Source organism: Callospermophilus lateralis, chromosome 13, assembly GCF_048772815.1.
Source record: "Callospermophilus lateralis isolate mCalLat2 chromosome 13, mCalLat2.hap1, whole genome shotgun sequence".
Lineage (NCBI taxonomy): Eukaryota > Metazoa > Chordata > Mammalia > Rodentia > Sciuridae > Callospermophilus > Callospermophilus lateralis.
Window position 1 is genome coordinate 78,240,826 of NC_135317.1, and position 60,948 is coordinate 78,301,773.

Consider the following 60,948-nt stretch of genomic DNA (forward strand, 5'->3'; position numbering starts at 1 on the left):
CTATGTACAAATAATCTAACCTTAAAAAGGTTCAGTTTCCTCATCTGCAAAGTGGAAATAATACTACTTTCTCACTAGACTGAAAGAAGGCAATGTATAAAAAGTACTTTGTGTAGTGTGTATAGTAGGCATTCATTTAATAATATATATTCTTTTAAAACTAAAAACTCATCTCACTTTTGCTTGGAGGTAGAAACAGGCCATCAACATAACGTCCTCTATTGTGATGGAAAGCGCAGTTCAGTTTTTGACATCCCATTGGTTGATTTTCCCAATAACAAGGAATTTCACTGCGTTTTTTCTGTAAGAGACAAAGACATATTGTTTTCAAATAAAGAACAAAGGGAATCCTGTATTAATCCAATAATTTGTTTTCTGGACAAAGTTAACACAAGGTATAAAAATCTGAGAAGTGAGGGGCTGGGATTGTGGCTCAGCAGGCCTAGCACGTGCAAGGTGCTGGATTCAATCCTCAGCACCGCAAATAAATAAATAAAATAATTTTTTTAAAAATCTGAGGCGTGAGAGATGATTTTTTAGCAAAAAGTAGAGAGGTTGCTGAAAGTGAATTAGTTTAGACATAGTAGTGAGATGGAAGGAACAGGAGTACGGTTTATCTGCTAATGTTTTCTTCTTGCCCTCATCCTGAAATCTCTAAAGAAGTAGGATAATATAGTAAGTACCTAAGAATATAAAAGACTAAGAATATAAAATCAAAGATAACAGGGTTTTCATCTCTATTATGTTAATGTTAGCCATGTGACCTGGAACAATTTAATGCCTCTCAACTTCATTTTCCTTAGCTATAAAATGGGAATGTGATAGTAGTTAAATAATACTCTCAACTTCACTTTTCTTAGCTATAAAATGGGAATGTGAAAGTAGCTAAATAATATGTTTAATTTTTTTAAATGAAGATTAAGTGAAATAATGTATGTGAAGCACCTACACAGAATCAAGTCAATGAACTGCAGTTATTATTTGAAGATGTAATTTCAAGGTTCTTAGAAAATTTTTCATTCTTGATTTCTTAAAGGCAGGCACATATAACTTACTAAGGATGGTATGTATTCTTCCAAGCCACCTCACTGTTATAAAAGAGAACTGGGGGAGAAGAATATCTGCAGGGTTGGGGTATAATTCAGTGACAGACTATCTGCCTAGCATGCATAAGGCCCTTAGTTTAATCCCCAGCACCAATGTGGGGAATGTTCAAAGCAACATCATTTGTAATAGTTTAATTTCACAGGGTCCAAGGACAGACTGTTGATTCTCATGAATTATTTAAATAGCTATGTTCTATGAAGTCACTGGGGACACTGAATTAGTGAACACTAAACCAATGCTTCTAAGGAAAATACAGGATCAGTTTCCTATGATTTTCTGGTCACATCTTCATCAACCAATCAACACATAATCTAGTTCTCAGAGAAGCAGCCAACTAAGTCTGTATAGAAATTTTAACAGGTCTGAGACTATTCTCCCTAGAAAGGCCTGTATGCATGGTTGGTCTTTGGCTGGCATCTGAAAATCTGGCCCTTAGAATGCCCCCAGTTAACTGATAATGGGGGGAGAGAAGAGGCTCACTGTGCTTAAACTGTCTGTGTAAATAATATGGTTTATGGTGAATAATGCTCCTTCCTGAGTCTAGAATTTTGGTACATGTTAGAAAACAAGTGCCTAATACCCTATTGGCCATTCCTAAGAAAAACCTGGGACAGCAAGTCTATAATGGACCTTTCTGGGCAAAAATATCACAAGTTGATACATTTCATTGCAGAGGAAAGAGTATATTCTGTGCAACTCCCAGGGGAGGGAGTAAGCAGAAACAAACCTGCATGCTAGCTGGGCATGGCAGCACATGCCTGGAATCCTAGCTACACAGGAGGATTACAAATTCAAGGTCAGCCTAGGCATTTAGCATATTTCAAAAAATAAAATAAAAAGGGATCCACATATAGGCTCAATGGTAGAGCGCTTGCCTAGCATGCAAGAGCACTGGGTTCAATTCCCAATACCACCACAAAAAAACAAACAAGCTTGCATGTTGCTTCAGCCAGACTCTCTTTCTCTTATGATCCAACACTATATCCTTACTCTATTGTTGTAATAAATCACAGCTGGGAGAATACTTGTTCACAGAGATCCTGATATAACTCTCCATTGGAGTTGTGCCTATTTACTCTGAGGAGCAATGTTACACATGACTTTGCAAAAGTTATACAGTAGGATTTTTTCTGAATTTATTTAGTGAGTCCTCTGGCTATCTGCAAGGAAGGGAGCTTAGAAGGGAGTTCAGAAATAAAATCTAGAAGCAAAATGTAGTAGTTATATGACCACAGGCATACAATTTGCATATTTAGTCTCTCTTTTTTTTTTCCCCTCATCCCACCTTAACATGTTGGTCCAAAGTCATTACATGGGCATGAGGGAACCAGGCACTCATCTGGGGAAAGAAAATGGAGGGGTGGCCCAGAGCAGGATGTTGGGGCCTGAATACGATATTGGAACTTACAATGGGTTAAGAGGACACTACATGGGAGGATGGCCTGACCAGTGTTGGAGTCTGAGTGGTGAGCAAGGATTCTGTGCACAGATGATCCCCATGTAGGATGAAGAGGCTATACTCATGTAGGCAGAATGCAACAGGCATCAAAGATCCAATTGGTTGAGTAAGGTTGGGTCTTCCTGAGAGAAATTGGTACAAAGTAGGAAAGGAGCATATCACATGGGAGGGTGGCCTACTATAAAGTATTAGAGCCCAAAGGAGTGAAAAGAGCATCTACTGGGGAGATTGAAGTCCAGAGTAGAATACTGGGGTCTGAGCTGGGTAAGGAAAGGTTTCCCCACCATGGAGTAATAGAGGGAGCCAGCCATTGTATGCTACAGTCAAAACAAGATGATCAGGGTGTGGTGGTGCATGCCTGTAATCCCAGCAGCTTGGGAAACTGAGGCAGAAGGATCAAGAGTTCAAAGCCAGCCTGAGCAAAGGCAAGGCACTAAGCAACTCAGTGAGACCCTGTCTCTAAATAAAATATAAAATAGGGCTGGGGATGTAGCTCAGTGGTTGAGTGCCCCTGAGTTCAATCTCTAGTACAAAAAAAACAAACAAAAAAAACAAACCCAAGATGAAAAAAGTTTCCCTGTAGAGGGGCAGCCTCATGTGTGGTGTCATAGCCTGAAAGGATGGAAGACGTTGTGACAAAATATTGATTTACTAAGGGACTGATCAAATAAGTTAAAGCGTTAAGAACAATGGGAACCACATTTCTCACTTTTGAAGAGTTAATGAGAGAAGCCTAAACTAAACCCTATGATATTAAGGAACTAGAAGCATCTATGTGAACTCATGTTTTTTTAATAAGCACAAAGTAACAATTAATTATGTACATGTCCATCTGCATATATACTTATATATTCCAGAGCTCTGTCCACTAAGAGAGGATGGAAGCAATGATACTCCAAGAATAGCCCTAAGCTTAGTTTCTATACACCATTCTTCACTAAAACAAACCAGTACATCATGGAGAAATGGCTGATTCTAGGGCTTGAGGAGGAAAATTACAGGATAACCCAGAAAATAAAACAAAAAGTAAAAGGGTTCTAAAGATTGATGAATGATGAAAAGTATATAAAAGTCAGCTTGAAGGGCTCCTACAGTCCCCGTTCGGGTCAAAGTGAGCATTAAAAATAAACAACAATAGTAACGGAGTACAACACATTGAATAAATGAAACCATGAGTTCACACTAATATAAATAAATACCTAGAAAAAAAAAAAACTTTTTTGATGAGAAACAGGATATTTATAGGGTCTCAAAGTATCTCCCGACAAAATACTTCTAAACTTAAAAAACTTTTTTCTTGAGAAGAACAATCTGGCAGATACCATTTTAATCAGGTGATCCAAATTAAAACACCACTAATGGGAAAAGTAAAATTGAACACCACCTAACGATACACAATGAAAATACTACTTTTGTGATACTTCTGTTAAAGATACACTATCTTAATTTAGTAATGAGAAAATACAAATAAACCCCAGTCAAGGAACATTCAACAAAATAAGTGACCAATAACTACCAAAAGTGTCAAGACCAATAAAAGGCAAGGCAAGACTAAGCAACTGCTCTTGACTGAATAAGACTAAAGCATCATGACAGCTACAGGCAACACTTGAATCTGGACTTGCTCCGACCATAAAGGATATTACTGGGACAACTCGCAAAACCTGCATGGGATCTGAGGATTAAACAGAGGTAACATATCAATGCTAATTTTCCAACATCGATAGCTTCCTGTTTCCTTTTTTAAGGAAATATTTAAAGTATCTGGAAATGATCAAGAATGTCAGTAACTGACTGCCGAATTGCTTATGAAGATTTATACTGTACTTCCAATTTTCCTGAGTTTGTAATTGTAATTGTAATTGTTTGGAAATAAGAAATACAGCTGGGCACTGTAGCACAGGCCTATAATGCCAGCTATTTAGGAGGCTGAGCCAGGAGGATTGAAAGTTTGAGGCTAGGCTGAACAGTTTAGCAAGACGCTGTCTCAAAATAAAATTTTAAAAAGATCTTTGGATGTAGCTCAGTGGTAGAATGTTTGTCTAGAAAGTATAAGGCCATGAGTACAATGCCCTGTTACCAAAAAATAGAGATAAATATATTAGCAACTGCCTTCCAGAAAAATCACACTGATTCATGCTCTGTTACATTTAGTTACTGGCCAGGAGAGGTGGTGCACACCTGTAATCCCAGCAGTTTGGGAGGCTGAGGCAGGAGGATTGCAAGTTCAAAGCCAGCCTCAGCAAAACTGAGGTGTTAAGCAACTCAATCAGATCCTGTCTCTAAAATACAAAACAAGGTTGGGGATGTGGCTCAGTGGTTGAGTGACCCTGAGTTCAATCCCCAGTACCCCTCCACCCCGGCCGTCAAAAAAGGAGCAAACATTTAATTGTTAAGTGAGCATTAATGAAAAAAAAGAAATTAAAAAAAAAAAAAAAGTGAGCATTAATGTCAAAATTTCACTGGAACATTATGATAATGTAAATCAAAAGCTTACATCAATTTCCATGTGTCGAAACCTGCACACCTGTCGAAAACAGCGCCCTTCCTGCCATAATGTGCAAACAGTTTCATTTCCTAGTGCAGCTTCACAGTGACGGAATGGGCAGCTGTCACCCTGTTAATAAAAAAGAACATAAAGAACATGTGTAACTGAAATAGGCATCCTAGGTAAAGAGTCTAGAATCTAGACAAACATAAATTAGTAAGGAAGACAGGTATGGTAGAAAATAACTGAAATGGGATGACTATAATCTACTTCTTGACAGTACCTTCATCTGACCTGACAACCTGAGTGACACAAGCTGAAAGGGTTGAAAACGACAGAAGTTGTTATGTACTCAATAAAATATCTTACAGTTCATCTTCAAAAGCATTCCACACATCCTAACTTGTGTAATTCCAGCTTTTGAGAGCAAATTACAAAGTTAACAGATAAGGACTTCAGTATAATCAGTCAGTAGAGTAATTGCCTTACATGCATCAGGCCCTTGGGTTCAATCCCCAACACCAAAAAAAGGGGTGTAATCAATCTATAACTAATATAATTTAAGCTTCTCTTCATACCTCAGCTGAAACAAAATGCAAGTATGCAAATTGCTGTTTGTAAAATAGATTACATTATCAGAACTTTGCTTAAAACTTATTATTTTGTGGAGGTCCTCCCCCAACTCCCAGTTAGGGATTGGACCTAGGACCTTATACATCAGGAAACAAGCACTCTGCCACAGAACTATACTCCCAATCCTAAAACTTACATTTTAAATACAACATCAAGATGATTCAAGAAAAAGTTACTATAACACATTAATGTGTTGGGCATGGTGGCATACTCCTATAATCCCAGTGACTCAGGAGGCTGAGGCAGGAGGAATTCAAGTTCAAGATCAACCTTAGCAACTTCATGAGGCCCTAAGCACTTAGTGAGGCCCTATTTCAAAATAAAACATAAAAAACGGATGGTGGGGTTGGGGAGGCTGGGGTTGTGGCTCAGCGGTAGAGCACTTGCCTTGCACATATGAGGCACTGGGTTTAATCCTCAGCACCACATAAAAATAAACAAAATAAAGGTATTTGTCCACCTACAACTAAATATAAATATATATATATATATATATATATATATATATATATATATATATAATTTTTTTAAAGGGTGGGGGATGTGGCTTAGTAGTTAAGCAACCCTAGGTTCAATTTTCAGTACCAAAAACCAAAAAAATAACAACAAACAAACAAAAAAAAACCCATACAAATGCACAGAATGTCATAAAGAAGTAACTGAAAGTAGACCTATCTAAATAGAGATACAGAAGAATCAAGCAGAAAAATAGGAAATTTGGACAAAGACAAAGCAAAAATGCTACAAAAGCATGTTTAGAAAGATAGCTTTATGGCTGGGATTGTGGCTCAGCGGTAAAGCGCTCGCCTAGCACGGGCAGGACCTGGGGTTCGATCCTCAGCACCACATAAAAATAAAGGCATTGTGTTGGGTCCATCTACACCTAAAAAAAAAAAACATATTAAAAAAAAAAAAAGATAGCTTTATATTCTTAGCCACAAGAAATTTGGGAGAAGTCAAATTCAACCCATAATAGTTTCTAAAATATAATACAACCACCCACTCACTTAATACAAAATACATAAAATCAAAGAGAATAAGCCATGGATCAAAGTGCCCACAGTTCCAAAGACACTCTGAATAGATTAATTACAGATAAGAGAACACTGATGACTGTGCCACTGGTCATTTCATTTTTTTTAGAATATGGAAAAATTAGTTATATATAAAATGCAGAAGAAAAATAAAATCCTTCTTTACTATAAAACTGACAGCAGATAAACAGTTGAGCAAAACAAAACAAAAGCAATTTAGGATGCATGAAAAACCCTCATTTATTAAAGAAACTATAAATAAAACTGATTCAGTAATATTAATACTTACTTTGGTACATGTAGAATAGAAAAAAAAATAGCAGTCTTCTCCTTGATTAGACATGCTGGGTAAATTCTTAGCCCAGAAAATGGCTTCTTGAAGTAAGCCACTGCTTCCTCAAGGCGAGGACCAGCGCCAAATCCTTTTGAAATGGGTTTGATCTTCCAAATGACAACTCAACCACAGAAATCGGCTTTAAAACACAATCCTAAAATAAGGAGACTATGAATTAAAACATTTCAGGTAAATTCCTGCAATATTCTCCACCAAATCACCCTGAGATTACTTTGTTAAAACCAAATTTTAATTAATTATATTAACATACACATGTCTCAACAGAGCCTTGTAAACATAATGACTGAGAATATTGTACATTCCCATCTACAATGTTAAAATTTTATTAAAGATAACCATGTCCTTTTTTTTCTTTTGTATTCTCATAGGGTGCCTGTTTATTACTGCTTCAGAATAAATTTATTTTTTGTATTTTTTAAAAAATTTCAGAATAAAATTTATATAAGTATTGTAACTAAATATATGATCTACATAGATTCATGGGATCTAGGTTACTTTACACAAGATACTTTCTAAATCTACATTTCTAGCACTAGGTTTTTTTTTTATCTAAATGAAAAAGTTCAGAAAGCTTCATAACCATTTGTTTTATTTCAAAAGTATACCATTGTAACTAGGTGGGAAAATATTAGCTGTAATAATTGGTGAAAGAATTACCTTTGAAAACATCTGAATTAGCTTATATACTGAAGGTGGCTAAAGAGCTGCATACTATAAGTAAGGAGCAAAATAAGTCTTCAAGACTATTCCCATAAAACAGTAATTCAACAAAACAATGAACATTCTAGCCTCAAGCCCCTGCCATACCCTGGTCCCCACACTAAAGTGTCCAAAAAAGCTTCTATAAAATCCAATATAGGGCTGCGGTTGTGGCTCAGTTGTAGAGCGCTTGCCTAGTATGTGTGAGGCACTGGGTTTAATCCTCATCATCATATAAAAAATAAATAGAATAAAGGTATTATGTCCATTATGACCGACCCCTCTCCCCCTCTCCCTCTCTCCCTCTCTCCCCCTCTCCCTCCCCCCCTCTCTTTCTCTTTCTCTCTCTCTCTCTCTCTCTCTCTCTCCAGCAAATATATAAAAGCATACATGAGAATATGGAAGGGTTTTCTTTATATCCATACACAAGAAGATCAGGTTTCATAAACATTGATCTACCACTTGAAATCAAAACGAACTGAATCTTATCTCCCACTAATAATTCCTAATTCAAGACTACTATGCCATGATGAAAACCAACCTTCAAGTCAACAACCTAGGTTAGGAGAAGAGTCTGTAACTAACCATGTGACAAAAGTTTTAAACTGCATAAACCCTTTGACCCAATTATTCAATTCCTAAAATTTATCCTAAGATAAGAATATTCAACGAATATTCAAGGTAATAATACCCAAGAAAATACATCACCATCTTGTTTCTAATGTTCAAAAACCAGAGTCTGTTTAAAAAAATTATAGTACATCCACAATACAACAATGTGCAGCCTAACAGAGTTTGGTACCAAATAGTTAACACCGATATAAAAATATCCCTAGAAATGGGGATGCAGCTTTGGAATACAGTCATAAGTAGAGGTTGGAAGAGTTCTGAAGCGGTTCACAGAAGAAACCTAGAAATTACAGCTAAAAAAATTATGTTTAAAGGTACTTCTGGTGAGGTCTCAGTTGGAAATAGGAGCAAGTTATCAGAAACTTGAGGAAAGATGATTGTTAAAAAATGGTAGAGAACTTGGTGGAACTGTGTTCTGTTGGGTGGAAGGTAAAACTTGTAAGCAAAGACTGTGGATATTTACCTGAGATGTCTAAGCAAACTGTGGAGGAACAGCATGTTTTTACCGTACTGTTGACAGGAACGTGCAAGAAGAAGAGATATATCAAGGAACTATTAAACAAAAAAGAAGCAGAGCTTAAAGATTTGGAAAATACTCAGCTTATTCATATGGGGATGGGAAGAATCAAGCAAAGTGATGAAGACCTGTAATCCTAGTATCCAGGGGCTGAGGCAGGAAGATCAGATGTTCAAAGCCAGCCTCAAGGAATTTAGTGAGGCCCTAAGCAATTTAGTAAGACCCTGTCTCAAAAAGAAAATAAATAAATAAACATCTGTTCCATGAAAGAACTGATAAGAGGATGAAAAGATAAACCATAGGTTGGGAGAAAATCTTTGCAAGACAGCCAACTTGGAGACCCTGTCTCAAATTTTTAAAAAGGGCTGGAAAAGCTCAGTGACAGAGAGTTCAATTCGCACCACCACATATATAAATATACACAAAATTTGTACGTGTGTGCACATGTGTGTACATGTGTGTGTTATTTTTCATTAAGGGGTAAAAGGTAAATTTTCATTAAGGGGTAAAATAGTTTGAATTGCAAATTTAGGTCTGCAAAGCTCCCTCAAAGTTAAGCAGAATGTGGGGAGATTGAATCTTGAGTAGACAGGCACTTCCTTACTAATGTTTCAACAGAAAGGATCTTCTATGTATGTTTCACATTACTGGACTTCTATAACTTTCATTAGGAAAAAATATGTACATAATTGCTATTTTAAAAAATGGCAATTTGGGGGTTAGAGTTGTGGCTCAGCAGTAGAGCACTTGCCTAGCATGTGTGAGGCACTTGGGTTCGATCCTCAGCACCACATATAAATAAATGAATAAAATAAAGGTCCATCAATATTTTTAAAAATATTAAAAAAAGAAAATGGCAATTTAGCCAGGCATGGTGATGCATGCCTATAATCCCAGTGACTTGGGAGGCCAAAGCAGGAGGATCATAAGATTGAGGCCACCTGGGTAATTTAGCGATCCTATCTAAAAGAGATTGGGGTGTAGCTTGGTGTTAAAGCACCCCTGGGTTTAATCAGTACCAGGGTGGGCAGGGAAGGGTTGAAAGGAAGAAAAACTTTAGAAAACTCAAATTTCTATCTTCTCACCTCAAAGATAGTTTAATGGAGGGAACAGAATAACAGAATAAAAATCAATGAAAAACACAACTGAATTTTAAGAGATCACTGGCAGAACATCTCTGAGAATCCAAAGTAAAAATGGAAAAGATGTCAACGAGAGAAAAGGTATACAACATGGAATTTTAGGAAATTCAATTTCTAGACAACAGAAATTCTAAAAAAAGAAATGAAATTGGTAGCACAATAAGAGAAAAAAATACCAGAAAACTTCCCTAAACTGGATGAATTTGAGCCTTTAGAGGCTTATCATATGCCCTACTAAACTTTTAAGATTATTCTACTCTACATAAACATGGTTAAAAATTTTTAATTCCAACAGTAAAGACAAAGTCATGTAAACTTCCAGGAAAAAGCAGACTAACAAAGCAAAGAACAACAGATTTGACATTATTACACTTCGCATCTGAAATTCTAAATTCCAAAAGACAATACTACACAACTGGATCTAAAGGATATTATGACCTTAGATTTAGCCTTTCAATCTATATTTCATGAACAGCTCAAGTTTTTACACATGGAAAGTCTCAAAAAGTATGCCCTTCCCAGCCATGATGGTGCATACCTTTAACCCCATCAGTTAAGGAGGCCAAGGCAGAAGGATCACAAGTTTGAAGACAGCCTGGGCACATTAGAAGAACTTTGAGCAACTTAGAAAGACCGTTTCAAATTAAAAAATAAAAAGGACTGCAGATGTTGCTCAGTGGTAAAGCACTAGAGTTCAATCCCCAGTACCAAAAATAAACAAAAAAAAAAAAATCCAAGTATACTCTTTATATACTTTTTCCATTTTTGGAAAAAAATCATCCAAGCAAGTATAGCTTAGGAAGAATTACTCAGAAAAAAGAACTCAATAAAAGTGCAAAAGAACAAAACAAACAATATTACAAGTACTATTTCACTCTTTTAAAAAAAGTTTTAAAACAACTACTTCAGACATCTGATTTATGATACAAATAAAAATCCCAATAAAGCATTAGCCAGTTAAACCAGCAATGTATTAAAAGAGTAATACACTCTTCTAATAGGCTGATTTCAGAACTAAGAATGGTCTAACATTAAGCAATTCATTACATTAATAAAGGGCATTAAAAAAACAAAACAAAACAAAACCCAACCCCTGTAGTACTCTAAGCAAGATTTCAAAAAAAATAAAATGGCCAGACACAGAGGTACACACCTGTGATCCCAGCTACTCAGAAGGTTGAGGCAGGAGGACTGCAAGTTTAAGGTTAGCCTGGACAACTTAATGAGATCCTGTCTAAAAATAAAAAATAAAAAATGGGGGCTGGGAATTTGTTTAGTAGTAAAGCATCTCTGGGTTCAATGTGCAGTACAAAAAAGGAGGGACGGAGGGCTGGGGCTGCAGCTCAGTGGTAAAGTGCTTGCCTATCATGTGTGGAGGCATTGGGTTGGACCACATAACAAACAAACAAATGTATTGTGTCTATCTTCTAAAAAAATGAAAAAGAAAAAAATGGTTAAAAGAGAGAAAAAAAAAAAGGAGTTCAAAATGGTATTTTTTTAAAAAGACAATAATGGCTAAAAAAAGGGCAAGCTAAGCTGGGCATAGTGGTGCATGCCTATATAATCTTAGAGCTGAGAGAGGCTGAGTCAGGAGGATTTCAAGTTTAAGCCGGCCTAGGCAATTTAACAAGACCCTGTCCTAAAATAAAAAATAAAAAGGACTGGGGATATAATTCAGCAGTAAATGGACCCTGGGTTCAAACCCTTGTACCCCCGTGAAAAAAGCAAGGAAGTTAAAATGCAACATCTACTCCTGGTTTTAAAAAAATAAAAAAGGAACTGCCTTAGCATAAATGCATATAATCATCAAACTGGCAGCATGCACAGATGGTAAAGTATTAGGGGTGAACTCACTGAAGACAGATGCAAAGATACTCAACTGTTGCCACTATCATTCAAAACTCTTCCAGAGTAGGACACATTCCTATAATCCCAGCAACTCGGAAGGCTGAGGCAGAAGGATCACAAGTTTGAAGCCAGCCTGGGCAACTTAGCGAGACCCTGTCTCAAAATAAAAATAAAAATGCTAGGGATGTAGCAACCCTGGGGTCAGTCAGTCCCCATTACCCTCCGACCCTACCCCCCCAAAACAAAACAAAGCAAAACCAAAAAACCTGTTCCAGAGGTTCTAGTATGTACAGTAAAGAAAAAATACAAGGAAGGATGAGACCAAAAATCATCATAATAAAAAAATCTGCAAATTATATGCTTGCAAACTAGTAAATTTAATAATTTAAAAACAATAAAAATAATAATATAAATATACAAAAAGCAGTAAATCTGCTTAGTGTCAGCAACAATCATTCAGACACGAGCGTCATTCACAATAAAACCATAAAGTACATAGAAAAAAAAATGAAGAGTATGCAAAAGTCACATCGAAGCAAAAACAAACCCCCGAAACTATGAAATGACTAAGGCACAGATGATCTGGACAACGGATAAATTTAAGAAGTAACTTAAAAATGCATACTTTGAATGTAATTCATGCCAAATCCCAATGAGACTTTATTATTGGAATTGACAGATTATAAAATCACCTAAAGTATAAGTGAGGGGGAAAAAAAGAAATGGAAGAGCCTCCCTCTGCCTGATATTACAAATGGCAAATACAACAATATTTACATGTAACGTGGGCAAATGAAATACTGTTCAATAGAATTCAAGAGCACCCCTAAGTTATAATGTGATTTATAAAAATAAGTGGCATTTGAGATTAACAAGAAAAATGGCCAACTATTTGAAAAAAAAAAAGAACTTCGTAACAGTGGCAATGTCATGTAACTACAATCCTCAGCATTTTTAAAATAAAATACATATTCACCTAGACACTCAGAAAAAAAAATTTTTTTAAGCTCAGAGTGGTAAAAAAAAAAACCCTTTCCTAAGGTACCAATGATAAAAATTATAACAATAATATGGATAAAACTGGCAAACATTTATATAGCAAAAGATCTATCAGCAATATGGCCCAAGATTACTATCTTTATAAAAAGATAAACATCTATAACTTTTGCAAATTAAGACCTCCTTAATTGTTCAGTAAACTTCTACAACTTGCTCTTATAAAAATTATATACAAATTATTATTATGATAATTATTATATAAAATAATTCCATAAATTTGCATCCAAGAACTTGTTCTAGGGAAACAAGTTCATGTAGATGGGTGCATAAGGCTACTATTAGACACAGGGATATTTTTATTTGTAAAACCCCAAATGTTTACCAATGAGGGATACATTGAGTTACAATGGACAATAGAACACTACATAATCATTAAAAAGATGAGGCAGAGTAATGTGTATGGGCAAGGAACCATATTGTGATAAAGAACAAACACGTTTCTATTCAAAAACTAAAAGTTTGTGAATAATTACAAGAAAAAAAAATGACTGGACAATAGCCTTTTAATTTCTTACTAGTCCAGAAAAATTTTGCCTTAAATTACAAAAGTTTTTACTCCTTTAATGAGAAAAGACCCATTTCCCCCACTTACATTAGCTGGTTGCTCTCAACAGGAACGTCTGTGTCTTCACTGAGTTCCAATCTATTACGCCTGTAGGTCGAACCAACACTCAATCCATGAATTAATAATAATGAGGCAGAAAGAATTTTCTTCCTCACATTGCCAAGGAAACCTCTCAGCCACAATTGAAACACAGGATGTGTTTTTAAAACATCTCCCAACTACTGGAAGATTAAGTCCATTCGAATAACCTTTGCCAGCCTGGAGACAGCTAGCATTAGTTATCTCCTCAAAAAGAAAAAACAAGAACAAAAAAGTTCATTTAAAAGATGAACTTGAAATTCAAAGATTTTTTTTAAAAATCCATCTTCCATAGTCGAACAATATAATTTAAAAAGGAAAAAAAAAAAAAAAAAGAAAAAGAAAAAAAAAGAAAAAAAAGGGAAAAAAGAAAAAAGGAAAAAGGAAAAGAAAAAAACACCAAAATTCAATAAGATCCAATTTCTGGTCTTCAAGATTTCTTCACCTATTAAGAAAAAAACAGAAACCTTCCCCCATCTTTATTATCTGTATAATAAAAGCATACTTGTATGTAAAAATATATAGTGTTTTATGTATATAATATACACATATACTAACTGGCTTATACACATACATACAAACACACACACACACACAAATGTGTAGAAATAAAACATCTGGGTAAGTTTCCTTTTTAAAAATACACTATAAAAGACTGTAGATTTGAGTACATTATAAAAATAGTGAACTTACATACCCAAGTAGCACGAAGCTAATGTTACACTAAATTTTGCCCAGCCCACAAAATAAAGATGAAGGGAAACCCTTATACATATATCAAGGTGTATAAAATGATGTATCTATATCATCATCAAGGAGTGTTTAACCAAAAAAGATAGAAACGTATAGTTATAGAGTAACTACAGAGTGGTGCAGCAAGCTGTAGAAGGCAGAGCAGCATTATAGCCATTCTGAACTGGCACTGTCAAAATACAGAAAGCTTTTATCCAAGGGAAGACTTTTTTTTTTCCTTCTTTTATATTAACACCAGCCCTGTAAGGGCTTGCTTATGCAGCCTAGAACCAAATTCTTTACTACTGATGGCTATAGCTTTTAAAGACTATAATTATCCATTTACTCCAGTTAGTAAAAGGGTATATTTTGGAGTTGAAATTTCATTTCACAATGGTACATTTACCATTTAAGAATAAAAAAAAAAATTTTTTTTGATGTACAGAAATGAGTTTTCTAAATTTTTGAAACCAGCCCAGTAACAAAGCAATTTTGATTCTCACATAATAAATACTACATAATTTCTAGGCTAAATCTTGCCAAATACTATCCAAGACAAAACTAAAATCAAAACTTAAAAAAAAGTGGACACCTTTTACTCACACTTAATACTAGTCAATTTTCCAGGATTTTTTTGGGCAGGGAATATCCCCAAATCTAAAATGAAAAAAAGGAAAAATTGGGATCTTACATTAGTTATTCAGTCTGAAACTTCTAATAGACTTTTACTAAAAGTCATCATTTTCTGGCTTCCCACTCAAATACAGAAACATACTTCCAGAGTGGAAAGGGACCTTTAAAGGATCACTGGGATTAATTCACTTATTTCACCAATGATTCCAAACACATGCTGACTGCTTATTTTTAGTTAAGAATATACAGTGGCCAAAACAACTTCAGTTAGTTAATATTAATATTATGGATCATTAAGTAAGTTTTTCAAAAGATCACCAAAAATTAAAAAAACATTCTTCAGGAAAGGCAAACTGGTTTTGTTTAAGTATGCTCACAGGGCTTATAATCCAATCCTGTTCAACAGTTTCCAGTTTTGCAAACTTTTTACTATTATTAACCCATAAATTATGCAAAAGCACCTATATAATCTTTACTTTATAGTTTTATCCTATATATAAGGTTAAAAAGACAATTCAAAGACTAAAAATAACTATTTTCCTAATTGTTTCCTCTCTTTCCCTTTTATATAGATTCAATCCTAAACATAAAGGGTAATTCTATCATGCCCAATAATTTGAAATTATAAAGCTGACCAGTATGAGGAGGCAATTAGAAATTTCCAAATAGAAAACAAATTTTTCTTCTTTTTGCCAAATTATAGCATCAGGGTTTTAAAAGATATAGAAAAATGGGGAGAGGGAAGGAATACCAATTTAGTATGTTATTGTTTTTCTCAATTCATTGGTTTCAGAGTAATCAAACCTCTCATGCTGGAGGAAATTTTTATTTTAATTACTAGTTCAATCTACCAGTCAGAAATAGCCTAAGGCCTTTCAATGCTGCACTATATTTTTTTAATTAAAAAATATCTTTTCTTTCTCAAATGATATAAACATTTTCAAAATTTCCAAGGTCTAACATTAAGTTTACAACTGTGAAATCTTTCGAGTTAACCTTCATTTTATCAACATCATATTGTCTCTGAGGAATTTCCAGCCCTTTTTGTTTTTGGGTTTCCCCAGATTCAGTTTTGTGGCTGCTTGTTTTTAGAGATAGGGGTCTGGCTCTATTGCCCAGGCTGGTCTCGAACTTGTGGGCTTAAGCAATTCTCCCGCCTCAGCCTCCCAAGTAGCTGGGATTACAGGAGTGAGTCAACATGCTCGGCTGTTTTTGAAAGAATGATTAGTATGACTATATAATAACTATAGCAGTAAAGATACAATAAAATAGCAAAAAAGTTGCCCATTTTAAATGGAGAAAGGAAAAAGAAATCAAGACAATATTTCTTTTTCATTGCTTTGAACAACCTTATTCTGGGGATCCTGGCTTAGAACCAATGCAGAATAATCATAGTTAACATTTTTCAAGTTCATTTTCAGAAACATCAGCTGTTCTATATTGTCAAAGTCCAGGCTCATGATCTGCTTTGGATGGAAGTGGCTATTTGAAGTAAAGATACATTCAGATTGCCAACTACACATGGGGCAACTTAGATACTGAATAGCAACTTGGGTCAAGGCTGGCCATATGCTCAGTTTCCTTTGCCAATAAATCAAAGGATCATCACCTCCTGAGAGTTCTGAATACTTCTCTTTGAAGTACTCATCCACTATTGCTATTGCAGAAGGAAACATGAAGCCTTTGCTTCCAATGGCAACAGTGTCTGTGGCTGGGATATCCATGGAACCTGAACTGGAGGTGCCTTCTTTTATAGATGAGGTATATGAATCAACTCCTACTGTAACTAAGGGATCAGATGCTTCTGAAGCTGCTATTTGACAGGTTTCTGGTGAAGATTCCATATAATTACAAACCTCTTCTGCAAGAATCTGTTTATAAATTTCTAAATCAGCACCTTGAGGAAAAAAGTCTTCCAAACTGTTCTTAAAGCAAGGATCTAACAAAGTAGCCAAGATACAAGGTTTGGATTTGAGCATGGCACTTAGTAGGGTATCAGTTTCAAGTTTCAGAGATAAACTATCAACCAGATTGAGGGCCTGAGTAATACCTCTGACTTGAAAATCTTCTCTGAGTTTCTGAAGGGAAAGGAGTAGATGATGGATTAGGGGTAGCACCTGATTCAATCCTGTGGTCTTTACACTCACTTTCTGAGTGGCTTCCTCAAATGGTTTAAGAATATCACAAACATATGTCATTAGAGTCCACTGAAGAGATGTGAGCACAACTCCACTGGCTCTACCAAGACTATGGTGAACTGAGTAGCAGTGCTCCAAAAGCCACTTTAACATATAAAAGGTAGAAATCCAATGGCCAGTTTCATCCTGCTTCAAATTCTTCCATGGAAGCTGGTGATCATTTTGGAATTCTTGCAGTATCTGACGGGCCTTGACTGAATGACTAAAATGATGACAGGTTTTCCTAGCAGCCACTAACATATTCTCGATGCTTTTGTGCTCACAGAAAAAGTCCTGAATGACTATATTTAAACAATGCAGGAAGCAGGGCACATGAGTAAAACCACCATCTTTGATTGCATGTACCACATTAGAGGAATTATCAGAAACAATGAAGCTAGGGATAAGGAAATTGGGAGAAAGCCACAGACCAATCTGGTCATTTAATTCTTGTAAAATGTTTGTTATCAAACAGTCTTTGGCCAAACCAGTAACACAAAGCACAGCCCACTTTCTAAAATTGGGGATCCTGCCATTATTGGGAGAAGAGTCAGTTTCCAAAGAGACCCAGTGTACAGTCACAATGAAATAGTCAGTAGATGGGTCATGGGTCCATATGTCAACAGTCAGGTGGATCTTTTGACTTTGGACATTCTCTAAAGTTAAGAAAATCTTTTCTCTGACACAGTCATATAACTGAGGTACAACCTTAGTGAAAAAGTAAGTTTCTGATGGCAATCTATAGTCAGGAGCCACAATCTGCAGGAACCTCTGAAAAGCTGGAGTTGAGAAGTAGTTGTAAGGATGCATATCCTCCACAATCATTTGAATAATTGCCTGACTTATTTGACTTGAGGCTGGATTTTCACAATATGTTGCTTCTCTCTCTTGTTCATGCATGAGACTGTCTTGCTCTACAACAGGAATAGGACTCTCAGATCTATTTTCAACCTCTAACACAGGAGGTTCATCTGAATCAGAGTCACTAAGATCCTCAGCTGTTAAATCTTGGCTGCCTGTAGACTTCTCTCCATGAGTATCATTCAAAAGATCACTGCTCTCAGTCTCAGTCTCATCTAATCCATTTCCAAGAGCACCACTGTCTTTGTTGGCAACCGCCCAATGGATGGGATGTGTGGCCTGCAGGTGTCGTTGAAGTGTTGAAGTTCCTAAGTGGGAACCTGGCCTACCCCGGCTCACACTTCTTTTACATATATTACACACAGCTCTTGAGATGTGCTGAGGGTCAGTGTAAAAAAAGTTCCAAACTGCAGATGTCTTGGCTCTGGTTCCAGGAATTAAGGCATGCTTGACAATGTTACTTTTGATGAGAAATCTCCCTCTTTCTGCCCTTAGGGCATCAGATGCTGATTTATCACGTTTCTTACCCATTCTATTATCATCTAATGAATCAGCAGGAATATAATCAAAGCTTCCATTGCTTCCAGGAGAAGAGGGAGATAAAGATACATCCAAGCTAAAGTCCTCCTCCCCACTAGTGACTCCAAATTTGTTGGCCCTGGTCCAGTGAGGTGAATGCCTTGCCTGCAAATGTCGCTGAAGAGTAGATGTACCAAGATGACTGCCTGGTTTACCTCTGCTAACACTTTTTTCACAGAGGTTACAAATAGCCCGCCAGGTGTACTGGGGATCAACATGAAAGAAATGCCACACGATGGAGGTCTTAGCTCTTGTACTAGGTAGATAGATCTGTTTTTCTATATTGCTCTCGAAAAGACTTTCTTCATCCTGTTCAGAGGCAGTGGGGGCTAACAAAGCAGGAGCATCTGCAACAGGCCTTCCAGATCCCAAATCCTTAGTAAATTTCTTGGCAAGGATCAACTTTTTTCGGCGCCTTTTCCCTTTAATTCGCAAACCCTTCTTTCTTTTCTTTTTAGCAGGCAATTTTGCCTCCTTATCCACTCCTTCTGCCACCATCTTTCCTTCTACCACATCTTCTTCGGCTGCATTAGAATTAATGGAAACACATCCCAGAATCCCAGCACCATTAAAAGTTCTGCATCTTCTACGAGGAGAGAGGGAAGAAACTGGTGCACTTAAAGTACATACACTCATTCTCTTTATGTCTCCAAAATTCGTACCAGAATTTGTTAGTGTGTTTATTACTCAAGCAGAAATACAGCTGTTCCTCTCTCCTTGCATTACCTTTTCTCCAATTTCTACAGGGAGTCAAATTCCCTTTGGACCAATGAATTCGAAGCCAGGTTATTTTTGGAGGAAAAATTACAGCAGTGAAGAACATTCCCAAACTCTTTCATAGAGGGCTTTAAGAACCCTTTCAACTTTTTGAGTTCTGAATTCAAAGTCCAGTGTCCTTACATTATTAAAAAACAAAAAAACAAAACTGAGGCCCACTCTCCAACAGTCATAGAGTTGAACTGTTTAGTACCAGCTAAATGCCAGGTCTTTCAAACACCAGGTTCATGCTCTTCCTGCTTCACCAAGAACTATACCTGCTTGAAATGTCTTCAATTGTTAATATTTTAAGATGTCTCATGATAGCCACGATTTTCCCTTAGTTCTGAAATTTTCAGGAAATTTAATTTAAACAAAAACATAGTGCATCATTCAACATTCATAGTTTAGGACTGTGATTTGTCAATACAACCCCCAAAAATCAATTCTGGAAAGCTAAATGAGACTCCACATACTGGTCATTAACAGGAAATGTAGTTGGGCCCTTTCACTTCTGACTATAAGTAGTACATTTTTTAAAAATGCAGATAGCTGGAAAAGATCCTTTGGAAATAAAATTTTAAAACAGGAAAACAAGTTGCATTTTCAATTTGCCGTTTCTACCAAGCGTTAATGTTTTCAGACTGAAGCAGCATTACAGGTTGTAAATAAGTAACTCATAAGTTGGACTCTATATGAACAGTAAAAACTGAAATATGGGCTTTAAACTACTTTCATTCCTTTTCCACGGATCCCTCCCCTTTCCCCAATACCTACACACTTTTACCCTAAAAAGCATCTCTATCACTAGTTCCACCTCCTTCTCAAGGTCCAGAATCAAAGCCTGGAAGATGTCAACAATATGGGCCTTCCCCATAGGAATCCGCACCAATTATGGGAGTTTAGGGGGTGTTCTTCATTACGGTTCCACCAATCCTATAAGGAGAACGGAAGTGTCCCTGTAGCTCTCGACTTCGATGCTCGGGGCTGGGGGAGGGAGTGTAACTGGGGTGGGGAATGGGTGTAGGATCCCGGAATAAGGTCAATGGCTTTGAATGTGGAGTTTGAGAAAATCTCCAAAGTAGTAAGACCCCGGAGAGGAATGAGAGTAGGTCAACTCAGGTCCTGGCACTTGGTCTGCTTTAGGCAGTGAGCGTCCGCTAAACTGGAGAAACTGTTGCCCCGAAGAAAGCAATCTAGTGTCAGTTCGCTCTCCGGGGGTCGGGAACAGTCGGCTCTCGGGGAAGCTCCCAGATTCGCGAGCACCGGATGTGGGGGAGGGGAGGAAGGGTGGTTGGGAAGGGAGCAGGCGCCGTGGGGGTGGGGCGCAGTGGGGTGGGGGTGGGGTGGGGAGGATGGGAAAAGTGAGCGGGAGCCTGGCTCCCAGCCTTCACCGACAAGGGCCGCGGCTGGGAGGGGGTGGTCGTTACCGCGGCGCTGCAGAACCCCGCTCTAACTTCCCAGGCTAGGCCGCGACCCGGGGGCGAGGGGAGGCCGCTGCCACTCCCCTCGCCCTCTCCCCCACCTCCCTGGCTCCAAGCCACCCGGGAATCAAGAAACGGGTCTAGTTACCAGAGAACAGAAACTTTACCGAACCGATGACACTATCTCCGACTCCCGCCTGCTGCCACGTCTTTCTTCTTTCTTAGCCGCGGCCGCCCGCCGTCCTCACAGCAGCAGAACCAGCAGAAACCCGAGACTGCCAGCGTCAAAGATGGCGCCCGGCTACAGCTCAGCTCTAAGACCCGGCCAGTAAAAGTGCCAGCACGACGCAGAGCGCGGGGATTCTGGGAGTTGTAGTTTGCTCTATGAGGCGATGCCTAAGATGGCTTCCCCGGGTCACAGGGTCACGTGAGAGGGGAGGTGCTGGGCCAAGGGGTAGCCTTGGCAAGGGCTGTTTTTGAAAGTTTCCGGGCCCCTAAAACCGTCTTTGATAAAGTTTTGTTATTTTTTTAACTTCATATCAGATAATCGAGAAATAAATGTCCACCAGACCATAAGCGTTCTCATTTTCCTCTTATCTAAATTTGCCTAATGAATATATCATTCAAACCGTGTATAAATTTAATTTAGAAATAAACTTTTTCCACATATTGTTGAAGGATTTGGTGGCTCAGTGGTTGAATGCCCCTGAGTTCAATCCCCAGCACACACACACACACCCTCCCCCCAAAGAGGAAGAGTCCTGAATGTTGAAGGATTTGTGCTTTTTAAAATTATTATTATTATTACTATTATTTAAATGTGAAGACAGGGTCTCGCTAGGTTGCTTAGACCCTCACTAAATTGGGCTGATGCTGGTCTTGAACTTGCAGCCCTGCTTCAGCCTCCTGGGTCCTGGCATTACAGGCGCGTGCTCCCATGTCTGGCTTGTGCATTTACTTTCAATTTGCAGAAGTGAAATTGGGCTTTGGAGGGTTTTTGTTTGTTTGTTTGTTTGTTTTTTGTATGTGTGTGTGTGTGTGTGTGTGTGTGTGTTTCTTAAAACAAAGTTGTGTATCAGGCTTATTAATAAGTTCATGAGGGTTAGGGGAATGAAAAGGAAAACATAAGCAATTGCTGTTCCATTTCATTATAAACATCCTGTATTTTCCATTTGAATGTTTTGATCTTAAAAAAAAAAAAAAAGAATCACAGAAATATGTAGAATAGAAAGTTAAAATCTGGATTAATCTCATTCCTGGGAAATTTAATCTCACTGATTTCACATACATCTTTCCTAACTTTTTAAATATATTACATGGATGTAATAAGAGCTAGAGATCTCTCCGGGTTCGTAGATCAGCAGAACTTGCTTCTGAAGCAACATTTTACCTAAACTTTACTTGGGTGACGATACATTCTGCTACTGCGAAAGGATACACTTGATGGTAAAGCTGATGGAGACTCCAGGCACCTTTTATTTCTTTTTATGCTAGTCCTGTGGGAGTCCCAATCAGATCGCAAATGGCAATCTAAGGGATCCATTAGTCAGGGGAGTCCTGAGTTTCCTTACACTTTGACTTTTATCTTCTTTCAAAGATGAGAAGCCACAACATTAGAATTCGCCAGTCCTTGCCTTACATTCAAAACTCTTGAGATGGGGTCAAGACAGATTTCACTCTGATGACCATGTCAACAAGACCTAACAAGCAGGTTCCTGGTAACCAATTTCTGTCTGTTGTTTGTCTCCACAACACCTAGGGTTCTTTGTAATTTCACAGATGGCTTTCCAAAGAATTTGCAGGTTTTATAGCCAAGGCCTTCACAAGCTGCTGTCCTGGCCTGAATGGCATTCTATATATAGTTTATAGATATAACATATTTCATCAAATTATATCATAAGATGCATTCTTCTTTTGTGAGCCTCCAAGAGAAAAAAATACAAACACACAAAACTCTGCTCATTAAATTCTTACAGGTTGGGCTGGGGATATAGCTTGATTGGTAGAGTGCCTGCCTCACATACACAAGGCCCTGGGTTCAATCCCCAGCACCATCCCACCCCACCCACCAAAAAAGTTCTTACAGGTCATTGATCAGAGATGCTAAATTGAAAAGGATATGCATCTTAGAATGAATTAAGTGTAGGGATGGGCGATGTAGCTTGGTGGTAATGTGCTTACCTGCCTATGCCTAAGGCCCTGGGTTCAATCCCCAGCACTACGAAAAGAAAAGAAATGTGTATTGTAACAATAAAAACAGGCATCAACTATGCATAGGATTTTACAATTTGCTTATTTCCACTTCATAATATATCTTGAATATCTTTTAACAGTCATCAGTACTTATAGGCTTAGAGGCTTACTTTTTTTTTTTTTTTTTTTTTTTTTTTTTGGTACTAGGGATTGAACCCAGGGGTGCTTAAGCACTGAGTCATATCCCCAGCCCTTTTTATTTTATTTTATTTTTTATTTTGAAACAGGGTCTTGTTAAGTCACCTAGGACTTTGCTAAGTGGCTGAGGCTGGCTTTGAATTTTCAATTCTTTTCCCTCATCCTCCCCAGTTGCTGGGATTAAAGGCATGCACCACCATACCAGCTATTACCAATTTTTTTTTTTTAACAACTCCCATCCCCCTCACTATAAGGCTCTTTTTACAGTTTGTTCCATCAGTCCCTTACCAGTGGAAATAACCATATTTCATATTTCAGTTTCTCCCAATGTGGGGAAGAAAAAAATAGGGTAATGGGGACATTGAAAAGGGCAAAAATTAAAAACCTGAGGCTGTTGAGAAGAGGAAGAACTAGTTGGGGAAACCCTATGTCGAGGGAGAATCCATATGGGGATCTCCCCTAAGCCCCCAATACATACACACAAGATTCTCAGAGGTGAGTGTGGGCTTGCCCTTTGGATGTTACAAGTGGGTAAAGTGTCTAGACCATGCACACAATGCCAGATTGCCCATGCTTAAAAAGCACCTCAAACTACAAATGAATTTCAGTTTCCAGATCTCTTTCATAAATAATTACAGAACCATGTAGCATGTTCAATAAGTTTTTGCTTTGAGAGCAAAGTTTTCTAGAAAAAGAATGCAAAATTATTGAGACAAAATTATGTTCACAGTGGCACACACCTGTGATCCCTGCAACTTAGGAGGATGAGACAGGAGAATCTCAAGTTCAAAATCAGTTTCAGCAAAGCCTCAGTGACTTAGTGAGACCCTATCTCAAAATAAAAAATAAAAAGGTCTGGGGGATATAGCCCAGTGAGAAAGCACCCCGAGCTAAATCCCCAGTTCCAATAAAGAAACAAATAAATAAATAGACTATTAGGGTTCAGGATGTAGCTCAGTGGTAAACTGTTTGCCTAGCATGTGTGAGGCTTTGGGGTTCAATCCCCAGTATGATAAAAAGACTGAACTAGTGGTGATGTTGGGCAGGACTCACAATAGAGTCAACAAAGTCTGTTATCCACCTCCCCTCCTCTATTTTTTCTTCTTTTTTAAAATACTGGGCCTTGAACATCCTGAGCAACATCTCTAGCCCTTTTATGTATTTGTTTATTTATTTGTTTGTTTGTTTGTTTGTTTGTTTTGGGGGGGGGCGGTACTCGGGATTGAACTCAGGGCCATTCAACAACTGAGCCACATCCCAAACCCTATTTTGCATTTTTACTTAGAGACATAATCTCACTGAGTTCTTTGCTTTTGCTGAGGCTGGCTTTGAATTTGCAATCTTTCTCAGACTCTGGAGTTGCTGGGAATTACAGGTGTGTGCCACTGTGCCTGGCCCAGCCCTTTTTATCTTTATTTTTATTTTTTATTTTAAGGTCTCACAAAGTTGTCCAGGCTGGCCTGGAACTTGTGATCTTTCTGACTCAGACTCCAGAGTAGCTGGAATTCTAGGCATGTACCACCAAGCTTGGCCCTTTTTCTATTTTATCCTTAATTTGTCCCTCTCTATTTGTTCCTGAAAACCTGATAACAGTACTTGACTCCCCCTCTATTTAAAAGTATGCTCAATTCCTTGTTTCCCTCTGGCATACCTAATTTCTTAATTTATCTTTCTGGCCAATTTCCTTGGCCATTTTCCCACCTCTAACATACTTTTAAATCTATTTCATCTGGATTTTATGTCTCCGTGACTTTTGTGAAATTCCTTTGGTGGGGTCCATTGTTGTAAGTTAAATAAATACTTTTCAGGGTTTATTTTCTCATTATTATTAGACATAACTTATTGATAGTTTATTCTGTGTCAGGCACTGTTATCAGGTTTGTGTATACTACTCTGTTTAATCCTCGCAATAACTCTATAAGATAGAAGCTCAGATAATCCCTTTTTACAAATGCTTGTAAAGTTCCAGTGATTTATCCCAAGTGTCATTGCTGACTGGTAAGTGAGAAAGTCAGGTTTCAAACCAGATCTGTTTGACTCCAAAACATCACAGTCATTTGATCTGTTGGGCCATTTTCTCTTTCTTTCAGCTCCCCCCTCCCTTGGTTTAAAGGACAACATTCTATCTTAGTTTCCTTCCAAACTCTTTGGTTGCCTATCTGTATTCCTTGGCAAGTTCCTGTTTCTCTGTGCTTCGCTTAATTGTTGGTGTTCCCCGGGATTCAGTCCTCTTCAATCCTCATCTTTTCTCTCTGCATTCTTTCCCTGAGTTGTCTCATCCATTTCCATGGTTTCAACTATGAATTAATTATATGTGGTGACTCAGATCTTATCTCGGAACCAGATCTCTGTTCAACTGCCTACAGGATTCATCAGTTGGATGCTGCAGAGGCACTTTTAAGTACAGCACATGGAAAAACTGAAATCATCACCTGATCTGGTCCCCAACATCACTTCCTGAAGCCTCTGTCTTAGCGAATGACACCATTCACCATCCACCTGGTCATTAATCAAGACTTTATCCAATCACTATAATGCACTTTGACTTTATTACCTCCTGGTTTCTTTTTTCTTTTGGTTCTGAGGATTGATCCCAGGGCCTTGCATGTACTAGGCAAGGACTCTGCCACTGAAATACATCCCCAGCCCCTGACTTTACTCCAAAACATCTCTTAAATCTACATTTTTCTTTTTTATCCCCATTGATTCTGACAAGATGAGCATAAGGTCCTTTCTTAGCATCTGGATGGCCATCTTAAGTGACAGCTGTCATTTTAAGGAAAAAGTTCCCCTTTCTGGCCCAAGGGCGTTTCTGAGAAAGGATCACCACTCCCTCATACCAACCCAACCCCTAACTGCCCACGTTAGGACATACCCTGAGCCTCCCCCATAAAAGTCCCAGAACCCAAGCCTGTGTTGCCTCTCTCTCCTATAGAGAGATGGCCTTTATTTGTCAGCTCGTGTGCATCTCTGCCTGGTCTCTGTCTTCCATTTCTCCTTACCCATCTCTCGTTCCTCGCTTTCCCTTCTCCCACCATCCCCAATTTTTTTTTTTCTAGAAAAATTTATCAACAGTGACTAACTGAGGAGAATAGGGCTGGATATCTGAGGTAGAAAGATACTTTTCATTGTGTGTTCTTTTGGTTTGGGTTTTGGTTTTTAATGGAACTGGGGATTGAACCCAGGGATGCTCTATCACTGGGCTACTTCACTAGCACTTTTTATTTTTTATTTTGAGGAAGGGTCTAAGTTCCCCAGGCTGGCCTCAAACTTGAGATCTTCCTGCTTCAGCCTCCCCAGTCACTGAGATTACAGGCATGCACCACCATGCCTGGCTAGGTAGTCTTATCTGTGGTCATTAACACTATTTCCATAAGAGGTCTAAACTTGTCTTTTGTTTTTATTTTTTTGTTTGAGGAAATTGAACTCAGGGGCACTCAATTCACTGAGCCACATCTTCAGTCCTGTTAGCATTTTATTTAGAGGCAGGGTCTCACTGAATTGCTGAAGCTGGCTTTGAACTCGAGATTCTCCTGCCTCAGCTGCCCCAGCTGCTAGTCTTTGATTTTTATAGGTACTATTAACCTATGTAGATCTGTTAAGGGCAGAGTAACATGATTATAGTTATCCTTCTGAGTCATGGATTCAGAATTTCACTTCAAAAGTAAAAGCTAAATTATGCCCAGTATGGTGGCATATGCCTGTAATCCCAGGGGCTTAGGAGGCTGAGACAGGAGGATCACAAATTCAAATCCAACCTCAGCAACAGTGAGGAACTAAGCAACTCAGTGAGACCCTTTCTCTAATAAAATACAAAATAGGGCTGAGGAAGTGGCTCAGTGGTTGAGTGCCTCTGAGTTCCATCCCCTGGTACACTTTATCAAGCCACTATCCTCCAAACTAAAATTGTTAGTAGTAACAATCTTTTAAAAGCTTATCTTTGTATACTCCTAATTGTATCATGATTCTCATCTTTAAGTAAAGATAATTGGATGTTCTCAACACTTTGCATTCTAAGCAGTGCTACTCTGGTAATTAAAAGAATTGGGCATTGGTCACTTAAGGTGTACATCTGTAAACAAGAAACTTAGAAAACTACTTCTACTTTAATCATAAAATATTTTGTTTATTTATTTTCTGGTTGTATACAAAGTATATTCACACCAATTCATATTTTTTTAAATAATCCTCTTTTTTTTTTCTGTCAAGGTCGCTACTATTATGGAGACTTTTTTTTATATATATATTTTTTATTCTTTAGTTTTCGGCGGACACAACATCTTTGTTTGTATGTGGTGCTGAGGATCGAACCCGGGCCGCATGCATGCCAGGTGAGCGCGCTACCGCTTGAGCCACATCCCCAGCCCCCCCCCCACCTTTTTTTTTTTTTTTTTTTTTTTTAAAAAAAAAGAGAGTGTGAGAGAGAGAAGGCGGGGGAGAGAGAGAACTTTTTAATATTTATTTTTTAGTTTTCGGCGGACACAACATCTTTGTATGTGGTGCTGAGGATCGAACCTGGGCCGCACACATGCCAGGCGAACGCACTATCGCTTGAGCCACATCCCCAGCCCACCAATTCATATCTTTATACTTGTACTTTGGATAATAATGTCCATCACATTCCACCATCATTTCTAACCCCATACCCACTTCTTTCCCCTCCTACCCTGACCTATCTACAATTTGTCTGTTCCTCCCATGCTCCCCCTCCCTACTCCACTATGAATCAGACTCTGTCTTTCTTTCTCTCTCTCTCTCTCTCTCTCTCTCTCTCTCTCTTTCTCTCTCTCTCTGTGTATCTCACTATTTTTTATTGAATATTTGTTTTTTAAAATAGTTTTCCATGTTTGTAGCTTGCTATTTATCTTCTTTTTTATTTATGTATGACAGCGGAATGCATTGCATTTCTTATTACACATATAGAGCACAATTTTTAATATCTCTGGTTGTATACAAAATGTATTCACACCAATTCGTATCTTCACACATGAAACATTTCATTTAGTTTTAAGACAAGAAAGGAAGACATAAAATAGCAAATCTAGATAGGAAATCTATGTCACTTAATATTTTATAATTGTGTTGGGCATGGTGGCACAGGCCTGTAATCCCAGCAGCTCAGAAAGCTGAGGCAGGAGGATTGAGAGTTCAAAGCCAACCTCAGCAATTTAGGGAGCCCTTAAGCAATTCAGCAAGACCCTGTCTCTAAATAAAATATAAAAAAGGGCTGGGGGACTGGGGTTATAGCTCAGTGATAGAACACATGTACCTATCACCTCTGAGGCATTGGGTTCAATCTTCATCACCACATAAAGATAAATAAATAAGATAAGGGCATTTTGTCCATTTACAACTAAAAATATTTTTTAAAAAAGGGCTGTGGGTGTGGCTCAGTGGTTAAGTTCCCCCGAGTTCAATCCCCAGAATCAAAATAAATGAATAAACAGATAAATAAATAAATTTATAAATGGATAAAAATAACCAGTTATTATAAGTTTTTTTTTTTTTTTTTTTGTGTGTGTGTGTGTGTATAGAATTATGTTCTACCTTGCAACTAGGATGGGAATTTGAATTTATGAAGAGATAATTAGGAAAGCCTGATGGTCCTATTATAATACAATCAATCATAATAGTTATCCTAAAATGCTTCATACAATGAAAATAAATAGTTTTGTCAATTACTAAACATTCTTCAAAATTCTAACCATAGCTGTTCTAAGATTTTTTTTCCTCATTCACAGTTTTGATTCTTCTCTAAAGAAGATTGTTTCTTGGTTCAGAACTACTACACAAAACTGGATTTGCTTTGCTCTTGTTAATTTTGTTTTGTAGTGGGTACAGTAGTACACATCTGTAATCCCAGTGACTCAGGAGGCTGAGGAAGGAGGATCACAAGTTTGCAGCCAGCCTGGGCAAATTAGATAGACCTTGTCTCAAAATAAAAAATAAAAAGGGCTCAGTGGTAGAGTACCCCTGGATTCAATTCCTAGTACCACAAAAAATTACTTTGTATCATAAAACTTTATAACTGTTGCCTGATAGTATTTTGCAGAAACACAAGGTGTAACCGAACAATCTGAGCAGTGTTTGGAGATGATAGCCATCACTTACAGGACAGATAAGATATGACACTGCCCCCCCCCCTATACTAAGTTGTCCCCAGTTCAATAGAAGGAGTAACTGTAAAATTACAAAAGTGAAAATTAGAACCAATTACTCCCACTTCAAAATTGAAGGAACTGGCCTTCTGGATGTTCAGTGACCAAGATTTGGAGGCCAAAACCAAGGAGGATTAAAGGGCTAAGAGGACAGCCAATATTTTGGCCCTTATCCTCCAAGTTCAGCCAGGACTCAGGGGATGGCAGGACCCTCTAAAAGGGTCTGGTAGCTCTGGTGAGTCACCCAATATTCTGATCAGGGGGAACATGAACCCTAGAGATTAGAAGCCAACTGGTGTACACTCTGCAAGGAGGAGGGCCACTGGAAAACAGAATGTCCCCAAAGCTTCCAAGGAAGCTATGTGGTCAGTGAGACCCTGACCATCCCAGCAGATGACACAACTTGCAGAGGGAAGTGCCTGAATGAGCCAAGAGGGTCCTCACAAGATCCTAAAAGTTACCTCTGAAGGAGTTTTGATTGACCTTAACAGTAGGACAACACAGGGACTGTCTACTCTGTCTTGAACATAAGCAAGGAAGTATAAACAAAGACAAATGTACTAATGTGAGAGTCAAGAAAAGTCAAAGTCATGCACGGATAATTACAAGGAAAGACAGTGGTTCTTTTAAATGGAATTCAAGGTGTGAACTTGTGTCACTCCTACCAAAAGTAAGTAAAGCTGAGATTGTTGTAGAAAAAGGGTTCTTTTGTGTTATTGCCTGAGACTGAAGTTCTTCCCCTAGGCAGCCATGCATGAAGGTGAAACTCATATTTTAGGCAAGAACACTTTATTTAGATAAAAATAAGAAAATGGCCCCCTCCCCCCATTCTTTTTTCAAAGAAGTTCATACTCATGGAGCTATTTAAAAGGAGAAGGAGAGAGAGAGCCAGACATGGTGGTGCACACCTATAATCCCAGTGGCTTGGGAGCCTGAGGCAGGAGAATCCCGAGTTCAAAGCCAGCCTTAGCAATTTAGTAGGCCCTAAGCAACTTTGTGAGATCCTGTCTCTAAATAAAGTATAACAACAACAACAATAAAGAAAAAAAGAGAAAGGAAGAAAAAGGGCTGGCTGAGTACCCCTGGATTCAATCCCCAAAAAGAAGAAAGTACCTCTACACAATTTATTTGGTCAGATATCTTCTGACTTTGGCTCCCTCTTAAATTTTGTTTACAATTTATAATGGTACTTCTACTTTTAGACTTAAGTATCTGACTCTTTTCACTTAGATGCTTAAGCCATTATTTAAAGACTGTTTTACTGTAACAGGGATTCACTTGATGTTTTGACTATTCACTTGATGTTTTGGCTTTGAAATGTACATGCTGTTTTTCTTTTTCCAAATCTTCTTTTCCCTAAACTTTTTCTTCCTGATCTCTCCTCTCTAATCTCATTTTCTCTGAATCACTCCTATAAAAGCCCCTGTTCCTACAGATGGGCAGAATCACAGCTTTTGGGACAGGAGTGCCTGTGTTTCTCCTTTGCTAGCAAAGCAATAAACCTTCTTTTTCCTTTTTCTCAAAACCATGTCCTTCTTAATGGACTGGCATTGGGGACAAGGACCAAGCTTTCGGCAACAAATTTGGTGACCCAGATGGGATCCAAGAGCAGTGCCTGTTCCAACTTTCTTTGGCAGGCCTGGCTTTCCAAGGAATCCCATTTTCATGCTGAGGATTCATAGTGCTGGTGAGTCTGTTGAGATCCTACTGCTGAAGAAATTGGGATACGGTGTGAGTTTGCCTCAGACAGAACCAGAGGAGCTCTTCCTATGAGTAAAGGGAGGGATTGAGGGACCATCCCAGCAGCTGGTGAAGCTCTTTTTGCTTTGGGGAACTCCCGCCTTCTCTCCCTGAACTGCACAAGTTGCTCCATCAGTTGGTCCACTTTGAGAAAAAGGAAACTGAACTCAGGAAAGTCACGACAACTTTGGTCATTTGATAAGCTCCCCCATTGTGCATACCAGGACCCTTGATTCTACACATCTGGTTCACCTTTGTGGGAACATCTGGTTCCTCTGTGGGGACATCTGTGGCACTGTTGGTGTAGAAGTCACGGTTAAGCAAGAGTTGGGAACTTGGGATGTTTCCCTATCTGGCCTGTCGGTTTTAAAGGCTCCAACCTGTTAGCCGTGGCTTGGGAATTCCCTCTGGTTGTCTGTTTTGTTCGAATGTGTTGCTGCTCCTTGTAAGAAGACATGGCAGGTACGCATTGATTCCATAGGTAGGGAGTGTCTTGGGAAAGATCTTGGCTGGTCAATCTGAAGGTTCCCATTTATTGGCCATGGGTTTTAGGACTTCTCTCTGGTTGTCTCTCTGTGTTTCTTTTTGTACAATCTTGCAATTGGAATTGGCCTGTCAGGGGTAAAACGAGTTGAAGAAAGGGCCACTTATAAGTCTAAGATAATGTTTTACTATAACAATCTGACTTTTAAGTAGCTTTCTAAATTATTATACAATCTTGCAATTATAATTGGTCTGTGAAAGGTAAAGTAAATGGAAGAATTTGTACGTGCAGGTCTGTCTGTTTTAAAGATTCCCATCTGTCAGGCCTGGTTTCAGTGATCCTCTTGTGTGTGTGTGTGTGTGTGTGTGTGTGTGTGTGTGTATACATATACACATACATACATATATATATGACTGATCTTTAAGACATGGGCCATGCTGCATGATCTTACAGGTAGCCTCTTGAGCAGAGACATCTTGGCTGCATGGACCACCCATAGGGATAAGCCTGTCTGAGAGAAAGATGGTTTACTGTAACACAATCTGGCCTTTGAATGGTTTTTCTGGATTATTATGAAATCTTGAAGTTGAAGTTGGTCTGTCAGGGATAAAGTGTGTGAAAGAGATTCTGTATGTACAAGGATTTATGCAGTTGCATGCTAAGAGGTCTGAACTGTCAGGAACTAAGTTGAAGGTGCCAAAAGACACTGCCTCTGGTGTGTGAGAATAGTGGGACACCAGAACAAAGGGTTTAAAAACTTAAATCTTTTAAAACCAGTGCTGGCACTCCCAGTACTGTCTCTCAGCCTGGCCAGGCAGCTGCAGATATCTCTCTGTGGGTCAAGGACACCAGTCCTAAACTGGAGGGAAAAATCCCAGAAAAGCTCTCTGCCTGGGCTGTAGAAAAATGGCCAAGAAAAATGTGGCCTCTGCCCTGCCTTTCAGCCCCTTTTGCCCCTGGGCTAGAGGGTGGAGGCTGCTGGCCACAAAGAATGTCAGTTTATGACCTGGGAACAAGAATAGTCTACCCTTTTAAGATCTGACAGGACACCCCATTTGGCCAGGGGATATTCATTACTGGGGCAAAGCAATTCTTGCTGTAATAGTATCCCATTAAACTAGATGCCTGGGGGAACAGGCAGAATAAATAACTGCACCCGGAAAAGGAAAAGACAGAAACTAAGACCAACCTGCGTTTTGTAGGCAGCCTCTGAAAAGGGATCTTCAAGGAAGCCTAAAAGGATGGAAAGGGCCTCCTCTGTTGCATATCAATATGCCTAGTATAAGAAAAAGACCCCAAAGGGACTCTGGGTACAATTGACAGTGGGGAACTCATTTAAAGTTCCTGGCATTGTGATAATGGCAATAGAGACAAGTCAGGCTCAAAAGTATCCTGTGTTCCAACCCCTTAAATGCAACCTGGGAGAAAAAAGTTAAGGCACAGTTGGTGTACGTGCTGAATTGTCCAACCCTCTCCTGGGATGGAATTTGTTGTGTAAATTAAATTCACAGAAAACATTCATAAAGTCTGTTTCAGAATATGAATTTAAGAAATAGTCTGAAGCTAGAAAAGATAAAAGAAAGTTATAGGTATGGAAATATATTTTAGTCTGGAAAAAGGTATTTCTGGATGAGAAAGTATTCTGTCTGGTAAAGTAATATTCTTGGGCTAAAGTCCAAGATGAAAGTGGGCAAAACTAAAGATATAAAGTAGTTGTGAATGTTTAAATTACAGAAGGTTTGTAGAAGGTAGATCTCAAAAAGCTTGTGCTTGATTATGACTATAATTAGTACAGTCAAAATTCTTTGAACTTTAATGTACTGATATGAAGCAAAGTCTGAAACATTAATCTGCTCTTATCTATGGATAATTTTCATGAATTTTTTTCAGTTTTATTACTTGAGGAAACTAATCTTAAAGGAATTGGGTTTTGTACCTGTTTTAAATGATTACTTTGTAACTGGTTAAACAAACAACTGTTATTTAAGTTATAACAATATAGTTGATACCCAACATATTTGTGACTAGGTGTACATATGCATCTGAGAATTATCTAAGTCTTGGCTAAGGGTTATGTAAAAGTTTATAAAATGGAAGTTTATGTAAGGTTACTGGAAAGATAATCAAATAAGTGCTCTATTTTATCTATTGTATCTGACATAGAAGGGCCACACTGTCATTTGAAGACCTGTCTTATATCTGTTTGCTTTGACTAAGCCAATTTCTGCTCATTAACACTGTTTCCTAAATGTATAAGAGATTTAAGTCTATCCTTTGATTTTTGTTAACCCATTCAGACCTGTGATTATTGTTACCATACACTCTGGATTCTAAATTGTACTTTAAAAGTTAAACTTATTTGGGCTGGGGTTGTAGCTCAGTGGTTGAGTGCTTGCCTCACATGCATGAGGCACTGGGTTCAATCCTCAGCACCAAATAAATAAATAAATAAATAAAACAAAAATATTTTTTAAAAAAAGCTAGGTTGCTAGCTTTAAAAAAATAAAGTTAAACTTAGTTAAATGTACAGCTTTGGAGAGCACTTTGCCAAGTTGGTGTTCTCCAAACCAAAATTGGGTGTAGCAGAAGTCTCAGTTTTGCATGGAAATAACATTCAGTTGGCATTTATTCATGTATTTGTTGTTTTTTAGCTGGATTAAGTAACCTATTGTCAATAAGTTATATACACAATTTTGCTACTTTCCACACTGGAATTGGAATTTAAAAGTATTTTTGGAAGGTATTAAGGAATGCCTGATCTGTTTAAAGGTGATATGTGAAAACATGGAAACATTCTGTCACTTTTTTTTCACAAAAACAAAGTTAAAATCTCTCTTCACCTGACTTTGATTCAAGTTTCAGGTGTAGTGTTGTGCTGTGAAGAGCCCTACCTTACCTGAGATAAGGCTCTTCCTCCCACCTTATTCCATGTTAGAATGACTCCAAAATAGGCTAGATTTCAGCTTATTTAAAGTTGTGATCAAAAGATTGATTTCCTTGTAAATGTTGGGTGTGTGGGAGACCTTGCCTTTTGGTTTTATTTCCCCCAGAACATCACGTAATCCCTTATTCCTCCCGCTCCTCTCTGAAGGGTGCCAGGCCAAAGGGCTCCAAAGTCAAGTTCTCTTGACCCATCCCTGCGGGACACCCTGCTGCTCCCTTTCTCTCCTTTTCTCCCCCTTCAGGCGGCCCCCCAATACAATCTCTTGGTTGAATTTCCATCTCAGGTGAGTCACTCGCCTTTCACTGGTGCTGTGACTCGGATGGGGCTCCCCTGCCTTTAAGCAGGACCCCCATCCTGCCAGAGATCACCACCTGAGCAGAGACCAACCTGTGCCCGTCTTCTGAATCGCCTCCTTTGCATCCACCATTGGCCTACGAATTGGTGAGCCCCCTCTCTGGACTCCTAAACCCCGCGAGGCACCATAACAGGGAACTGACTGTTGATTGTCCAGCAACCCCCTGTGGTGTCTCGTGGGGAGGAATACACCCCACCCAGACCTTCACAGTCGCACTGATCCTCTTGCAGCCCTCCCCTTCCAACAGGCTTGAAAACTGGCAAGCCCCTCCCCTCCTCCAGCTTGGGTCTCCTGCTTCCCCATCTCATTCTGAAAAGCCTGGTGTGACAACCGAATCCTTGGCCTGAGGTTTCCTTCTGATATTTGGCTCCAGTGGGATGCCTCTCCAGTCAACATATCATACCCTTCCTCATAGCCCCACGGGGGGTGCCTCCTCCCTGCTGGCTGACTCCCCTCTCAAGTGCCTCCTCCACAATTTGGACACCCTCAGCCTGACCCCGGAGATCAAACCCAAAAAATTGATAAAATTCTCTACTCAGGATTTCATAGACCTACAAATCTTACTAACCTTTTACATGAATTTGATCTGTTTTTCACTGATAAGATTATGAATTACAGACCTCATGGTTTTGTAGACTGGCTGAAATACTAATTGTTTTGTGCTCATTGTTTACAAAAAAAAAGTAATGCTTTGTTATCTTTATCATTGTCTTAGTATGATCCCTGCCCTATGTATGCCTTGTCCGGTCACCTGCCATCTGCCACTGTGGACCTCTGGACTGTTCTGATGCTGAATGCCCTTCACTGTCCATGCCTCACCTGATGGAGAACAAGGACTTTGGGTTACTTCTCCCAACTTTGCCCCCTTTGCAGAAAGTAGCTTGGAGATGTCGTCACCCACTTTCCATAGAAATGGAATGTAGAAGTTGACAGTGGGGAATTGTAACAGGGGTTCACTTGATGTTTTGACTATGTCCCTTGTGGCTTTGAAACTTACATGTTTGTTTTTTCTTTTTCCCAATCTTCTTTTCCCTAAACTTCTTCCTGATCTCTCCTCCCTAATCTCATTTTCTCTGAATCATTTCTATAAAAGTCCCCTGTTCCTGTGGATGGTCAGAATCACAGCTTTTGGGACAGGAGTCCCTTGTGTTTCTCCTTTGTTTTTAATGGATTGGCACTGGGGACAAGGACTGAGCTTTCAGCAACATTACCACTGAGCCAAGAAACCTGCAAAACAAAATTGACAGATACCCTAATTCGTTTAGGACTACGGAATGAGACAGGCACTGTGGCACATATCTGTGATCCCAGAGTCTCTGGAGGAGGAGGTGGAGGATCATAAGTTGGAGGACAGTGTGAACAATCTCTAAATTAATTAATTAATTTTTAAAAATTGACTGAGGATATAGCTCAGTGCCTATCAAGGGCCCTGAGTTCAATTTCCAGTATTTGGGGTGGGGGGGAAGATTGAGGAATGGACAAAAGACAGGGGTAAAGGGAGCATTATAACAGGAACTTAAACTCTTCACTTGGGCCTGCAATGTCCAATGGGTCACTAAAAGCAGGATAAAAAACTTGCATGTCTGTCTGTCTCCATTTTGCATCTGCTTCCTTTGCTCTGAGTCACCTTGGATTCCAGGAACAATAGCTTTGATCAATAAAATCTTGTGATGCATCAAAATTATCCCCCAGGAAATAGATATTTTCTTATCACAGACAAATCCCCTGTTGAGAAATGCTGAGATAACGATGGACCAGACCACGCTTGACCAAGATCACCTGTTTTGCCACAGTGCAAATCCTCTAGCTATGCAACCCACAACCTTTGTCCTCATTCCCTTTTTTATAAAACCTCAAAGTTCTTGTCAAAGACAGGGCTACAGATGTGGGTACCCTTGTCGTCCTGGTTGGCTACACAGTTTAAAGCTCCTTTCTTGCTCTTTACCATTACCGTTTCCATTTGCTTTTTGGAGTGAGTGGCTGGACCTGATTTGTTGGTATCCCCATAGTCAGGCCTCTGGCCAAGGACTCTAGTTACAATTTTTGAGTTAACTTTTCTTACAGGGTTAAAGCACAGGGGACTTTCTTCATGCCCTCTCAGGTTGACTGGGCTGTTGGGTTGGTTGTTATTTCGAAAACTAGCCTGTTTCTCAGTTCAGTTTGATGACATGGCATCTAGACAAGTATCTCTCTTCTGGATCCATCTAGTCTATTGGGGCCTAGTGCCAGAGCCCAGACCAAAACAATGACCTCCCTTAAGTATCACTTAATATCAGATAGTCAGAAGTTGGGGAAAATTTGGGTGTGAAGAGTAGGGCTGTTGGCCCTGGAATGAGTAAGGAAAGCCTGTAGGGAAACTGGTTTAGGGGGAAGGATGAGTTTCTGAGAAACTCATGTGACTCCATTTTAAAAAATAAATAAATAACAGCAGCTTCTACCTCAAGGCCTGTCCTAAGGAAGGGGGCGTGACCCTTATCCTTGGAAAAACCCACAGAGTACTCCTAAGCACATACCCACTCTGCTGAGTTGTTTGTAAAAAACAGGAGAGGTCTGCGGTGCCAGGTGTCCCTGACTCAGTTAGGCAACCTCCCTAGCAACCTCCAATCAGCATGAGACAGGGAAAATACCTGGGATGCCAGATGACGCCCCAGTAGTTTATGGTGGTTGATAACATGTTTGGAAACCATGTAGTTTAGCACATACACCCCTCGTGGCCTAAACCAATCAGTTCAAACGAATCCCCCTCTTGTACTAACCAGTTACCCCTACCCAACTTGTTCCCGACAGTGAATGTGCTAATCAATGTTAAGAGTTGTTGTTTGATTTTCCTGCGGTATGGAATGATTTGCTGTGTGATGTTGTGACGCATAGAGTATCCCCCCAAAACCATAAAATCTCACTGAACAAAGGACCAGGACTCATTCCCTGGGACCGCTGCATCGGGAACGGTTGTGAGTCCAGGCTTGAGCTTGCAATAAAGACTCTTGTGTGCTTGCATCAGATTCGGCTCCTGGAGGTCTATTGGGGGTCCCACGAATCTGGCATAACATTTCTAAGGCAGAAACTGTCAACAATGGCTGTCATTTATACTGTGGCATGTTAACACGCCCCATCCTCATGCTGGGGACTGAACCAGGTGTATTCTACCACTGAGCTATATCTCAGCCTTTTATTTTTTTGAGACAAGGTTTCACTAAGTATAAACACCTTCCAGGTATTTCAGAGGCCCAGAAGGACGTTTTTGTCTGGATAGGATCTTGACCTACTGCTGAAGAGTTTAGCAGTCTTCTTCCCTAACACACCTATTTGCTTGTGGGGCTCGGTTGGTTAAATTAAATTAATTAATTTATTAAAGTTTATTTTAGGTACCTGGGATTGAACCCAGGGGCGCTTAGCCACTGAGCCCCCAACCCCAGCCCTTTTAATTTTTTTATTTTGAGACAGGGTCTCCCTAAATTGCTTAGGGCCTCACTAAATTGCTGGGTTAGGCTTTAAATTTTTGATTCTCCTGCCTCAGCCTCCAGAGCCTCTGGGATTGCAGCTGTGCACCTTTACGTGCAGCATTTGGTAGATTTTAGTGGAATCCCTTCTATCTTTCTATAGCCACAGGTTTGTTCAGAAACTGACTCATCCCCAAAAACAGAGGGAGCAGGAACTCTAACCCCATCAAACATAATAATATGTCTGAGCAGTGCATGGTGGCACAGGCCTGTACTCTTAGCTATTTAGGAGGCTGAGATAGAAAGATCTCCAGTTTGAGACCAGCCTGGGCAACTTAGAGAGACCTCGTCTCCAAATTTTAGAAAAGTGCTGGGGAAGTAGCTCAGTAGTAGAGCACCCCTGGGTTAGATTCCCAGTACTGGGGGGCGGGGAGTGGGGAAGCAAGCTCTGTCTGATGGATTGGGAATACTCAGCCAAAGTTTGATTTCAGGAAGACAAGCTGGTTCCCAAGGGGATAAATGGCTTTTGGGATCACTGAATGAGACTCCCTTCAAAGGCCTAAGAAGGAGGCCCTTTTACAGTGCATAGTGCGTCCTGAGGGTGGAGTTGAGATGGAGGCAGAAGGCGGCAACTCTAGAGTGCTTGTGTATGAAGTGAGTGTGCTCTACCACATGGAGACCAGACTGCTTTACCTGGGACAGCCTGACTGGGCTGAATGAAGATTGAGTGTGTTTTCTCTCAAGTGTCAATGTCTACAGAGGCCCAAACTAAGGCCTTTAGTAGTCAGTAAAGTAGCTTTATTCCTTCAGGACTTCTGGGGTTTGAGGTAAAAAATTGATAACTAACTGGGCGCAGTGGTGCATGCCTGTTAATTCCAGCAGTTCAGGAGGCTGACGCAGGAGGATCCCAAGTTCAAAGCCAGCCTCAGCAACTTATCAAGGCCTTAAGCAACTTAGTAAGATCTTTCCTCAAAATAAAAAATAAAAAGGGCTGGAGATGTGGATTAGTAGTTACAAGCCCCCCTGGTTCAATCCCCAGTACTAAAAAAAACGCCACTAATTCTGTGACAGGTTTCCAGCTCTATTGAGCAGTGAATATATGTTTCCATATATTCCATATATTGTAAGTAATGCCAGCAGGTGTCTGATTGCCCATGGCCGGGGAAGAGGCCAGAAGGCATAAGTGACTTGGTTAGAGTGTTATCTGAAAGGCTATTAAGGACTAGGAATTTTAGGGTAAAGCTCAGGCCACCAAAGTATAAGCAGTAACCAGGGCTAATCATGGACATACTGTTGTCATGGAGATTCCCAAAAAAAGAGAAGAAAGTAACCCCAGAAAAGACTGCAACTTCTTATTAGTCCAGCAAGTAGTGTTTAGCAATGCTTGGAATCTTGTTAGAAGTGCAAACTCAGAACCAACCTCAGACCTACTGTGTCAAAAATACTGGTGTGTGTGTGTGTGTGTGTGTGTGTGTGTGTGAGTTTATGTGTGTTGTGTGTGTTTTGCTGGGAAAGGAGGATGGAGACAGCACCAGGTCAAGCATGTTCTGTGAGCCACAGAAGACCAGCAACTAGAAGGTTTTATTCTAGTTGCAGCAGGAAGCCATTTAAGGGTTTTAAGCAAGATCTGATTTTTGCTTTAAAAATTGCAGTCAGTAAATTGTCTGTACATTCTCCCATCCATCATCACATGGCAGCCACAGTGGCCTTCTTTCATTTCTTTGAACACACTGAGACCCTTGCTGCCTCTGAGCCTTTGTACTTGTGGCTCCTTCTGGAATGTTCTTCCCTAGTAATTCACCTGGGGGCTGGGGATATAGCTCAGATGCTGGGGGCTGGGGATATATCTCAGTTGGTAGAGTGATTGCCTCTCAGGCACAAGGTCTTGGGTTCAATCCCCAGCATCACAAAAAAAAAAAAAAAAAAAAAAAAAAAAAAAAAGATGGAGATGGTGTCCTCAGTCCTACCTATGGCTCCAACACAGGAAGTCGAGTGAAGAAGAGCCAGCAAAGAAGACTAACTACAGTAAGGGTTGGGGTTGTAGTCAGTGGTAAAGTGCTTGCCTAGCATTAGTGAGGCCCTGGGTTTGATTCTCAGCACCACATTAAAAACAAACAAACAGTAATTTGAGAAAGATTTTTTTGTTTTGTTTTGTTTTGTTTTTGGTACCAGAGATTGAACCCAGGGGCACTCAACCACTGAACCACATCCCTAGCCTTTTTTTTTTTTTTTTTTTTTTAGTTGTATATGGATACAATGTCTTTATTTATTTTTAAGTGGTACCGAGGGTTGAACCCAGTGCCTCACTCATGCTAGGCAAGCGCTCTACCACTGAGCTACAACTTCAGCCCCCCGACCTTTTTTTTGTATTTTATTTAGAGACAGGTTCTTGCTGAGTTGCTTAGGGCCTCACTAAGTTGCTGAGGCTGGCTTTGAACTCATGATTTTCCTGCCTCAGCCTCCTGAGCCACAGGAATTACAAATGTATGCCACCGCCCCTGGCATTGAGGAATATTTTTTGAGAATGTGCAACTTTCTTTTTTCTCCTTAAAGTATTACTCACTAATTTTGTATTCATCAGTATATTTGTCTGTAGCAATCATTTTGTGGTATCTTAATGGAGATTTTTCTATTTCCTTCATTCTACATATATTATTTAGAACTCATCTGTAAAGAAAACATATCCCTTTCCTCCAATTTATTTATTCCACCTTGTCATGCATTCATGGATATGCATTTTGTTCTTTGGATTATTAGTCAGTGTTTTTTGGTGGGGAGGGTACTGGGATTGAACTCAGTCAGTATTATAATTTTTTTATTTTTCTTGCTCAAATTGTTCTCGCTTTGTCTTTGGGAGCTCTTTTAGTTGGATCTTCCCCCCCCCCTTGGTAATGAGGATTGTATCAAGGGGTACCCCATCACTGAGCTACACCCCCAACCCTTTTTATTTGAGATAGGGTCTTCTTAAGTTGCCCAGGCTGGCCTGGAACTTGCAATCCTCCAGAGTCTCTGGGATTTTAGGCATGTGCTACCAACATGCCTGCCAGGTGCATTTTTTTTGACATGTGGTCATCTCTTCCCTCTCTCTCTCTCTCTTCCACTCCTTTTCTGTAAGACACGCAAGCTCATTCTGCATTTTCTCCATCTCAGCCCTAGAACTAGCCATTTCTCCAAGGAACTTGGGTTCCTTTTGTTGGAGAATAGCATTTTGAAACTAAGATCTGGGTGCTGAGTGTGGTCATTGCTGCTGGGGTGTCATTACTTCTTGGTCCTCTTAATGGATAATACTAGGAAGCATATGTTTATATACGCTTATGTATACATATTTATTTCTTTGTATACCTATTAAAATAAACAAGCGTTCAAGCTGTATTGCCAACTCTAATGCAACCTCACAGGGTCCCGCCTAGCTTTCCCTACCTCATTGTCGTTTCTTTCTGGGCCAGTGAGAAACCTCTCTCTCTTTATCAACAGTAGATTTATTTATCTGTACAACCCTAGTACACAAAGTAGTTTCAGAATTGTATCTGTGCAAGACAGTTTGCCAACAATACTGCACTGTTTGTATACAGTTCTTTCTGTATCTTTTAATCTTATAATTTTAAGCCAAAACATTGCTTTCCAAAGTTAAGTTTAATTTTTTTTTAATCCCTCACTCCCTTCAATGAGGTTATGTTATACATTTGTTATACAACTAGATTCATTTGTCATACTCTGAGTTTTCAGAACAGCCTGATTATCTTTTTTTATATTCCCATAAATAAAAGTCCCTCTTCATGGTATGTGCTTCTTTGTGTTTTGATAAATGTATACAGTTATAAACCCACCACCGAAGTACCATGTAGAACAGTCTGTCACCTAAAGATTCCCTTGTGCAGGTCCTCATAGTGAGTGCCTCCTTTCTTCACACTGACATATTTTCCATTCCTATTACTTTGCCTTTTTCTGAATGTCTTACAAATATGTAGCTCTTTAAGTCTAAGCCTCTTTCACTTAGTAAAATGCATTTAAGCTGTCCATGTTGTTATTTGAACCAATGGTCATTTCTGTTTCCTGCTGAGTATGGATAGGCTCATAGCCACTCATGGATTGAATATCCACAATTGGTTTATCCATTCTTCTGTGGAAGCACATCTGGATTATTTCTAGTTTTTTTTTTGGGGGGGGGGCAACTATTAATGAAACTGCTAATAAGCAGTCATATTAGTCATATTTTGTGTGAGTGTAAGATTCCAGTTCACTTGGGTCAGTTTCTGGTAGTGAAATGGCTGCCTCCCATAATTATATCCTTATAAGAAACCGCCATACAGTTTTTCAAAATAGCTGCTATGCTTTGCCGTCCCTTTGGTGACAATGAGAATTCTTCTCCTTTCCTTTAGGTCTCTGCCTGGATCACAAAATAATCTACACCCTTGCCACTTGCTGGGATTGGTGCAGGTGATCAGCCCTCTTCCTCTGGGTGCTAAGTACTCTCTTGCTTCTATTTCCCAACAGTCGGGTAGGCTGGCCCCAGAGACAACAGCACTTTGCTGGAGAAGCATTCCCTTCCTGGATTTCCCAAACCTTTGCCTCCGGGCAGCCTTTGAGCTTCTAGCTCCTTTCAGCCTCTGGCTAATCTAACCAAGGGAATCCACTGACGTTCGAGGGTGGTCAAGGGTCTTCACTAGAGACTCTTCAGCGGCTGAGGAACCCACAGGAGAGACCACTTCGTGTGGCTTTCCAGCTGGGCAACGGTATTCATTCATCAGGAGGGAGCTGAGCAGCAGGCCTCTGCTCCCTGTCTCCGCCTCCTAACTTGGCAGGTAGCACATTCTCATAGTCATGAGTGTCTTCGTGTGACATTTCTTCTTCATGTTTCATCTGACAGTCCTCACTCAGTGGGGATACACAGTGCCCTGAAGATAGGGAATTCCTTGGGAGAGGATGGATGTCAGTCCCCGGGCCATCTGTCTTTCCCTCTTCATGGCCTGTGTTTGAAGATGTGACTTCTTCCTCAGTTTGCTGCTGGCTTCCCTTGGGATCTGCTGGTGGGACATTCTCATAATCTCTGCAGCAATGAAAAGCCACCCAGGGCAACTCCTCTTGGATGTCCTCGAGATCCAAACCTGTCATGTTGACATAGTCATTTGAGGTCTGAGAAGAATCCTCCCCATCGCTGAGTGGATCGCTGTCCTTAGTTCCTGGAGCCCTAAAGCTGGTACAGTCACTGGCATCCCCACAGCCCTCGTGTCTTTTCTCAGTTAAGTCCGACTGCGGGGCGCTTGATAGAACAAGGAGATTTCCAGGCAGGCTGTCGTTAGGAGTTAGAGTCCCAGCTGTCTCTTCTGCTGTGGGGACATTGACATAATCATTTGAATCCTCTGAAGAAGTGCTCGAGACATCCCTGGAAGCTCCGACATTGACGTAGTGTGTCGAGGGAGTGACGTTCCTGCACACCTGGGGCACCGTGGCATTGTCGTAGACACCAACTGCGTATCCCATGGTGTGGATATGGGCGGTGTGCATCTGGAGGGTGCTCTCTGCTTGGGAGGGCTGTGAAGAAGAAGAGAAAGTGACAGGATGGAAGCAGAAGTGTGGACAAAGTCTCTCTTCTTCCCTGTGCACCACTTACTAGTGCCACCTGGTTGCTTCATTCAGTCCTCTATCTGGGGTCTCAGACCACAAGGCTCTAGCTGTCAGACAGGTATGAATGACGTGGACTGAGTTTAAGAAGCGCAATCATGTAAATGGGATGACAGGCTGCAACTGGCTTTTGGCCACAGGGTGGGGGTTCAGTGGGGCGTGGGAAGGAAGTGTCATAAACTAGAGAGAGCCTGCGTCCCCAGATCACACTGAGAAGCAATATGGCACAGGGACTAAAGGCAAGGCTCAGATTGGTCCTGAGTGAGTCCAATCTCTTCACCTTCTCTTTCTGCCTTTATTTCCTAATTTGTCAAATGAGGATCATCATTGTATCAACTTCATAAAGGTTTTTGTGAGAGATCAAAGGATCAGTACATATAAGGTGCTTAGAATAGCACACCGATGACCCCAAGAAATGCTTGCTGTTATTTCTAAAGGGACACTGGTGTGCAGCTCCAGCTGCTCATTGCCATTTAGGGATCCTGGTCTGATGTTTCCAGAATTTCTGAATTTTCAAGAAAAGCTGGATATCTGGATTTTTTGGTCTGTAATGTCTTCAATATTCACATGTTGGTAACTCATTCAGCGTGTTCTTCAAACACTACAGAGTACAAACCAAACATATTTGTGGGCCTAAGACAGTTTGAGTCACACAGCATGGTGGCACACGCCTGTAATTCCAGAGACTCAGGAGGCTGAGGCGGGTTCAGCAATTTAGTGGAAGAATAAGAATTAGAGGAATTTAGCAATTAGTGAAGTATTAAGCAACTCAGTGAGACCCTGTCTCTAAATAAAATACAAAATAGGGCCTGGGATGTGACTCTGTGGTCGAGTGCCCCTGAGTTCAATCTCCAGTACCAAAATAAAAACAAAACAAAACAAAACAAAAAAAACTTCAGCACAGGGACTTGGGGAGACCATTCAGATCACCATGGGGATAGCAAAATTTAAGCAATTTAGAAAAAGAGGAAGCAAAAGTGGTGACGTGGGGTGGCTGCATAGTAAAGGAACCGAAATTTCTGGGAAACTGGATGATGACGGGCCGAGTGACAACAGATTGTCCATCAGCAGTCTCGCTGCACTTGCCCAAGGATGACCACTTAGTAAGATCCTGCCTCAAAATAAAAAATTAAAAATTAAGTGACAGAGGATGGAGCTCAGTGGTAAAGCCTTCTTGGGTTCAATCCCCAATACAAAAAAAAAAAAAAAAAACGTCTGGGACCTAAGCTCTAACTGCAAAATGTCCTCAGGGACTACCCAGGTCTTCGAATGGCTTTGGCAGGGAATTTCCTCTGCTCTGCCCTTTCTCAGCCACTCAGACTCGCTACCCAGGAAGTTACAGGCAGGAGTAGAGGCCAGTGAGTGGGAGGAGGAAGAGGAAGCAAAAGTGGTGACGTGGGGTGGCTGCATGGTAAAGGAACCTAAACTTCTGGGAAACTGGATGATGACAGGCCGAGTGACAACAGATTGTCCATCAGCAGTCTCACTGTACTTGCCCAAGGATGACCACAAAACCAGAGGGACTGGTTTTTTAACAAGCAAATAACATGTGTACAAAAATCAGGACCCTGACATTCAAAGTAGCCCCATTGTCACCAAACTGTTGTTGAAATCATCCTCGGGAGACACCTTCAAAGCCAGATTATAAAACACACAGGACTACCTCTGTGAATCCTAACACTCCGCTCGTAACCCCAGAGGCTATCCCCATGGTGATCGGAATGGTCTCCGCAGTCCATGTGTTGGAGCAATTGGTTTTTTTTTTTTTTTTTTTTTTGGTACTGGAGATTGAAGTCAGGGGCACTCGACCACAGAGTCACATCCCCAGCCCTATTTTGTATTTTATTTAGAGACAGGGTTTCACTGAGTTGCTTAGTGCTTCAATTTTCCTGGGGCTGGTTTTGAACATGTGATCTTCCTGCCTCAGCTTCCCAAGCCTCTGGGATTACAGGTGGGGGGCCATCGTTCCCTGCCCATGTGTGGAAGTCTTAATCCCTGTTGCAACAGTATTGAGAGGTGGGACCTTTAAGAGGTGATTAATGCTGTTGTAGTGGCAGTTAGTTATCACTAGTTATTATCACAGAAGCGGGTTCCTGATAAAAGGATGAATATTTCCCTCCTCTCTCTCTTTTCTTTCCCTCATCATGTTATAACAAGCAAGAAGGCCTTCACCAGATGCAGTCCCTTGATTTTGGACTTTGCAGTCTCCAGAAGGGCAAAACAAATAAACTTCTATCCATTAGAAGTTACCCTAAATGGGGCTGGGGCTGTATAGCTCAGTGGCAGAACACTTGCCTCACATGCGTGAGGCACTGGGTTCCATCCTCAGCACCAAATGAAAAAATAAATAAAATAAAGGCATTCTTTCCATCTACAACTAAAAAAAAAAAAAAAAAAAAAAATTTAAATTAAAAAAAAATTACCCCAAATGGACCAAGACACCTTCATTTGATCAAACACTTTCTACAAGGGCTTCAGGGATGAATGAATGATTTATGGAGATTTTTGCTTTGAGGATCATGGAGACAATTTGACACAAACCCTAGAAGTAACTCCCAGAGCTGGGTTTTAAGTGTCTTGAGTATCAACAGCGTCAGCAGTACTCAAAATGACACCCACCTCTGACTCTCATTTGGATAAGCACATTATCACATCGTGGTTAAAATAGTCAATTTCAGTTCCACATTATGTACTTGAATACTTTGGCCTTTCTTAAAACCCCAAGCACTTGCTCCTGTCTTTCTTAACTTTTCTCCTTGGGCAGTAGGGAGGTCTGCAGCTGGTCATCTCAATTTATTAATAGGCTGGCAAGGTGAGGGCCAGAGGACATGCTGTTTGTCGTGAAACCAGATCCGAGACCTAGGACTCATTCCCTTCAGTTCTTCGGCCAGAGACCTGTCATTCTCTCCGGGGGCTTGATTTTCACTTGACTTTTTTTTTTTTTTTCCAGGGCCGGGGATAAAATCAGGGCTTCCCACATGCTCAGCAGGTGACTTGTCACTGAGCTACACCCCAATCCTTCATTTGGCTCTTACCATATGCTCTGGGCTGTCGGAATTTCTGGACAGGAGGCTCTCGGCACTGAACATTCGGATACTCCTTGGCTGATGTCTCCCTGAAAGGACAGAGAATGAAACCTGAAGATAGTCTTCTGTGTGCTTCAGCCCAAACTATCCCTGCGTGGTGGCTGAGCTGGGTTTGTGTGGGACCTGGTATTTCCAGACGGAGCTTGGTGTTCTGTGATGACAGGATCCGACCTGCCAGGCTTCTGTGCTCTGAGACTTGGAGGCCTCTTTGGAAGCTCCTGCAGAGCACTCCCCCATCGCTACCCGAGATGCTGGCTCCAGGGTCTCCTTAGGCAGGTCCTCCCCACACTTGGACACATGCGGCTCTCCTCTGCTGCCTTAATGTCAAGAAAAGCCAAAACCCCAAGCCAGGATGATCCTTGCTTCCTTTTTAGAGCTCTCCCGGCCTCCCCTGGAGGTGCAGCTTACAGTCTACCTAGCTCATTCTTCTCAGTGCTCTCTGAAGCGCTCTCTGGAAGCTTGGAGCGAGTTGCTTCCAGGTGGAGAGAGGTGCATTCTGGAAGCTGAAGTTCAGGTATCAGGACTGCACAGATCAGAAGGAAAAACTTACCCAGCTCTTCTTGCCGCTGAGGCAAGAGATCGTAAATATTTTTGGCTCGTTGTCTGGGTCGAGGCAGAGTCAATGAGGGCATGGCAGTCACTGGGAGGTAAGGAACCCGCCCTGCAAAGCAGTGAGAGAGATGGGGATCATGGCACGGGTCAACTGTGAGGACTCTTGGGGACAAGATGCTCCCTGGAAATGTTCCCCACCCCTACCTGGTAGCATAAAAAAAAAAATGATCTTTTTAGACTTGAGCCAGAATTTCCATTTGAAATTCTGCCACACTGTCCTCCAGTGCCATTTGAACTAAAGGAATAGGGGACTCATGGACAGAGGCAGGACGAGGGTGCAACTGGCTGCAGGGGCACTTGAGCCACGTTCTTCTGATCCCAGTGCACTGCAACTGAGGACCAGTGTGCCAGGTAAGGGCAGAGGACTCCTCAGAGCCATGCCAGGCTGCAGGATTAGCCCTACTATGTCTCAACTCAGGATATACAAGGACTCACGCTTCTTCCGTTTGTTCCAGTTCCACAGGATGCAGGCCACTGTGATGAGCAGGAGGACAGCCAGGAGTCCCACTAACCCAGAAAAGATGATGCTGCTCTTGTCGTTATCTCTAGGAGGAAAACCAAGTGCCATGGTCCGGCTGGCTGTGGGGTGGTGGGGAGGTGGGTGGAGAAAATGTTTCCTTCAGGAGTTAGAGCTCAAAGATTTGGAACAGGAGCCCAAGCAAGGAAAGCCGAGGAGGAGAACACCAAGGGGCGGAAGAGAGGGTCATCTCTGAATAGCGACGACAAGGAGAGGGGACTTGGACATGGCAGACGAGAACCATCCCTTTAGAATGCCTACCAAGTGCTAGAGGTTTGCATGTGCAACTTATTTAGTCTTTAGAACAACCCTATCTTGCTTTGGGGCCAAGCACCCTGAGATTTAGACTCAGGAAAGATACCTTGTCCAGGATTACATAGGTAGGAAGGCACAGAGGTGCAACGTGAGTCTAGGTCTGCTAGGGTTCAAAGATCTTGCTCTTTCAGCTCTGTCACACTGTCCTCCAAACTTGCAGAATCAAATCCCTCTGCCCCTGTTTCTCCTCATTCCCACTCGTGGGATTCCTGGCTTGCTTGGAGGAGAAGATTACCCAACTCACAATTAGGGAGTGGCTCTGTTTCAGAGTCCAACTTGTATGAACTTGAGTAACCCCCAACTTGTGGAGCTGGTCTCCAGGCAACACCCGACTGTTGTGTAGAATTGAACCAATGCGAGTTCTGTGCTACCTTGCAATTCCCTGGCAGGGCCGGAGTCACCCTCTGTTTGCTTGGGTGTTGAAATGCATTCAGATGAGTGCAACCCCAGGTGGCTGTACCTACTGAAACAGGAAGCAGTCAGCGGAGGTTACGGCAGGAATCAGTAACTGAACTGCCACCCCTGAACATTAGAAACCAGATTACTACCAGGAAAGGTTTCTGTCCTCCAAATTCTAAGCTAATAATCCACCTTTCTTTTCTTCCCCTGCCCCATGCTCCTGTCCTGACCCCCACCACAGTGCTAGCTACTTGCTCCTCCTCCTTTGGTATTTCTCATCTAGTGGCATGATCAGAAACCTTGGTGACTTATTTTATTTTATTATTTTTAAATCCAGGGGCACTTAATCACTGAGCCACATCTCCATTTTGTATTTTATTTAGAGACAAGGTCTCATTGAGTTGCTTAGGGCCTCACCATTGCTGAGGCTGACTTTGAACTCACCATCCTCCTACCTCAGCTTCCTGAGCCACTGGGATTACAGGCGTGTGCCACTGTGTCTGGCTCCTTGGTGCCATCCTTGACTGCTCTTTTTCTTTATGCCCTCCTTCTAGTTAACCAACACATTCTGTCTGCTTTACCCTGGGCATGGGCCTCTACCCCAAACCCAGTTACCTCTTATTCCTCTTCCGCCTCCACCCTGGTCCCAGCCAGCAGGAGTTCCACATGGAACTTTGCAATAACCTTCCTAATGGCTGCCCTGGTTTTCCTCTTGGCCCACATCCATCTTCCCCACAGGAGCCAGCATGATCATTGCAAACAATAAGGCAGACCGGGTTCTTTCTCTGCTTGTAGCCCTCCATGGCTTCCTGTTGCCCTTGGAAGAAAGGCTACAGTCCCTGCCCAGTAAGGATTTTATGGCTCCATATAATCTTGCCTCTGCCTACCCTCTGATCTCATTTCCTACTACCTTTCCTCTGATCTTGACCTCCAGGGCTCCTTGCTGTTCCTTCCTATGCAAGGCAGAGGACTGTCTCAGATCTCTCTCTCCCTCTCCCAGCTCTCTGCATGGCTTAGTCCCTCACTTCACTCAAGTCTCTTCTGACATGTGAACTCCTCAGTCTTTCCTGGCCACACTTTTACTTGCAATCTCCTTACTCTGTTCTATTTTGTCCTTCAAAGCATTTACAACTGGTTGAGATTATATTAAACGTTCATTTGTTTATCTGTTTTTCATCTGACACTCTAAGCTTCAGGAGGTCATGGACTTGTCTGTCCTGGTCACCTGGTGCCTTCAACAGTGCTTAGTACCAAGCAGGAGCCTGATGAATATTGATTAAGTGAAGGAGTGAGTGAAATGATAAGCAAATGCATAGAAAACGTTTTGAGGGTAGGACCGCCATTATGGAAAACAGTATGAAAGTTCTTCAAAAAATTAAAAAGAGAGCGACCCCATGATTCACCAATCCCACTACTGGGTATAGACCCAAAGTAAATGAAGTCAGTACAGGTGCACTCCCACGTTTATTGAGAGGTGTCCACAGTCCCACGTTCACTGCAGCATTATCCCAAAAGCCAAGATTTGGAATCAATCTAAGTGCCCATCAGCAGATGAATGGAGAAAGGGAATGTGATATATATATATATATATATATATATATATATATATATATATATATATATACACACCATGGCTACTACTCAGTCTTAGAAAGGGAGAAAATCTTTGTGACTATGTGGATGAACCAGAAGGTTATCATGTTAAGTGGAATAAGTCAGGCATAGAAAGACAAATACTGCATGATCTCACTTATATGTGGAATCTAAAAAAGTTGGACTCATAGAAGCAGGGTAGAGTGGTGTTTATCAGGGGCTGTGGAGATGTTGATCAAAGGATACAAAATTTCATTTAGATTGAAGGAATAAGTTCAGGAGCTCTATCACAAAACATGGCATTGTTAAAAATAATGTATTATACCCCTGAACATTGCTTCGAGTAGGTTTCACTGTTATCACAGACACACAAGAAGAAACAATATGTGAAATAGGGCCTACATTACTTAGCTCGATTTAGCCATCCCACAATGAATACATATTTTAGATCAACATGTTGTACACAATAAATAGACACAATTTGTATTTGTTGATTAAAAAATAAAAACTAAATTAAAAAAAGAAGTCGTTTTGGAGGAGTGCTTCAGCCTTGTGACAACTTTTACAAATTCATTCCTCATCAAGGCCCATGTTCACCTGTAAGCGACGGGTTTTGGTTCTGATAATAACATTTGTTCCCCAATCTAAGCAATTTTAAAATCTTTATCATAGCACTGAAATTTATATCTGCCAGAGTTGCTAAAGTTTCAACTCCTGATGGACCTTTTATTTTTGTTTGTATGGGACTGAAAGCATTAGCAATGAATTTATAACTGCAGTTAGTTCTGTGAGTTTCTATACTCTAAAGACATATCTCTATTACATCTATTATTACATTTTCTATGTGTGGTTAGGTTGTAGGATCTAAAAACACATCCTTAGGACAATGGGCCTTTTGTTTCTATAGATTGGGGACAGAGATCAGGGTCTCAGAGAGAAGAAAGATCCAACTAGGCCAGGAAATCCAACCAACAATTTTTCTTCACCCCCAACATCTCCTTTCTTTCCTCCCACCAACCCTGAGCAAATGTCGCTGAGCTTAAGCTTGGTGTTCTTAGTGGACCTGAGCCTGGTTGTGAGGAGCAACAGCACTGTTGGGTTAAAGGATCCTTGGGGTGGACAAGGCTTCTGACTAAAGCAGGGGAAAATGGAGTTCACCACCCCAGATCACTCACCCTTCCTGGCTTCCGAGAGTCACCCGCGGAGTGCTGGGCTCCAAGGTCCTCCTGCTATCCCGTTGGGTTGAGTTGGTGACATCCATCCTGGGAGAGCCTCTGAGGTGCTCTCTGGCTTCGAAACCTGTGCCTTTCCTCAGTCATAACGAGCTAGCCAGCATGTCTGCTCCTAGTCCTAAGTTGCTGACTCCCAGGAGAAGAGGTGAACTGGTTTGTGTTTTGAATTTAACCACTCGGTGTATTTTTAGAAAATATAAGAATGACAGAAATCCTAATCTGCTGTGTCCTCCAAACATTCCCCAATACACAAATTTACTCTCAAGCTTTCCTCTTCCTAAGTCTTTATTCATCAAAATTCTTTGCCATTAAAAAAAAAGTCTTTGGATTTTCTTTCTTAAGTTTCCAATCTTCTATTCTCGAACTTTCTTTCCCCCCCAAAAGACTCCCTGAAATGCCAGGCTGAGTAGATTTAACCTACAAAAACAACAAGTTTGGTTCTACCTGGAGCAAGTGGAGGTGAGCTCTCATCCGGGCGCTGGTGTTCCCAGCGTGAGGCCACTCAGGGAGAACGTCCGGCCCCTGCCTTCTGGTACAAACATGAGGGGCTCCGAGGGAGGAACTGCCAAGAGGCCCAGGAAAGGCTCCGTGAGAAACTCGTCATCCTCCACCCGCCAGAACCTCAGAGCAAAAACAGCAAACCACTTTGCCAGATGGAAACACAGAGTCAGCCACAGGAAGCAACACCACCGACGTGCTAATGAGGCACAGGGCACAGGAAATGCTGCTGATCTTCATAAGACAGAAGGAAACCGTCCTCAGCCCGCCGTTCCCTGGGCAGGCTTGCATGTGATTAGAAATGGGGAGGAGAGTCGGGGATGAGATTGGCCACCCTGGGTTCTGAGACACTTGAGAGTTTTATAAGCCTCCGGGGTCATGGTGCTTTTTCGCGGAGAAAGAGTACTGGGGGGTGCTTTTAGAGAGAAGTGTGTGTCTCTGGTACCTGCTTCCATGGGTGGGGGTAAAAGGTACAGAGGAACAGGCTTTAGAAATAGCTTTCCAGGTGATGTTGACAGCTGGTCTGTGTTTCATGCTTTGACAACCTCTGCTCTGGGTGCTACCCCCCCAAACAGAAGTGAGTCTGGGTTGTTAGGGCCACAGGAGGTCATTTCTTCCACCCCTGCTCCCTCAAGGCCTGTGTCAGAGGCACCTGGCTGCTGACTACCTCCTGCTAGCAGGGCTCTTCTGCAGACCAGTCCCAGGCCCATCTCAGAGGACAGATGTTTCCCCCCCAGGATCTACCTGAAGGGTCCCAAGCTTTGGAGATTGTTCAAAGGGAGAACCTTCTCATCTCCCAAAGTGCTGCATCTTAGGAAGGAATCCCAGTGAGAAGGGGCCTCTGAGACAGCTGTGAGGATGTGAAGAGCCTGTCTGACCCCGCTTTCCCTAAGCAGGCAGATCCCCAGGCGGATGGTTACCACGCCTCTCTCCTGTCCCCTCCCAGGGGTCATCAGGGTCCTCTGCTTCCCCAGGACAACCTGCCCTTCCATGCTCCAGGCTGTCCAGGGCTGGGACATGACTGACAGCCAGGCTCTCCAGGGCACTAAGCCCTTACAGCCTTCCCTCCCAGGAGCCTGACCTGGAAGGAAACAGAGATGACTTGGCCACAGCTGGTTCTAGCTGGTTCTAGCTGGTTCTGGGTCTCTCTCTCTCTTTCCTTCTTCCTTTTTTTTTGTACTGGGCATTGAACCCAGGGGCGCTTTACCACTGTGCTACATCCCCAGCCCTTTTTACTTTTTATTTTGAGACAGCTCTTGCTAAGTTGCTGAGGCTGCTCTTGAAATGGACTTAGCCTCCTGAGCTGCTGGGATACAGGCGTGTGCCACCGTGCCTGTCAGGAACCCGGGTCTCTGCCTCACATCTCCTTTGGATCAGGTCTGGGTAAGAACTGGGACTTCTCACTAGATCTATTGCACTGGTGGTCGGTGGCTGGCGCCAGCAGCCTGAGCCATTGTAACCAATGAGGGATGGTACGGGAACCAGGAACTGGACGGTGATAAGGAAAGGGCAGATAGAACAAATCACAGAGCCCTGACTACTGTGTAAACAAGAAAAACAAAATGTTTAAAGCGCCTGCCCCTGGGTGTCATAGTTTCAGGGCCTCACTTCCTTTACCTGCCCCAACTGCTGCAGGTAAATAAGCTTCCTTCTGGCCCTCTCATTCTCTTCTGCCCCACCCCGAGGGAACAAGCTCCTCAGAGGGGTCCTGCGCTGAGGCGGTTGTCCCTCCATCATCCTGCCCTCCTGTCTGTCCCCATGGCACAAATTGTCTGTCTAGTCAGTGCGTTAAAACAGAGTCTTAAAATAAAAAATGAAAAGGGCCGGGAGGTAGCTTGGTGCTAAAGCACCCCCTGGGTTCATCCCAGTACAAAAGCAAAACAAAAACAAACCAACCCCCAAACAGGTGTCTAGAAGATTAATCAAAACAGTAGAAGACACTCACTCCTGGGAAAGGGTGTGTTTTCAACCCGGATGTTCTAGTGTTTCTTTGTAGCCACTTGTAATGATTTTAGGTGTTGCATGTTATGTGATTATAAAGAAGAAAGCTTAGTTCCTTTTTTTTTTTTTTTTTGTACAGGGAATTAAATGAACAAACCCAGGGGCACTTAATAACTGAGTCACATCCCCAGGCCTTTTTAAAAGAAATGTTTTATTTTGAGATACGGTCTTGCTAAATTGCTTTAGGGCCTTGCTAAATTGTTGAGGCTGGCTTTGAACTTCTAATCTTCCTGCCTCAGCCTCCTGAGCCTCTGGGATTACAGGCTTGCACCACCATACCCAGCAGGGAGCAAAGCCCTCTTATGGGGCTTGGGGACTGTGTGCTATTGTAATCATGTTGCTAACACAAGAACCTGTCCTCCCTAAGAGGACACGACTTGAACAGTGTCCACCTGGGTTCAGATTGTCAATTGCCAACTGGTGAATCTTGGCAGGTCATCTACTCTTTCTAGGTTTTTCCTTGGATATAAAATGACTGTAATAATAATAATAATTCTTATGTAATGCTGTTGTGAAGATTAATTGGACCTATGATGAAGAATGCTTGGCTTAAGACTTGGCATATAAGAGAGCTTATTAAATGAGGGCTATTGTATTATTATTATGACATCAGTCTCATTAGCTCATACTTATAGGCTTAATGAACTGCTCTCATTGGCGTCCCTTCTCCCACTGGCGTCCCTTCCTGGCCCCTCTCCTTGGTGCTTCCCCTGCCTATCTTTGCTTTCTCCTTTAAACACATAATTCTGGGACATCTCCCACTGCAGGCACCAGGCGCTGGGTTTAGCTACATGGCTGGCAGTGTCCTGCATTCAATATAGACCTGACTTATTGTTCCTTGGTCCTCTGGGCCTTTGCACAAATTCCCCCCCATTAAGAAATTTGCAAGCTGTTTATTTAGTAAAAATAAACATATGTGATTCTTCCTGTTATCTAAGCATATAAATGATTGTAACCAAAGAAGTTGGCCAGAACTATATCACCAACTCTGTTTTCAATTTGCTTGCTAGGCCCTTTTTATATTTTTTGTAAGGTGTAGAAACTTTGAGAAACCAGCAATGAATTCCATTTTACTAATTGTGTAGTTCAGACAAGAGGCATTGAATGCCTTGTTTGTACAAGGTATCATGCTAAATAGCCTTTTAGAGGGTGTTAACGAAGAGAAATAAGCCTCTAAAGGACTTATAATGTAACTAGGAAAGAGAGGAAGGAGGAAAGGAAAATCCTTGATGTGCATCTACAAGAGCTTGTGGTATATATTTTGTATGTTGTTCTTTTCAACGATTTTTTTTTTTTTCCGCTACCAGTGATTAAACCCAGGGTGCTTAACCACTGAGTCACATCCCCAGCTCTTTTCAGTATTTTATTTAGAGACAGGGTCTCACTGAGTTTGCTTGGGGCCTTGTTAAATTGCTGAGGCTGGCTTTGAACTTGCAATCCTCCTGCCTCAGCGACCCCGAGCTGCTGGGATTACAGGCGTGTGCTGCTGTGCCCAGTATATTCAACAGTCCTTGTTGCAAACAATAAAACTTGATTTGGGCATTTTCTTTAAAAGGGGAAATTTATAACTAGCCTACTGAATCCAAGAAATCTAGAGAACTAGGTTTAGAAAATAATGACGAAATCAGGGAAATTTAAGCAGAAGAGGGTTGGCCCAGAAATATTCTCATTAATATTATGCTGTTGAAATCTCTTCTTGTAGTTCTAAGGCTACTGAAAATCTCTATCTCACTGTCCAGGAAATAATTTAATAATCAATAATTATTAATAATTAATAATTATCAATAATTTAATAATTATTATATTAATTATATTATACATTAATAATTTAATTACAAATAATTAATGATAATTTAATAATTTAATATTACTGTCCCAGGAAATAATCTTTTTTTAATTAAGAATTTTTAAGTTTAATGAAAATAATGACAAGAAAGTGAAAATCCACTTAGTAAAATATATCCAACAACCTAATCATTATAAACAACATATAGTTGATTTCTTTTTAAAAATTTTTTTTTTTTATTTTTATTTTTTAGTTTTCGTCGGACACAACATCTTTGTTTGTATGTGGTGCTGAGGATCGAACCCGGGCCGCACGCATGCCAAGCGAGCGCGCTCTGCTTGAGCCACATCCCCAGCCCACATATAGATGATTTCAAGAAAAGTTTTTTTAAAGTGTATCCTTAATTCTCAGTCTGTGTCTGTAAAAAATAATATATATATGTAACATATATACATCTATTATAATATATATATATGTATATGCAGTTTTTTAAAAATTAGAGTCTTGGGATGAACATGATGGTAAGGTTCACTGTGGTACATTCGTATATGAACGTAGGAAAGTCAGGTCAGATTCATTCACTGACTGACTTTCCCTCTCCCATTTCTCCTCCCTTCTTTTTGTTCCCCTTGTTTACTCTTCTGATTTTACTTCTATTCTTTCTTTTTTTTTTAAATCCTCCACCCCGCACAAATTCCTTTATTTTATCAGCAGTTTCTTTTTCTCTTGTAAAACTCCAATCAAGTTGCACTTTGAAACTTGACTCTGGTCCTTCCTGGGTTTAGGTCTTGAGGTCTTTCATGTCTGTCTCCCTAGGTAGCCTCTGAAGCCTCCAGGGCAGGGTGCCTCTCTGTCCCCTAGCACAGTGCCTGATTGGAAGACTCAGCTGGGCCCTCTGAGAAGTTCTCTTGCTGTGAAATTGTGACCCGGATGTGTAATGGAGTGAGACAGTAAGGACAAAATCAGTGGCCAGTCTTTTCCCTGCTGTGAACTCATCATCCAGAGGAAAAAAGCCGCCCTTGCACTGCCCTGCCCTCCTAGGGACCCTGTGTTTGGTCTCCTTTGCCTACAGAAGTGTTAGTAGCAGCTGTTATATTTCTGCACTCCCCCCCACCAAAAAAAAATTATATATAAAGGCCCCCCTGGCCTTGTGTGAAAGACACCCCAGTAGGTTTTATGTTTGGAAGTTTGGTGCTGGGACACCCAGAGAGGGTAGCTGAGAGCCCTTCCTGGAGGAAACCCCACCCTACCCTGCACTTCTTTGCCCGCCTCCCTGAGGCCTCTCCAGTCCAGACAAGTCTGAAACAGAGAACAAAGGCAGCTAATTCCTTCCTTTTAAGTTGAAGATTTGAAGTGAGGAAAGAACTTTACTCTCACATCTCTGCTCCCTGTACCCCCCAATCCCCACCCCGCCTCTCCCAGAGTCCCTTGAGAAGACTTGGAAGTGAGGAATGTGACCCGACTAGGGGAATTTTCCTCCCCCCTCTTAGCCTTAGCTCAGGTGGAGGAGGTGGGTTAGTATTGCTAACAGACAAGAAAACTCTTTCCTTAAGCCTGGTGCCCCAGGGGCAGGGCTGCCTCTGTCTCCCTGGTCCTCGGGGGGTTCTCTGTTTGGCAGCCTCCCCCATGTCCCTGGAGACCCCCAGCCAGAGTGCCCCAGAGCAGTCATAGCCAGAGAAGCAAATGTTTGCCACCTGTCCCGAGACTTCCCCTTGTCTCAGAGCTGGGAGCGGACTGGCCACCCGTCCCTCCTCCATGCACAGGAGCGCAGGTTTGCTGACCCCAGGCCCTGGCAGGGAGGAGGGAACCCCTCAGCAGAGGGAGCAGGGTGGGCAGTTACGTCAGGAAGCAGGTGGCAGCCACAGGGAGTCTCTGTGGAGGCCAGGAGAGCAGAGGTCCTGCCTGGGGACCAGACAGCAGACACAGATGACAATGGAACAGAGGCCAGGGAAGGAAGGCACCCGCCCAGGTGCTTTTCTTCATGTCCTGAAGGTTTGAGTAAAATACCTCACTCACTAACTATGATATTGTCCCATTGACCAGAGTGTCCCAACACGTTAGTGTGGCAAGCAACCTATTTTCATTTCGTTTTTGTTTTCTTTCTTTCTTTTGAACCAGCATTTCCTTTTGTTTCATTTGAGCAAAACAGGGCTTGGGGGCGCTGAGGATATAACTCAGTTGGTAGAGTGCTTGCCTTGCATGCATGAGGCCCTGGGTTCAATCCAGAGCAACACACACACACACACACACACACACACACACACACACAAGGCTTGGGCCTACTTCCCCCTTCTTTTCCCAGCTGATGCTGCCATGGTCTTTCCATTTCCCCCAGATTGCAGTCACATGACTAGCAGCACAACCCTGTAGAACTGTAAGCTAGGTCATTGCAGTCCTTGCTTAAAACCCTCTAGTGAGTTTGTTTCATAAAAGCCAAACTTATAATGGCCTACAGTTTCAGAATTTATTGTTTTTAGTTTACCCCCCTGGACTCCTTGCATGTCCTCAAACCAATCCAGTTTTCCTGTCTCAGGACCTTTGCACCTACCATGCCCTATGCCTCACTCTCTTACCTCCTCCAAATGTCTTCACAAATGTCTCTTTCTCAGTGAGATCTTCCTGACTTTCTTTTATTCTCATACCTTGCGCTCTCCGCTCCCCTTAACCTACCTTACTTTTAACCCTAGTCTTTATCAACACTTGACATGTTCTGTATTTACTGATTTTATCTCTTTTCCATGAGATTAAATTGAAAGAGGTCAGGGACTTTGCTTTGTTTATCCTTAGTAAATACAACAGTGTCTGTCACAGTGAATATTTTACTTGTTAACTCAATGAGCAGACTAATATCTATGGGGGGAAGAGACCAGAGCATACAAATGACCAAGAGAGATCTCAGATCTAGGTGACTGCAAGCTGCTTTAGTGCTGGGTTCCATGGAGAAAGAAGCATATTTCTTGCACTTCAAGTTATGGAGCAATTTGCCTTTGTTGCAAATACCAGGGGCTCTGCCTGCAGTGAAGTCTGTCCACACACGTCCCTGCATGCAGCCGGGTTCAATACGCAGTTATGCTACATTCTCAGGGAGATAAAGCAATGAAAGAGAAATTCCATCTAGACATTCCCCAGTGGTATTAACCACAATTAGATGCTAGAGCAAGAATGGAAAGTTTTGGAGTTGGACTGACCCCAAGGTCACATGGTAAACTAGCAGGAGTCAAAATTGTGCCAGGCCACGGTCTTCCCCCTTACCCCACACGATAGGTCTTGTTTCTCCTCTCTAATTTTGCCAATGGAATGGCAAATTTTTTGAATTTCCTAACCATTCCAACAAATTCCAAACCAGATTTTTTTTTTTTTTTTTTTTTTTTTTTTGGTGCCAGGAATTGAACCTGGGAGTGCTTAACCACATACCCAGCTCTTTTTAAAAAAAATTAAAAAATTTGACACAGTGTCTCTCTCCAAGTTGCTTAAAGCTTTGCTAAGTTGCTGAGGCTGGCTTTGAATTTGCAGTCCTCCTAATGGCCTCAGCCACCCGAGCTGCTGGGATTATAGGTGTGTGCCACTATGCCCAGTCAAGAACAATTTCCAAGAAGTCCTATTTTGGTTAAACCTGGATTGTCTCTAAAGAGACTTTTTCTCATCTTCACAGTGTAATCTGAAAATCACTCACATAGTTTGATGGTCTTATAGAGAAGGAATATTGTACCAGGGAAGAGGTGGGCTGAGATCTGGGCATTTGCCTCCTGCTTTGCTCTCTGCCAGACCCTTACTTAATCTCTCTGATTTTACTGTTTCACTTCCTTTATCAAAGGGTGAGCAGAAATATATCCAAACCCTTTCCTACCTGGTCAGCAGCATCTCAGTTGAAAGGTTTGACAGGGAAGATGCAGGAATTCTTGCCTCAAATGAGAGGTTTTGGATGACCCCTGATGTGTGTCTTCTCTTCTTAGGCATGGCTGAAGGCAATTGATAGTTTTTTCCATCTTCCCTCCCCAACCCTACTTCCTCTTTCAAATAAGTTTTCATATATAGTAACTTTAAGCTTATTGTGGGGGAGAGAGTATTAGGGATTAAACTCAGGGGCGCTTGACCACTGAGCCACACGCACAGCCCAATTTTATATTTTATTTAGAGACAGGCTCTCACTGAGTTGCTTAGCATCTCACTTTTGCTGAGGCTGGCTTTGAACTCAGGATCCTCCTGGCTTAGCCTCCTGAACTGCTGGGATTGCAGGCCTGTGCCCCCGTGCCTGGCTATGCTATCTTTAAATAGCCCTAATGGGCCAGGGATGTAGCCTAGCATGTGTGAGGCCTGCAGGGTTCAATACACACTCAGTTATGCTACATAACTGAGGCCTGGGTTCCATCCCTAGCACTGCAACAAACACAAAAATCAAACAGGTTAAGACATGAAGATCTGGAGTTTTAAAACACTAATCAGTCTTCCAATGTATTACTCCTATGTCTAAGCATAGCAAGAAATCTTAACCTATCCAGGTGGACTGGTGCATGCCTATAATCCCAGCTACTTGGTCAGTCTGGGCAATATAGTGACACTGTGTCTCAAAATAAAAAGTAAAAAGGGCTGGGGACGTAGCTCAGAAGTACAGTACCCCTGGGTTCAACCCCAGTTAAAGTGCATGCGTGTGCGCGCGCACGTGCGCGCGCGCACACACACACACACACACACACACACACACCTTAACCTAAACAATTGTGCTGTGTTGGAAAAAGATGTGTTAAAAGGAAATGATTTATGTGGCCCCCGAAAGCCTCTTAGTGAGGCTTTAAGCAACTTGGAGAGAGACTTTGTGTCAAATTACCAAGTGGCACTTGAGCTTGAACATTCTTCTGGAGTAGAGATGGATAAACCCTGTAAGTGTGGCGGCACCAGCCATTCAGACAGTTCAAGCATTTGCCTTACTTAGGCTTCATGAGCAGAAGTTAGATTTCTGGTTGTCAGATTGAAGTGGCACCCCCTTTCTCCACTGAAAAGT

The 60,948-nt window shown here is 41.2% G+C and overlaps 4 protein-coding genes across 6 annotated transcripts in view; all 4 read right to left on the reverse strand.

Annotated features, from left to right (window-relative positions):
* The window catches only part of Zc3h11a (zinc finger CCCH-type containing 11A), a 23,953-nt gene extending 16,862 nt beyond the window's left edge, over positions 1-7,091 (reverse strand). For both annotated transcript variants that reach the window (XM_076832101.2, XM_076832100.2), the window contains exons 1-3: positions 7,011-7,091; positions 5,064-5,183; positions 178-301 (exon numbers count right to left, since the gene is read on the reverse strand). In XM_076832101.2, the coding sequence (XP_076688216.1) occupies positions 178-301; positions 5,064-5,183; positions 7,011-7,064 (298 nt within the window). In that variant the 5' untranslated portion in view covers positions 7,065-7,091. The remainder of the gene's footprint in view (positions 1-177; positions 302-5,063; positions 5,184-7,010) is intronic.
* Positions 7,092-14,422: 7,331 nt separating this feature from the next.
* Positions 14,423-21,031, reverse strand: LOC143379471 (uncharacterized). 2 transcript variants are annotated; one of them, XM_077105116.1, is made up of 2 exons: positions 20,944-21,031; positions 14,423-15,003 (listed from the first exon to the last, which is right to left on the reverse strand). In XM_077105116.1, the coding sequence occupies exon 2, from the start codon at positions 14,522-14,524 to the stop codon at positions 14,426-14,428; it is 99 nt and encodes a 32-aa protein (XP_076961231.1). In that variant the 5' UTR covers positions 14,525-15,003; positions 20,944-21,031; the 3' UTR covers positions 14,423-14,425. The 2 variants fall into 2 exon arrangements, with proteins under 2 accessions (XP_076961231.1, XP_076688217.1); XM_076832102.2 differs by having other exon boundaries at positions 20,925-20,995.
* Zbed6 (zinc finger BED-type containing 6) lies at positions 14,997-20,894 on the reverse strand. The gene has a single exon (XM_076832099.1). It carries the CDS (start codon positions 19,230-19,232, stop codon positions 16,293-16,295), a length of 2,940 nt encoding a protein of 979 aa, XP_076688214.1. The 5' UTR covers positions 19,233-20,894; the 3' UTR covers positions 14,997-16,292.
* Positions 21,032-42,461: 21,430 nt separating the features above from the next.
* Positions 42,462-52,270, reverse strand: Lax1 (lymphocyte transmembrane adaptor 1). The gene is made up of 6 exons (XM_076831806.1): positions 52,109-52,270; positions 51,608-51,790; positions 48,044-48,187; positions 47,547-47,657; positions 46,946-47,025; positions 42,462-43,820 (listed from the first exon to the last, which is right to left on the reverse strand). Exons 3-6 carry the CDS (start codon positions 48,174-48,176, stop codon positions 43,026-43,028), a joined length of 1,119 nt encoding a protein of 372 aa, XP_076687921.1. The 5' UTR covers positions 48,177-48,187; positions 51,608-51,790; positions 52,109-52,270; the 3' UTR covers positions 42,462-43,025.
* Positions 52,271-60,948: the final 8,678 nt, after the last annotated feature.

Excerpts from the sequence above, each read along its gene's own strand:
- Zbed6 (XM_076832099.1), bottom strand. The coding sequence starts at position 19,232 with ATGAGTGTATGTACTTTAAGTGCACCAGTTTCTTCCCTCTCTCCTCGT.
- LOC143379471 (XM_077105116.1), bottom strand. The coding sequence starts at position 14,524 with ATGGCTATAATGCTGCTCTGCCTTCTACAGCTTGCTGCACCACTCTGT.
- Lax1 (XM_076831806.1), bottom strand. The coding sequence starts at position 48,176 with ATGGCACTTGGTTTTCCTCCTAGAGATAACGACAAGAGCAGCATCATC. Across the intron at positions 47,026-47,546 it reads TCAGCGGCAAGAAGAGCTGG|GGAGACATCAGCCAAGGAGT; the intron begins GTAAGTTTTTCC and ends CTGTCCTTTCAG. Across the intron at positions 43,821-46,945 it reads CCGACAGCCCAGAGCATATG|CCCTCCCAAGCAGAGAGCAC; the intron begins GTAAGAGCCAAA and ends TCTTCTTCACAG.